General features: G+C 40.4%; 4 protein-coding genes across 5 annotated transcripts in view; 3 read left to right on the top strand and 1 right to left on the bottom strand.

The window, feature by feature from the left end:
• Positions 1-48,431: 48,431 nt before the first annotated feature.
• On the top strand, positions 48,432-55,792 carry LOC104240248 (extra-large guanine nucleotide-binding protein 1). Of its 2 annotated transcripts, none has more exons than XM_009795036.2 (8): positions 48,432-49,852; positions 49,964-50,101; positions 50,187-50,291; positions 50,523-50,708; positions 52,053-52,233; positions 52,518-52,759; positions 54,219-54,382; positions 54,792-55,792. In XM_009795036.2, exons 1-8 carry the CDS (start codon positions 48,548-48,550, stop codon positions 55,381-55,383), a joined length of 2,913 nt encoding a protein of 970 aa, XP_009793338.1. In that variant the 5' UTR covers positions 48,432-48,547; the 3' UTR covers positions 55,384-55,792. The 2 variants fall into 2 exon arrangements, with proteins under 2 accessions (XP_009793338.1, XP_070024263.1); XM_070168162.1 differs by having other exon boundaries at positions 54,219-54,391.
• A 693-nt stretch (positions 55,793-56,485) lies between these two features.
• LOC104240249 (B3 domain-containing protein REM16-like) lies at positions 56,486-58,602 on the top strand. Its single transcript, XM_009795037.2, has 4 exons — positions 56,486-56,861; positions 56,979-57,495; positions 57,604-57,731; positions 58,147-58,602. The coding sequence occupies exons 1-4, from the start codon at positions 56,751-56,753 to the stop codon at positions 58,405-58,407; spliced, it is 1,017 nt and encodes a 338-aa protein (XP_009793339.1). The 5' UTR covers positions 56,486-56,750; the 3' UTR covers positions 58,408-58,602.
• A 1,571-nt stretch (positions 58,603-60,173) lies between these two features.
• On the top strand, positions 60,174-66,570 carry LOC104240250 (uncharacterized). The gene is made up of 11 exons (XM_009795039.2): positions 60,174-60,642; positions 61,036-61,214; positions 61,383-61,605; positions 61,684-61,825; positions 61,910-62,110; positions 62,276-62,407; positions 63,184-63,312; positions 64,194-64,603; positions 64,783-64,999; positions 65,281-65,471; positions 66,205-66,570. The coding sequence occupies exons 1-11, from the start codon at positions 60,263-60,265 to the stop codon at positions 66,380-66,382; spliced, it is 2,382 nt and encodes a 793-aa protein (XP_009793341.1). The 5' UTR covers positions 60,174-60,262; the 3' UTR covers positions 66,383-66,570.
• Positions 66,571-69,614: 3,044 nt separating this feature from the next.
• Positions 69,615-71,846, bottom strand: part of LOC104240252 (uncharacterized) — a 4,256-nt gene continuing 2,024 nt past the window's right edge. The window contains exon 2 of the mRNA XM_070168161.1: positions 69,615-71,846. This exon is cut by the window's right edge and continues 1,706 nt beyond it. Within this exon, the coding sequence (XP_070024262.1) occupies positions 70,033-71,846 (1,814 nt within the window). The 3' untranslated portion in view covers positions 69,615-70,032.

The following is a 71,846-nucleotide window of genomic DNA, read 5'->3' as shown; positions in this document are numbered from 1 at the left end:
TACTGAGTACCACATCAACTGCATGATAGGAGATGAAAAAAGAGTAGTTTCCTAACAACCTATAGTCTCTTGAAGATAAGTATGTACGACTCCGCACCAATCCGCAAGACTCTATTAGGCATGCTTATAACTTGTGAGACCTACGTGAACCAAGTGCTCTAATACCATGTTGTCACAACATAATTTCTCCAATAGACCGTGATGGGTGCCCAACATCACCGCTGGGCAAGCCAATAATGAACTAACCGTGTGGTTATTTCTTTTAACAGTTTAGAAATATTTCATTTTTAGTTATTGAATAAATAAGAAGTGAAAAATTAAATAACATGAGAAATATACAGTTTTAAAAGCAAATGAGGTGAAGTAAATAATCAAAAATCACTAAGTGTCTACTAGCATAATTTCCAAGATCTAGTGTCACAAGTGTATGAGCTACTCGTAGAATATACAAAAATACTACACTACTGTCTGAAATGAAATAGACAGGAAGTAAATCTGTAGAATAGGCCCTAAAGGCAGCTCACCGCAAAATTTCGTAGCATCAGGAGAGCGCGCCGGGATGATAACTAGATACACCTGCCTTATATCCTGCACGGTTAGTGCAGAAGTGTAGCGTAAGTACATAAACAACATGTACCAAGTAAGTATCTAGTCTAACCTCGAAGAAGTAGTGACGAGGGGTTGACTTCGACATTTACTACGGGCTACCAATAAAATACCTAAGTTGTAATTAAGCACGGGCTATATAAAAGAATCTGAAAACTCAATAACAAGAAATAAATAAACAATTCTTTCACTAATAGTAAATCCCAGTCAATTTCCATCATTTAACAATTTAACCTCTCAAGCCAATAAAACGATATCAAGTACAATTAGGCTCCAAGTATTATTACGCACGAATTATGCCGAGGTCGTATGACCCGATCCAAAATACAAATATATATATATTGTGCATTGCCGAGGGTCGAACTGCACAAACCATAGATGCATCTATTCTACTGCCGAGGTGTTCGGCCCGATCCACTAGAAGAGAAGATACTTTATAGACATCCGATTTAAAGGTTATTAAAAGGCTAATATATAAAGAAGCACAAATTCCTATTAACGGTCAAGTAACCCGCCACAACTCAAGTAGATGAAATTCAATCCTTTACAATTCTGTTATCAAGTTTCAATATAATTTAAGCACTTAAATTAATAAGTAGGGTGCAAACATCACAAGTATATCATGATTTAGGTCCTAAACTACCCGGACATAAGTATAATTAGCACGAACTCTCATTACCTCGTGCGTACGTAGCCCCCATAATTAGAAGCACATATTAATTCAAATCACCTATGGAGTAAATTCCCTCTTACAAGGTTAGAAAAGAGACTTACCTCGTCTCAAGTTCACTTCCGATCCACAAATATGCTTTAAATCCTTAACTCGGTGCGAAACGATTCGAAACTAGTCAAATGTTATATAAATTAATCAATATATGTTCGAAAGTTCATGATTTAACTATTAGAATAATTACCCAACCCAAAATTGGAAGATTCCTATAATTCACCCCCGGACCCACATGTCCGGATTCCAAAAAATTTCGAAGAAAGTTGTTACACATAACCTCACAAACTCAAATATATAATTTTCACTAAATTCCATAACCATTTTCGTGGTTAAATCCCATTTTTATCAAAATCTAGGTTTTTCATTTAAACCCATGATTTTCACCATTTTATATATTAAAATCTACCCATAATCTATGTTTTAAACTCACATTGTATAGGAATTACTTACCTCAAAGTGCTAGGTGAAAACTCCCTCCCAAGAGATCCGAAATCGCCCAAGAGATGAATGAATATGAGCCAAATAACCTAAGTCCCGCACTAAATAAATAATTTTGCCTTCAGTGATTTTCGTTTTTGCGGTTCACTTGCTGCATCTACGGCTCCACATCTGCAGAAATCTCATCGCATATGCAGTTTTCCTTTGGCTAGCCTAAATCCGCATTTGCGGAATAATGGCTCACTTATGCAATGCCGCTCCTGCGGCAGACGAGTCGCACCTGCGCAGTTTTCCGCTTCTGCGGTCCCTTGACCGCTTCTGTGGTCGCGCATTTGCCCCCACCGTTTCTGCATCTGCAATTTCTGGGTTGACTACGCTGGGCCGCTTCTGCGGTTGCTGGCTCGCTTCTACGAGCTCACAACTGTGGCCATAGCCCCGCAGGATTGCACCAGAAACCTGGTGCGATAGCACCAGAAACCTGGTGCTTCAGCTGTTGCTCCTAAGTCCAAACTTGGTCCGTGCCCAGTCTAATTAACGCCCGAGGCCCCCGAGGCCCCCGAGGCCCCAACCATACATACCAACAAATTTGAAATCATAGAACGAACTCTCCTGAACTCTCGGAACGCGTAAAACAACATCAAACTAAGAATCACACCCCAAACCAAATTGAATCAACTTATGAACTTCAAGTTCTTCCAACTTACTCAAAACGCGCCCAAACATACTTAAACTACTCAGAATGACGCCAAATTTTGCGGGCAAGTCTTAAATCACCATACGGAACTATTCCATGCTCGTAATCCCAAACGGACCTCGGTAACACCAAATCCTACTTCAAACCAAATTTAAAGAACTCTAAAATCTTCAATATGCCAACTTTTACTATTAAGCGTCGAAATGCTCATGAGCCATCCAAAACCCGATCAGAACATGAGTCCAAGTCCAAAATTATCATACAAACCTATGGGACCGTCAAATCCCGATTCCGAAGTTGTTTACTCAAAATATTGATCAAAGTCAAACTTAGCCTCTTAAAGCCAAACTAAGGAATCAAGTGTTCCGATTTCAACCCAAACCCTTCCAAATATCGAACTAACCATCTCCGCAAGTTATAAAACAGTAAAAGTATATATGGAGAATCTCATTTAGGGGAATGGGGTTTTAGAAGCAAAATGACTGATCGGATCGTTACAATCTTCGTTTCTCTTCTCACATGTAATTGGCCCTTCGATGTGAAATTTCAAATTAAATTACTGATGAGATCTTTTCAATTTAGATGGATGTTTCGCCATGGCATTGAGCCTTTTGTCCTTATGAAAGTGTAGATAAATTGCAAAACGTATTCAAACAAAGAGTTTAAGAGTACAGTAAAATTAAAATAACTAGTACAATGTAATTGCACGTACCAAGCCTGATCTAGTGGAATTAACAAATAACAATGTAAGGTAGACAACCTTATTTAATAGGTTGGATTATACAGCTAATATTAAAAATACTTTGAACGGTAAGTATAGGTAACTTAATCCTATAAGTTAAATCCACAAATAAATAATTCTAGATCTCTCTAGTTGATTTCAGCTTATATGGATAGAATTAGTGCCACCAAGAATTGACTTGTGACCAAGCTGCATGCTGAAATTGCGGCGCAGGACCATTCTAAACATTTTCTTGTTAGCAGGTTCACAAACTACAGACACTAATTGGAATTTTTCTGATGGAAAGGGAAAGAAATATAGAGTCCTAGTGTTTGCAAACTAAACGTGGCAAGGATTTATAAAGCTGATAAATGTAAAACATAAACAAAAGCTTGACTTTCTTTTTGCGAATGGTCTTCTTTAATTCAATGAAAGGAAATGAAATTCTACATGTCTATTTGACTTGCCTAATATGCAAGCTTTTACTTATAATATATATTTTTTTTTAATTTGACTAATTCGGCTTAAGGCTTTTTGCGAAAGGTTCGGCTTAAAAATTACTCAGTGGATAGCTCAACCTGTTTAAGGTTCGAGTGAGATAGTGTTTTTTTCTTTTAATTTTAATTTTATTTCATAATTGAAAATGGTAATTTTGTTCCCAATGGAAGTTGGGACAGAAAATTATCCATAAATTCACACATTTGTGTAGTTTAGATAACGCTTTATTCTGTTAATAGCATGAAACATACTTGTCACATATAATTTCTCTGATGTACATATCTATCAAATAAGATGCCCCTTTGTTTTATGATTTTTTTTAAATAAAACTTCTTTAGGACCACATGTTTCAATCTAATCTTTATTGCCTTAGGAGTTGACGCAAAAAATTGAATCTCATATGGTGTATGTAATCGTTGGCTAAAAGTTGTCCACCTATCTTATGTGAACTATTGTTTTTTGTGTTTGCAAGTTTTATTAACTTTTCCTTTATGAAAGTATGACTTTTTACCCCCAAACAGTTTTGTAGAAACTTCAATTACCCCACTTTTGCATAGATGTTGCCCCTCCCGTCCTAATTTAGAAAAGATCCATCACAGGTACATATACCATATTTTGCAAAATAAGTATTGAATATTATTCAATGAGTACAACTTATGTCAGTATTACTAATTAGTTGTCATCTAGTATTTCTGTTTGACTCAAAAGATATCAGAACTTTTTTGAATAAATCAATCAAAAAAAATGAAGAGGTAAATCTTAACTAAGTATAATAATCTCTAGAACAAAAAATAGATAAGGAGAATATGGGTGATGAGAATTCTTTGTCAAGACCAAAAAATCTTTTCAAGATAATCCTCTCTATCGCTTTTGTAAGCAAGTTTACAACAAGTGCTCTGTGTTAGGAAAAGTGTCCAGGGCCCCTTTAAGGTTGCTTTACAATATATATATATATATATATAAGGAGCAAAACCATTATAAGCTCTAAAAGACAAGTTACAGGGAATATTCGAAAGAATATTCCTAATGTCCCCTAATGGGCCTGCACTACTGCAAGAGTCGTACAATCTCTTGCTCGCCTTAAGGTCGTCCTCTGCAAGATCTCGAGCTACGAGGATCTTGTCATTCGTCGTATTCATCAAAGGTCGGGGTTGTTCAAATTTGGACCCATACAGTTAGTCCCTCCGCTTGTCGAGGTTGCAACTTTGTGCGTCCTCGATGAGCGGACACCATGCGTTCTTACGGAGAAATTTGACCCTACGAGGCGTTACGGCCTAGCCAATGGTGGGTGGTCAGCGTGCTTAGCAAATCAACAGGCAATGCACTTTACCGGGAAATGACGGCATCTTCATGTGCGTCATCATTATGCGTGTTTCCGAGACAGGGATTGATGGCTTGTCGCTTCGATTTTGGTGCCATTTTGCGACCTTCCACTTCGATTCTGGCGCCACCCAATCTTATAAATAGGTGGAAGGTTTGTTTTTTCAAAAGTCTTGGCCATTTCATTTCTGATTACCCCTCCTCATTCCTCTGAGTTTGTCCTAACAGCCTTCTACTTCTTCTGCTCTTATTCTTCTTTCACAACTTCTTCTTTTTTACTGCGTCAACATCTCTTTCTTCAAAAACATGCCAAGATCACATCGATCTCGTGAAGGGGTTTCTGAAGCCACCCCATTGTCCATGGCGTCCCCCTCGGGCGGTGAGGATATGGCGGTAGAATAAGGGGATAGTCTTCCTACGGTGGAGGAGTTACTGCCGAGACACCCATGTCTCGAAGCGACTTCCTCAAAGATCCTCCTTTTACTCCTACCCCCGTACTCTCTGAAACGGAACAAGTTCATATTGACTCTCTTTGTACAAAGTATGGCATTCCCGCTCATGTTGACATGGTTCTAGCGGGAAGGGATTTCATAGAGGTCCATAGACATGGGTACTGCATTTTTTACGAGTACCTTTTCGTGATTAGCTATTATTTTCTCCTCCTCCCATTAGCAGAAGAGTTATATAGGTTCTACCAAGTTTGCCCGGCAAAACTTTCGCCATATACGCTCAAGATACTTCTGTTGTTGACCAAGTACGCGGAGTTGGAATGCGATGTTTCTATCCATCACCTCTTGCACCTGTTCTCGCCCAGCTTCCACAGGGGTACTATGGTGCATTTGAGTCACCGTAGCGCAAAAGGGCTGGTGGTTGGGACCGACGACCAAGCAAGTCGCAAGTTTTGGCATAAGTATTTTTTCGTCAAAATTGAACACATTGTTTCTGACTCATATAGGTTCCTAGAGCGATAGAACGAGACTCGTAAGTGTAGCCACTCATTTTTCTTCATCTATATTCATTATAGGGTTTGTTTATTTCTTGTTTGCAGCTATGAGATGTCCGCCCCGCCAAATTGCCGGCATAAGGGATTGGGTAGCCCGTCTGTTACCCCATGCGGCGGAAATACGAGATTGGCCCGCCTTCATAAAACGTTATGGCCCGAGAGTTCCATCCGGTAAATGTTTCCCCCCTTATTGCTTTGTTGGTTATATGTTGTCGTCAATTGATACGACTCTTCATGATGACAGGTCGAGGAGCTTCCAGGCGGAGGGCACTAGTCCCTGCATTCCGACAAGCTATCGTTGTCGCAGGAATGCAATTTACTTTGAATGTTTGAGGGGGTCATCCTCAATCGATTCAAGTAGAAGGTTCCTCTCGAGATATGGTCGTGAGGGAGGATGCTTCATCAGTACCGACCCCGCATCCCTTGGACGAATCCTCTAATGAGGATGAGTCGTTGTCGAGAAAAAAGAGGAGAATGGAGCCTGGGAAGGATGTGGTCGTGGACGCCGGTAGAATCAGGGCATTGCAGACGACACCCATTCCATCATTTATGGCCGACGCCATTTTAGCTGGGAGATCTCCCCAAACGGAAGGAATTTACCCAGGGGCTTGCTCCATGCGCTCCATTGAGGGTGGCACATCATCCAATGTTGGAGAAGGCCGTCATGTTGAGGGCGAATGATCAGGTTCCGATGTCGACCCGGAGGACATTCGCGAGTTCGTAGGTTTCCATACTCACGTGGAGGTCAGAGTGGAAGGATCTGATCGTCACATAGTTATCCCGGGGGACTACAGCTTGTTGACGAGCTGCGATCAAGTGGCATCTATTTTAGCCGCTCTATGTGATGCCCCTGAGAGCGAGGTGCTTAGGGCGATGAGCGACATGGAGTTGTCTTAGAACGTCGCCGGCATGGCCTTGCGGGTAGGTGCCTTTCTTTTCCTTTTCGTCGTTGGGCTTACATTCGTGATTGCCGACCTGTGTTTTTGTCTTTAACTTCTCTTTTTTGTGTGCTAGACCCTTATCATGGAGATCGAGCGCGAGCGTCGGGAGAGGAGGATGATGGCCATTTACGGGAAGATGTCTTCCAAATATCAGTAGTATCGCGCTAAGCATCGTGCAATGGCCAATATTTATAATCAGGACCCTGATCTTCAGTTGTTCCACGAAGGATTCAAACGGAGTGAGGACCAACTGGCGTGCAAGGTCAAGGAGCTGAGGGAGGAAGATGAGGAACTTATGAAGGCTATCGCCCGCAATAGTGAAATTGAGGCCTCCCTTAAGGTGAAGGATGATTAGCTTGAATTAAGCAGGGGGTGATGGCTGAGAATGCCGACTTACGAGCAAGGTGTCCAGTTTGACTACTGAATTGGGTGCGAAGGTGGTGTAGATTGAGGGGCTTACGGGCGAACTGAGCGTCGGTGCTGATAAGCTAGCGATAGCTATTTCTAGAACGTTGGCCTTGGAGAATACCCTCCGTGTTTGTAGGTTGGAGCTGACCGAGGAGAAGGAGGCCTCTAAGCTTAAGGTCGCAGGGCTTGAGGGGCGTGTTAAGGAGTTGGAGGCGGAGTTATCTGTGTTGAATAGATAAGTTGCCTCGCTGAGAGCAGAGGATGCAAACCGACTCTCACAACCTTCTACGTCTCATGCCTCGGCCGATCCGGTCATGCCTCATTGCTTATATGAGTTGTGGGTCCATGTTGAGGCCCGACTAGATGTGTACAAGGCTTTTCATGCCAAGGGGAGGGCAACTGAAGCAGAACTTCAAGTCGTGCATACCGAAGCTCGTGCAGCTCGGGAAGTATGCGAGTACGACCCTCTTATACTTGACGGGGATGAAATCAACTCTGATGATGCGAATCGTCTTGCTTCTGACTCTTGGTACGAAGATGCATACCCAACCAGGGGTGACGTGTAGCCTTTTATTTTTTCTTACTTTTTGTTTTGGGATTTTTCTAAGGGGCATGCTTGAGCCCATTGTAAAGATAGGTGTAAGTAACATTTTGATGTAATGTATAATTTGTTTTGTCGATTTGGTGATGATCTTTGAAATATATCTATGGTATCCGGGGTACTTGCCGAACTACCAAGCCGATTTAGCTTTTGGGTGAGGTTGATTCCTTTAGGATGCTACTTTTGAATGATCGTCAAAGTGGGATCCCGTCATGGTTCGAGTGAAGTCAAACTCGTATTCTCGTCGATGGCCTTGTCCAGTGGGATGTTGCTTTGAACTATCATCGAAGTAGTATCCCGTCGTAGTTCGAATGAGGTCGAACTCATATTTTCGTCGATGGCCTTAGCCATTGGGATATTGCTTTGAACTATCGTCGAAGTAGTATCCCGTCGTAGTTCGAGCGAGATCGAACTCATATTTTCGTCGACGGCCTTGGCCAGTGGGATGTTGCTTCGAACTATCATCAAAGTAGTATCCCGTCGTAGTTCGAACAAGGTTGAATTCATATTTTCGTCGATGGACTTGTCCATTGGGATGTTGCTTCGAACTATCATCGAAGTAGTATCCCGTCGTAGTTCGAACGAGGTCGAACTCATATTTTCATCGTTGTCCTTGGCTAGTGGGATGTTGCTTCGAACTATTGTCGAAGTAGTATCCCATCGTAGTTCGAACGAGGTCGAACTCGTATTTTCATCGATGGCCTTGGCCAGTGGTATGTTGTTTCGAACTATCGTCGAAGTAGTATCCCGTTGTATTCGAACGAGGTCGAACTCATATTTTTGTGGATGACCTTGGCCAGTGGGATGTAGCTTCGAACTATCGTCGAAGTAGTATCCCGTCGTAATTTGAATGAGGTCGAACTCAAATTTTCGTCGATGTCCTTGGCCAGTGGGATGTTGCTTCAAACTATCATCGAAGTAGTATCCCGTCGTAGTTCGAATAAGGTTGAACTCATATTTTCGTCGATGGCCTTGGCCAGTGGGATGTTGCTTCGAACTATCGTCGAAGTAGTATCCCATCGTAGTTCAAACGAGGTCGAACTCATATTTTCATCGATGGCCTTGGCCAGTGGGATATTGCTTCGAACTATCGTCGAAGTAGTATCTTGTCGTAGTTCGAATGAGGTCGAACTCATATTTTCATCGATGGCCTTGGCCAGTGGGATGTTGCTTCGAACTATCGTCAAAGTAGTATCTCGTCGTAGTTCGAATGAGGTCGAACTCATATTTTCATCGATGGACTTGGCCATTGAGATATTACATTCGAGGTTTGATCATGATCCCGTAAGAAATACATGTCGACTTCATACGTACAATGGAGATTTGATTATATTATTCTAGGAAACATATGTCGACTTTGTACATACAATGGAGATTTAATTATATTCTATGAAACACATATCGACTTTGTACATACAATAGAGATTTGATTATATATATCCAGTCCCTTCATTACTCGGCCCGGAGAACACGTCGACGGGCGGGGTAATAAACAATACTTTGAACCTCGAGACGTCCCTCTTTGTTGCCTCATTAAAAACCTCACCGAGAAAACCCGATTGGGACAAAACCCGGGTGAGGGAAAAAGAGTATGACTTAGGTGGCGCCTCTTTTCAGAAGTGGAAGTATTTGAGATGGGTGACATTCCAATTGTTTTGGAGTAGTTTTCCTTCCATTGTCTCTAATTGGAATGCTCATTTGTTCGCTGCCGCCGTGATTTTATATGGTCCGTCCCAGTTTTCCCTCATTAGGGTCTTTCGCCGCTTGTGTTTTAGCTTTGAGGACGTAATCTCCGACCTTGAGCGGTCGTATTTTGGCCTTCTTGTTGTAGTACATTTCCACTTGTTGCTTTTGGGCTACCATTCTTATGTTGTGCTAGTTTTTGGCGTAGTGCGTTATGCCCATAGTACTTCTGGTAGTAGTTCAAGCCATAGCCCTTTGGCGTCCTTAAGCTTCTTTTTCAATATATTCAGTATTATTTTATTGGAGGATTCGGCTTGGCCATTGCCGGCGGGATGGTATGGTATGGAGAGTATTCGCTTGATGTGCCATTTTTCAAAAAACTCAGTTGTTTTCTTTCCAACGAACTAAGGTCCATTGTCACAGCTGATTTCTTTGGGGATGTTGAAGCGGCATATTATATTTTCTATATGAACACGATGACCTCTTGCTCACGTATTTGAGTGTACGTACTTGCTTCCACCCATTTAGAAAAATAGTCAATTAAAACCAGAAGGAAGCGTACCTTACCTCGTCCTACCGGGAGGGGTCCGATAATATCCATCCCCTACTTTATGAATGGACATGGAGAAATGATGGAATGCAAGAGTTCTCCTACTTGGTGTATCATAGGGGCATATTTTTGACACTGCTCACACTTTCTGATGTAGTTCGTGGCTTATTTTTTCATGGTGGGCCAGTAGTATCCGGCGCGGATGAGGCATCGGATGAGGCATCGGACGAGGGCGCGATTTTCCGTGTGGGCGCCGCAATGCCCCTCATGTACTTCTTCTAGTACTCGCCTTGTTTGATTTGGACCCAGACACTTGGCCAGGGGGCTGCCGAACGTTCTCTTGTAAAGATTACAGTTTACGAGGCTATATCTGGCTGCCTGTATTCGGAGTTTTTGGCTTCTTTATTATCTTGTGGGAGCGTTCCATCCTACAAATACGTTACGAGATGGTTGCGCCAGTCCCAAGTTAGGTTTACGGAACGTACATCGACTTGGTCTACTGTGGAATTGAGAAGAGTGACCACGTTTTCCTTGTTGATATTTTTGATGGCTGCCGCTAGCTTGGCGAGGTCGTCTGCTTCGATATACTGTGCCCTGGGTATTTGGTCGAGGCGACATTCATCGAATTCTGGCAGTAGTTTGTGAATTTCTGACTGGTACTTTTATAGTCTCTGTTCTTTAATTTGGAAAGTCCCGATGAATTGGTTCATCACGAGTTGAGAATCGCAATGGAGGACGAGTTGTCGAGCGCCATATTTGAGGGCTAATTTCAATCCTGCAATCATAGCTTCATACTCGGCCTCGTGGTTAGTCATCTTGTGGCATCGTATGGACTAGCAAATTACTTTGCTCGTAGGAACTTTGAGGACGAGTCCCAGTCCTGATCCCGATGCATTAGATGCACCGTCTATTTAGAGGACCCAGAGGTCAGAATGTGCGGAAGAGCGGAGTGCCTCCCACTCTACTTTAGGTAATATTTCCGCGCTGAAATCAGCGACGAAATCAGCGAGCACCTGCAACTTAATAGCAGTTCGCGGTTGGTATGTTATGTCATGCTCGCTTAATTTTATGACCCATTTGGCCAATCTGCCCAATAGTTCAGGTTTGTGTAGGATGGCCCTGAGGGGGAAGGTTGTCACCACTTTTATGGGGTGACATTGAAAATATGGTCTAAGCTTTCGTGAAGCTACGACTAATGCCAAAGCTAGTTTCTCAAGATGAGGGTAACTTGTTTCGGCATCAATTAAGGTTTTAGTGATATAGTAAATCGGAGATTGCGTACCTTTGTTTTCGCGGATCAGGACTGCATTTACCGCGACTTCGGAGACTGCTAGGTACACTAGTAGGCATTCGCCCGGGGCTGCCTTGACGAGTAGGGGAGGAGAAGATAGATACGCTTTCAGCTTTCTTAAGGCGTCGACGCATTCCGAATTCTACTGTAGTTCGTGGTCTTTCCTTAGCACATTAAAGAATTTATGGCACCTATCCGACAATCGTGAAATAAACCTTGACAGGGCGGCTATTCATCATGTTAATTTCTGCACCTGCTTCTTGCTGGTTAATGTTTCTGGTTTTCATTTGATTGCCCTGATCTGATCCGGGTTGACTTCGATACCCCTTTGTGACACCAGAAAACCAAGGAGCTTTCCTGAAGTTACGCCGAAGGCGCATTTTTCGGGATTCAATTTCATTCCGTATTGCCTCAATATCTTGAAGGCTTCCTTCAGATGGTCAATGTGATCCTTTTTCTTTTTTGACTTTACTAGCATGTCGTCGATGTAAACCTCCATGGTCTTATCGAGTTGTTCTTTGAACATCTTGGTGACTAACCTTTGATACGTCGCCCCTGCGTTCTTGAGTCCGAATGGCATTATCTTGTAGCAGTATGTACCCCGGTGAGTGATGAAAGTGACCTTTTCTTGGTCTTCTTCAGCCATTAGAATTTGGTTGTAACCAGAATAGGCGTCTAAGAAGCTCACAGTTCGTGTCCCACCGCTGCATCGATGAGCTGGTCGATATGTGGTAATAGAAAGGAATCTTTCGGGCATGCTTTGTTCAGGTCGGTAAAGTCGACGCACATCCGCCATTTCCCGTTCTTCTTTTTGACCATGACCACATTGGTGACCCATTGGGGATATTTCGATTCTTGGATGGAACCATTAGCGAGTAATTTATCAACTTCTTCGTTGACCGCCTCATTGATGGTGGCATTGAACTTTCTCCCCATTTTCCGTACTGGCGGGTAAAGAGGATCGACATTTAGCCTGTGTGTGGCGATGTCCTTTGGGATTCCTGGCATATCTGAATGGGAAAAGGCAAACAAATCGGCGTTATTAGTCAAAAACTTATGATATTTACCTAGTTCTAAGAGGTTATGTCTGATATAAGCTTTTTTGTGCTATCAGTGTTGTCTAGTTGGACGGGGTTGAGATCTTCTATGGTTGCCTTGCAAGCTTCTACGACATCCGGGTCTTTGATAGCCTCTATTTGTACGTCGGGTTTGGTTCCCGATATGGATGATTGCTATGCTTCCGCACTTGCCCCTTTTAGTTGTTTGGTGTACGTGCAATCTTGGGCGATCTGGTAGCATTCTTGGGCGGTGCGTTGCTCGCCTCGGATGTTGAATATCCCCCATAGGGAAGGAAATTTGATTACTTGATAGAAACTTGACGGGACGACTCGCATGGCGTGTATCCATGCACGCCCTATGATGGCGTTGTAGGATGTTTCCTGGTTCATGACATGGAACGTCGTCTCCAGGGTGACGCCTCCTGCCAGAACGGGCAGCACTACCTCTCCAGAGGTTCGTTCCACTGCATTATTAAAACCTGTTAGTGTTATGCAACGCGGTACTATTTTATCCTCGAGCCTCATCTACATGAGAACTCGTGGGTGAATAATACACGCGCCGCTTCCGTCATCCACCATTATTCTCTTTACGTTGGTATCCGCGATGCGTAAAGTTATAACCAAAGCATCATAGTTAGGGAAAGACAAACTGCTGGTATCCGACTTATCGAAGATGATACTATCTTCGAGGTCGTCATACTGTTCGTGGACGACTGTCCGTTTGAGTTTGTGTGTGGTGGTGAATTTCACATAGTTGATTATCGCATCGTCGCCGCCGCCAATGATCGTTTGTATGGTACGAGCTGGTGATGGTGGTTTTGGAGGTCCCTGAGGTTGATCGCACCAACGAGCGAAGTTGACTCGTCCTCGGTCGCTCAGCAGTTCTTTCAGGTGTCCCTGGTTTAACATTTTTACCACTTCATGTAGTAGACTTATGCAGTCCTCGGTCTTGTGTCCCCTTTCCTGGTGGAATTCATACATAACGTTCGATCTCCTAGTGCTCGAATCCGATTTCATCTTTTGCGGTCACTGCACCTTTGTGCCGAGCTTTTCCAGTGCGTACACTATTTTTAAAGGAGAAACACAAAAGTTATGAGCAGGTAACAGTGGAGGCATACCTCTTTCATTTTGGGATGGTGCGGTGTGTTGAGGCGCGACATCTGTATGTCATGGAGGAGGTGGATTGGATGTTCGGATATAAAGCTGGTGCCTTTCTCGATTGAAGCGGGGTAGTTGATCCCTTCAGCCATTGTTGAGGCGATCTCTCCTTGTTTCGGTTTGGATCGATGTTAGTAGCTGGATCGGGCCGTTCAGATCATCCTCGCCTGCCCTCACTTTGGCGCAATAGGCATTATGGATCTCTTCCCACGTGGTAGTGGTGGTGGTGGTGGTGGTGGTGGGTACTTTATGAGTCTACTTAGCAGCTTTTTGGTTGCTTTTGACCCGTTTCTGTTTAACCCATTTTAGAAGGCTGCTACCGCCATCCCTTCTGACACGTTTGGCAGGCTCATCCTTACCCTGTTGAATCGGGCTAGGAAATCCCGAAGTCCCTCACCTGTCTGCCTGACGGCGAAGATATCATTTACCCTGGCCTTTGCCTTTTTCACTCCCGCGTGAGCGTTGACGAACTTATCTGCCATTTCTTCGAACGTTGATATCGATCATGCTGGTAGTTGGGAATACCATGTCAACTCTCCCCTCGTTAGAGTTTCGCCGAACTTTTTCAGCAGTAGTGACGACACCTGTTCTTTCGATAGATCGTTACCTTTTACTGCAGTAACATAGTGGATTAAGTGATCCTCCGGGTCCATGGTGCCATCATATATTTTCAAATATGGCGGCATTTTAAAGGTTTTCGGAATAGAGTGGGGAGTTGCCCCTTCATTGTATGGTTGTTCGACGAATCGGCCCACATCACATTTTGGTAGTAACTTCGGAGCACCCGGTATTTTATCAACCCTTTCCTGATGCTCTCTCATCTGATCGCGGAGTGTTTTGTTCTCATTTTCCATCTCTTCTATTTTCTTTAAGATGGTCGCAAATGCATCGTTGCCTGCATCAATGACAGTATGGGTGTTACCTGTTCGTGGAGTTTCTGGCTCATCGGCGACAACTACGGTTCTTGCGATTATTGTGCCTTCGATATCCCTCTGAACGGGTTTCTCGAGTATATTGCTCAAGGTGTTTGTCAACCATTCTTCTAATAGCCTTTTCACGACCGGTGGTGCTTCTTCTATTGCGGATGTTGAGGTTTCCCTCCCGCGCGGGAAAGTTAAGCCCTCGTGCGGGAGGGGGGTGAGATCTCTCCCTCAGGTGTAGCACTTGGTGTTGCGTTTTCGTTGTCTTCCCTACCGGCTTCGTTGAGGGAAGTCAGAAGGTTGTTCGTGATACCTACTATTGCCTTTAGCCTTGCTTCTCCCTTTCCTGCCATTATTAGTTTTTGTGAGGCTAAGAAGAGGTGATTATTTCTTTCAAGAATCTAGACGAAACTAAGATCTCAGCTATAGAAATCCCCACGGACAGCGCCAAATTGTTTGACTCAAAAGATATCGGAACCTTTTTGAATAAATCAATCAAAGAAAATGAAGGAGTAAATCTTAGCTAAGTATAATAATCTCTAGAGCAAAAGATAGATAAAGAGAATATAAGTGATGAGAATTCTTTGTCAAGACCAAAAAACCTTTTCAACGATAATCCACTCGGTCGCTTTTGTAAGCAAGTTTACAACAAGTGTTCTGTGTTAGGAAAAGTGCCCAGGGCCCCTTTAAGGTTGCTTTACGCTATATATATATAAGGAGCAAAACTCTTCTAAGCTCTAAAAGACAAGTTACAGGGAATATTCGAAAGAATATTCCTAATGTCCCCTAACGGGCATGCACTACTGCAAGAGTCGTACAATCTTTTGCTCGCCTTAAGGTCGTCCTCTGCAAGATGTCGAACTACGGGGATCTTATCGTTCGTCGTATTCATCAAATGTCGGTGTTGTTCAAATTTGGGCCCATAGAATTTCAGTTACCTACAAATAAAAATACGCGTTTGCGTGCGTGAGTGTGATTAAATCATGGCTGAAAATAGTAAGAAAGCATAACTCATCTACTTTGGCTAAAAATAGTAAGAACATAACTCATCTACTTTGTCTAACTCACTCACTAATAGCCATACCCAAAAAAAAGGAGCCTACGTCTTTAATCCCTACATGTTTTTCTAATTAAGCTATCTTAATATAATATTATTGCCATGCGCGCCAATAGTTATGTCTCCTATGGCGTTCGGTTGTTTTGTATCTCATCCTTCCGCTAAAAACAAAAGTTTGTCAAGCTGGTTAATTCTAATGTCCAAAAAGTTATAATACACCACAGGATCAATTGATCCGCTCAAACTAAACAACTGGCAGGAAAAAAACTACTCTATGACAACGTCAAAAAGAGAAGGAATATTATAAGGATTAGTTACCTCCTATAGTAAAGGTAGATGCTTTATTTATTTTAAATAAATATTTTTGTAAAAAAATTATATTCCATAGCTATTTTTTGATTTTTTATAGCCAAATATCCATTTATAGCCACCTCCTACCCTTAAGCCATAAAATAAGTTTTGTATTATTTTTCTCTCTCCACTCAAATTTTTCATATCCCCTCAAATTTCTCGTATTCCCTACCCCATATCAATTCTCCCTCTCTCTCTCTCTCTCTCTCATCTTCCACCTTCATTTTACTACCAAAACTCTCCGGCAAAGCATCAAATCCATCCAATTGAAGGAAGGGATACGTTTAATGTATTCTCCCTCTATTCTCCATCAGTTGAAGGAAGGGATACGTTCAAATCCACCCCCATATCTATTCCCTCTCTCTCTCTCCACCTTCATCTTACTACCAGAACTCTCCGGTAAAGCATCAAAATTAGAGTTTTCCGGTGAAGACTTTTGGGCGGCCGAGCAATCATCCGATATAAAAAAAAAAATCGGCGTAACAACGGCAACCGGAGGCAACAGTGACAGTGAGCGAGGACTGGATACTGATGTTGCTTCAACCTCACCACTGCCGTTGGGGACTGCTTGTGCCCATGGTGCTTGTAAACTCCGTCAAGACTGTGGACTGCTGACGGTGGCTCCGGCGACTTCAATTGTAAAGAACAGGTTTTTTGAAGCGCACGTGAGAGTATTATGGTAACAGGAACAGTGGCGTTTCGAGTCAGAATCGCGGCCCTCTCGACGAAACGACATTAGGCTTGTTCTTGAACAAAGACAACGGAGTTTGGGGCTGAACAACTTGAATTTTCTGTTAATATATTTCAATGTATCTCACTGTATTTCCTTGTATTTCGTTGTATTCATTGTCTTTTTTTCATTGTATTTAATTGTATTTCATTGTATTCACTGTTTCGTTGTATTCTATGAATGTATTCATATATATATATATATATATATATATATATATATATATATATATATATATATATATATTAATTGAATATAATTTATGTATTCGGATGTATATATGTATTCAAATTGCTCTGTTTTTGTTGTATTTATCTGCTGGGAAAAATATTCAGCATATTGTCTCTGAAGTTGCTATGTTTTTGGGGTGTTTTTCGGTTGAGAGTTTTTTTATAAGTGGAAATACAAATTTTGTGTGTTATAATTGAATTTGTTGAGTTATATTATGAGCCTATTATGATAATTGATTCACTTTCCATTTAAAAACAGCTGAATAGACCATGAATTGCGCTATTTACATTACTGTATTCACAAATACATATCGTGAATATAGTCGAATACAATAATTTGTCTAGCTGTAATCCCCTGCTTCACGCCTAGAAATGCTACTGTATTCATGAATACATTAGCTTAAATACATCAAATACACTATAAAAAACCTGAAAACATAGCTATAAGAAGTATTATAGTAAATGATAGCTACAACTAGCTAATAACCACTAAAACATAGTGATTTCTGAAAGTTTCTCATATTATAACAATATGCTTTTACTAGAAAATGTCCGACGAGGTTAAAACCTTATTTATTTATTTATTTTTATTGGACATCAAAAGAAAATTCGATTTAACTAGGTTAAATTAAGACTTTTTTCTTTTCCTAAGAAATTGTCCTGTTTGAACCAACTAGCATGTTACCTAAAGTTGGCCAATGTCATAAATTAAGACGAAAGAGATCAATGCAATTGTTTCGTATAAGTGATCTGACAATTCCACAGAACTAAGTTTTATGATTATAATTAAGAGTGTTGGTAAAATATGTGACACTGTTGAACAAGAATAATGGAATAGAATAGAATTTAGCAGATAGCAAGTCACCCCCTAAAAGCGATTCCGGTCCAACAGGGATGCAAATCATTTAGATCGGTCGCTCTTTGGGATTCCACAGTACTCCCAAACCCAAACACATGTACTCGTGGTTGAAAGATGGAAGTTTAACAAAACTAGATTTAGATTAGGCCTCAAGTATATCTTGCGAAGGGGAAAAAGTCGACAAAACTAGATTTAGATTTAGCATAATATATTGGAGTTCGAATTTGTTACATATGAATTTCATAATGTGTATGAGTTCCAACATAATATGTTGGAAGTTTATATGTATGAGCTCCATAATCCAGCATATTATGATTTCGTATGCTGAGTTCCAATATAATATGCTGGAAGTTTATACGAAGGAGCTTCATAATCCAGCATATTATGCTGGAACTTTTTGTGTTTCAGCAAAACATTAGCTATTGTTCAATGACTTAGCAAATGCTGAATAATTTTTAATTGCCAGTCCGAAAATTGACTAGCTCATGTTATTTTCACCATTCTTCATGTGAGTTGGTCACGAGTTTGAGCCGTGGAAATAGCCTCTTGCAGAAATATAGGGTAAGGTTGCGTACAATAGATCCTTGTGGTCTGGCCCTTCCCCAGACCCCGCGCATAACGAGAACTTGGTGCATCAGGCTGCCTTTCATATGATTTGGCCCTCTTACACCAATTCAAATTGAGTCGTTTCACCAATTAAACCAAATTTCCTCGTCATTTAGAGCCTAAACAATCGTGGTGCACATCAAATAACAGTACAATTGTTATGTGCCAATTAGTTAGAAGGGGTATATCAGTCAATTTACTTGGGAGTTAGTTATACGGTTAGCTGTCAGAAGTTAGTTAGTGAGCTTAGCTAATTGTTTGTTAGAGTGGTCATAAATACTTGATACATTCTAAGGAATGGATATGTAAAATATCAATAAACGTTTCCTCTCTTCTTAGTCTCAATTACTCTTGAAGTGTCTTGTTCAGAGATTATTCTTTTCCCTAATCTCTTAGATTCATTTCCAATACTGGACCTCCATTGCTACGCGACACTATTATTAGAGCAGTCGAACTATGGTCACGAATCATGTCAGAAACAACCAAAAATGGCGAATTATGACGGGAGGTAGATGAAATTAGAGAGCAAGTCCGGATCTTTGGTGAGCGACATAACGATTTAATGGCGAAGATATTCTCGTATAGAATTTTAGAAATTTAATGGCGAAGATTTTAAAGGGTAGGTGTATAGGTATGAACAATTTTTTGATTATGATTACATGTCTAAAGAGTAAAAGGTTAGAATTGTTTCTATTAATTTGGAAGGGAGAGCCTTACAGTGGCATCAATCAATGATGAAATCTCGAGCGGGGGGAGGATACCTAATTGGGGGGATTATGTGAGGTCTTTGTATTTGAGATTTGGACATACCCTGTATGAAGGTCACATGTTTGAATTGCTTGGCTTAAAGCAGACCGGAGGTGTTCAAGAATTTTTGGATAATTTTGATGGACTCCTTTAATCAAGTGAAGTTGTCCGAACAGTATTCTATCAGTTGTTTCTTGAAAGGATTGAAACCAGAAATAGAAGTTCAGGTTAGAATGCTAGCCCCAAAGACATTGATGAAGGCTTACAATTTAGTTAAGCTAGATGAACAACAATAACAACAACAATCTAGTAAAATCCCACAAGTAGGGTATGGGGAGGGTAGTGTGTACGCAGACCTTACCCCTATCCCGAAGGGGTGGAGAGATTATTTTCGAAAGACCCTCGGATCAAGATAATAAAAAGAAGACAAAAGGAGAGGATATTAGATTTATCGTGAAGATCATAGGAAAAATAGGAACATAAAATGCAGAAGAAAAATGCAAAGCAAAAATGGTGGCTAGTAAATGGATCCAATGCCGAAAAAGAAAATAGTAAGACACGACATTGCCGCTAGCTCTCTTAGACAAAACCCTACCGGACTAGGCTCACAAAGGTACAAAGTAACACAAGACTCAACTACCTCCTAGCCTACAACCGTAATACTCGACCTCCACAACGTCCTATCAAGTGTCATGTCCTCAGAAATCTGAAGTCTCGCCATATCCTGCCTGATCATCTCTCCCCAATACTTCTTAGGCCGCCCTCTATCTCTTCTCGTGCCTTCCACAACCAGCCGATCATACCTCCTTACTGGAGCATCTGGGCTTCTCCTTTGTACATGCCCGAATCATTTGAGCCTTGCTTCCCGCATCTTGTCCTCAATGGGAGTCATGTGCACCTTCTCCCGAATATCATCATTCCTAATCTTATCCATCCTAGTGTGCCCGCACATCCACCTCAACATCCTTATTTCTGCTACTTTCATCTTTTGGACATATGAGTTCTTAACAAGCCAACACTCAGCCCCATACATCATAGCCGGTCTAACCACCGCTTTGTAGAACTTACCTCTGAGTATCGTTGGCACTCGCTTATCACACAAGACTCCAGATGCTAACCTCCACTTTATCCATCCTACCCCAATACGGTGTGCGACATCCTCGTCGATCTCCAATCCCTCATGGATAATCGAACCAAGGTACTTGAAGCTACCTCTACTTGGGATAACCTGTGACTCAAGCCTCACATCGATGTTCACTTCCCCCGGCTCAGCGCTGAACTTACACTTGAGGTATTCTGTCTTCGTTCTGCTTAGCTTGAAACCCTTAGACTCAAAAGTCTGTCTCCAAACTTCCAATCTCTTTTTAACACCAACTCGTGACTCATCAATCAAAACTATGTCGTCGGCGAATAGAATGCACCATGGCACCTCCCCTTGAATATGGTTTGTTATCGCATCCATCACCAGGGCAAAAAAGAATGGACTGAGCGCAGAGACTTGGTGCAACCCCATTTCAACCGGAAAATGCTCAGAGTCACCTCCTACTGTCCTAACCTGAGTCTTAGCCCTATCATACATGTCCTTAATTGTCATAATATAAAGAATCGACATACCTTTTGCCATAATATAAAGAACCGACACACCTTATGCTAGATGAACACCCACTAAAATTACAGAAGGTGTAGAATCAGATGACCATGAGACCTTCTATATCTATACTCCCAAATCCTAACTCTTCTTGGAGCTCATTTCAAGAAGCTCTTCCCAAGGCCAGAATTCTAGTAATTAAAAGGGAACATAATTAAGCAAATTACCTAATCATTATGGGCGGCCTGCAGTGAAGTCATCAAAGAGCCTTACAAGTGCTGAGATGGATAAAAAAGGGTAGATGAGCTGTGTTTTTGGTGTGACGAGAAATACACACCTGGTCATGTATGCAAGAAAAAAATAGCAATTGTTCATTCTAAAAGTAGAGGAAAGTGGTGAGGAAGGAGAAGTGGATGAATATGTGGGAGAGGAAGAGACCTGTGAGGAGTCTACTTTGAGCCCGCATAAGAGGGAAGGTAATTCATGTGTTAATAGATTCTGGTTCAACGCACAATTTTCTGGATTTGGACATTCCAAGAAAATTAAAATGTAAACTGGAAACTATCCCCACTTTCTTTGTATCAGTGGCTAATAGGAGCAAGGTACACAATTCTTTCATGAGTAGGGGGTAGCATGGAGGATGCACGGGGTGCTGTTCAAGGCTAATATGTTAGTCATTCCATTAGAGGTGTTGATGTAGTATTGCGCATTCAGTGGCTCATTACATTAGGAGACACAAAATGGAACTTGAAGCAACTGAAAATGGAGTTCCAAATAGGGGCAAGAAAATATCATTAAGGGGTAGCCAAACGGGAACATCCAAGGTGATTGAAGACTAACAAATAGAGAAGCTACTAAATAAATCTGGTAGCCTGAGCACGATGTTAGTGGTTGATGTACAACCAATTAACAAGGGAGTAGCATGTCTTAACTCTAAACAATTGGAGGTACCTGAAACGTTACAGAGATTGTTGGACCAATACTAAAGATTTTTTGAAACTCGTACCAGCCTACCATATCATATAGACCATGATCACAAGATCATCTTGAAGGAAGGAACATCACTAGTGAATGTGAGGCCCTACATAGTATTGGGAAAGCCCTTAACTAGACTACTAAGGAAGTATAAGTTTGAATGGAGTGACACGGCAAGTGAAACATTGTAGAAGCTTAAGACATCAATGACCACAACTCTTGTTCTTGTACTTCCTGATTTTTCCTTGGAATTTGTTATTGAGACTGATGCTTGTGGAGTAGGCATTAGAGCTATTTTAATGTAAGAAGGGCACCCACTCTCATACATGAGCAAAGCTTTAAGTAACAGACATCAACAACTATCAACTTATGAGAGAGAAATGATGGCTATTATTGCAACTGTGTAGAAATGGAGACCGTACCTTATTGGCAAACACTTTACTATTAAAAAGATCACCAGAGTTTGAAGTACTTAATGGATCAAAGAATTTCTAATCCCAGTAAGCAAAAATGGCTAGCCAAATTAATGGAATATGATTATACCATTACCTACAAGAAGGGCCACGACAATCTGGTAGTTGATGCTTTATCTAGAGTGCCCAAGGTTAATGACCAGGTTAATGCTCAACTACTGACCCTATCTTATGTATCCTCAGACTTCCTAGATCAGATTAAGTCTTTCTATACATCTGATCATTACTTACTGAAGCTCATTCAACAACTATACAAGATCCTTTAGCTATTCCTCTATATATGCTAAAAGATAGTGTATTATACAAGAAGGGAATGATAGTTATGGGACCTTGAAAGGAATTAAAAAAACAAATCCTACAATTCTTACATGATGGAGCCATAGGGGGTCACTCAGGGATGATTGCTACCTTACAAAGGGTGAGCCAACTCTATTACCGGAACAAGATATTTTTGAACACATTAAGAGTTGTGAAGTACATCAGAAATGCAAAAGGGATAGTGTGAAAAGTCCAGGCCTATTACAACCCTTGCTTATTCCAGAAAAAAATATGGCAAGATATTAGGATTAGATTTCATTGAATGACTACTGTCACACCTCCTTTTTACATACCCGAGAGGGTACAAGGGAGTTTTTTCCAATTAAAGGACAATCGAAATGGGATTTGTTTATTTATTTCAGAGTCGCCACTTGGGAGATTTAGGGTGTCCCAAGTCACCAATTTAATCCCGAATCGAGGAAAAGAGTGGCTCCATATTACAGTTTGCGTACCAGAAATCCGGATAAGGAATTCTGTTAACCCGGGAGAAGGTGTTAGGCATTCCCGAGTTCCGTGATTCTAGCACGGTCGCTCAACTATCATATTCGGCTTGTTTATCTGATTTTTAATACAATTATGAACCAATGTGCCAATTTTAACTTTTTACCGCTTTATTATTATTGTTTTAAAAGAATGTGAACATCGCTTAAAACATGTCTTTGGACTGCGTCACATGAAATGCGCCCACAATCCGGAACACATTTTATTTGATGTTTTGGGATTTTGATTTGGGTCGCATGAAATGCACACCCAAGTTTAGGAAAGTAGATTATTAAACACGCGCCTAAAGAGACTATCGTGTTATTATTCTGGGAAGGCCGTGAGGTTTGCTAAACGGCCCGCCCTGGAAACTAAGTACTTTGATATATATATTTAATGAGGGCCCTGCAGCTTGTGCATTATTTGTTTGTCGAGGCTCGTCTCATCTTTATTTTAAAAGGATACCCTATAGTGGCTACGTTTCTTGTTACGTTTGTCTCTACTTAATAAAAGCAAAAATGATCCTACTTAATTACATGTTTGCAGGTTATTTATAGAGGGATTTCGAATGATTTCGCGAAATCAGAAGCATGGCCACGTACACGGGCAGCTTATCGAATATTATGGGCCCAAACCCAGCCCACACAGTATCGGCTGGGCCTGGGCCACTGCTTTTCCGATGAAAGCCTGCTTGGTTCGTTCGACTTGGGCTCAACCTTCGTGAGGTTGAGAAATGCAGACTTGTGCTATTTGTTCTAAAGGCATGGTTTTCCAATTATAATGAGACAGTTTATCAAAAGGAAATGAAATTAACTAACAATGGATAGTTTTCATACTTAACATGCATTAAAGGATATGCTAATCACAAACATGGCTTAAGTCTAAGATATAACCTACTGCATTGTGAATCCTTTTATCTACCAGCCTATATACACAATCTGACATCCAGTTACCATACATTGACATTCACTATGTATGAGGTCTACCTCCAGTATCCAAGCAAAAATGTAAACTATTATACATTACATGATATTCAATATAACAGGCTATGTATGAAAATAACATCTTCAACTCTTCTCTTTTGTATTCATGCTCAATTTTCAAATTACATTGACAGTGTATTAGTCGTGTACCTGGTATAGAAAAGCAAAAGAAGAAGGAGGAGAATGATCAGCTGAGTAGTATGCAACAAACACAGCAACAGCAGCAAACAGAAGCACACTCAGTGGAACAGCCCCAAACCAGTAAAAGAGACAGTCCAAGAAAAGCAGACCAAGGCTCAACAGCAATTTAAGAGACACACCCAATAGCGAGTCCAGAAAACCAAACAGCAACAGCCCACAGAAATCAATAAAAATAACCAGTTGCGACAGTTGCTTAAAACCAAAACAGTATTCCCAGAGTAAACTGATGGAACAATATTCAACCAACAAAAACTGGACACTACCAAACTGAGAATCCAGCAGTGCTTAAACAGTACACAGACTAGTACGAGAGGTAGTGATTTCTGATTTTTTGTTACACACTCAAGAGCAAAGACAAGTTCAAGCCCTTTGATGTAAAGCTTAACCTAAAAATGCAAGACTTAAAACTCTTTTTTTTAAAAAAACCTTCAGCTCTTTTTCTCCAACCCCCTCCTTTTTCCTAAACAAACCTATTTATAGGCAGAAATGGCAAGCACTAGGCTGCCTTGATCCCCTCCCTTCTTTCCTGCCCATAACTTCTTTTAAAACTAATCAAAAGTATTCCCCATGCCCATCTATTTGACAGCCTCCTAGCATGTGTGTTTCTGCCCAAAGGCATGGGCAGTCCTTTTATTTAATCAGCCCCATGCTACCAAGTTTGGTTCCCCACTATTACATTAGTTTAATCCTAATGTAGATCTGGGTTTGGTCTCGAATCTTCAAATCAATATTCGAGAGGGCGGGGGCTGATTCGAGGCAAGGGGGTAACAGATTTGGGTTTGGGGTGGTGAGGTGCATCAGGGGTATTAAGGGGGTGGTCACCGGCGTCCTTGCCGCCGGCTTTACGGTGAAGGTGAAGGGTGGCGGCTAGGGTTTGGGATATTAGGGTTGGTCTCTGGAGACGATGAAGCCGGGGGGTGTTTGGATAGGGGCGGGGTAGCAAGGTGGGGCTTTATATATGTTTTAGAGTTTTAGATCCTGGTCGTTGGATCAAGTGAGATCTATGGCCAGGATCTATTCATTTAGGAAGGACGACGTCGTTTATGTGTGAAGGTGGGTGAGACCGGGTAGGGAAATGGATCGGATCAGATTAACGGGTCTTAGGGGAGGGCCTGGATCCATTGGATCAATGGGATTGGACGGCTCAGATCAAACACCCTGAAACGGCGTCGTTGTAGTTAAATGAGTGGCTTGATCGGGACCGTTCATCTGAATCATATCAACGGATTAAAACAAAGGCGCCGATACGGCGTCGTTTGGGGCCGTGCTTGGGCAGCCTGGGTTGGGCTGGGTCTGTTTTGGTTTTGGGCCTAATTTTTGGGGTCCAAACCGATTTTAACCCAACTTTTTTTCTCTTCTTTAATTAACAAAATTAACTAAACTCCTAACTAAATTGTAAAAGTAAAAATAAAATTACACGCATACTGGTTAACACCCACACGATTTTAACATTAAATAAAAATCACTCAATGAAAAAAACATATATTTTTTGATTTTCTTTTTCTTTTGGAGTAACTTCCGTGAAGCAAAAATCACGTGCTTACAGCTGCCCCTCTTTTCCCGAAGACACGAAGAGTTTTCATGCAAAGATAAAGTGAGAGATTTTTGCTTGTCCGTGTACTCCGTGTGAAGCATTTTTTTGAAAAAGATTTGACCGAACCTTTGCTTCAGAGGTTTCCTACATATCCTGGGCTGAACAGGAATCAGGTCAATGTAGTTCGGGAAGTTTTGGTAGCTGGGAATACCGTGTGACTGTAACGTTCGCTGTTGTTGTGTGCTGTTACATGCTGCTGTATGTTTTTATTGCTTACCGATCACCTTGTTACATTGTGCTGAAAAGAAAACAAGAAGTTAGGCTAGACTACGGATCGCAAGATCTCATCTATCTTCAACTTGTTCTTGTCGCCTTGCTTTCTTGTCAGCTTGTGCTTCCTTCGGTGCTTTTCTTCCGTGAATTTGGGGATGACACCGGTCCTTTGCCTTTCTGAATGCAAGTTTTCGTCATTTTGCTTGGTTCGCTGGGGACATGGTTTTTTCATTAAGCTTTTCAGTGGTTCCTCTGGTGATGCGGCTCTCTTCATCAGATTTATGCTGGGCATGATTTTAATGCTCACAAGCTGCTTCTTTCAAAATGCGTCTTTTCTTCCTTGTGACACATGCACTTGCATTTGCGACCTTCTGTTTCCCGGTGTTGGGGATTTTTTATTGTTTCCTGCTGGGTATTCCTATTGTAACCTTCTGCTTTCCGGTGGGGTTACTGCTCTCAAAATCTGAAATATTTAAACTAAAACATGAAAAATATTCCTCTCATTATACAGGTGGGCACCTATTTAAACTAAGACTAAAAATTATTGCTCTCGTTATACAGGTGGGCGCCTATTTAAACTAAGACTGAAAATATTCCTCTCATTATACAGGTGGCCGCCTATTTAAACTAAGACATGAAAATTATTCCTCTCGTTATATAGGTGGGCGCCTATTTAAACTAAGACTGAAAAGTATTCCTCTCGTTATACAGGTGGGCGCCTATTTAAACTAAGACATGAAAATTATTCCTCTCGTTATACAGGTGTGCGCCTATTTAAACTAAGACTGAAAAATATTCCTCTCGTTATACAGGTGGGCGCCTATTTAAACTAAGACTGAAAATATTCCTCTCGTTATACAGGTGGGCGCCTATTTAAACTAAGACATGAAAATTATTCCTCTCGTTATACAGGTGGGCGCCTATTTAAACTAAGACTGAAAAATATTCCTCTCGTTATACAGGTGGGCGCCTATTTAAACTAAGACTGAAAATATTCCTCTCATTATACAGGTGGGCGCCTATTTAAACTAAGACATGAAAATTATTCCTCTCGTTATACAGGTGGGCGCCTATTTAAACTAAGACTGAAAATTATTCCTCTCATTATACAGGTGGGCGCCTATTTAAACTAAGACTGAAAATTATTCCACTCATTATACAGGTGGGCGCCTATTTAAACTAAGACATGAAAATTATTCCTCTCGTTATACAGGTGGGCGCCTATTTAAATTAAGACTGAAAAATATTCCTCTCATTATACAGGTGGGCGCCTATTTAAACTAAGACATGAAAATTATTCCTCTAGTTATACAGGTGGGCGCCTATTTAAACTAAGACTGAAAAATATTCCTCTCGTTATACAGGTGGGCGCCTATTTAAACTAAGACTGAAAATATTCCTCTCATTATACAGGTGGACGCCTATTTAAACTAAGACATGAAAATTATTTCTCTCGTTATACAGGTGGGCGCCTATTTAGACTAAGACCTGAAAATTATTCCTCTCGTTATACAGGTGGGCGCCTATTTAAACTAAGACATGAAAATTATTCCTCTCGTTATACAAGTGGGCGCCTATTTAAACTAAGACTGGAAAGTATTCCTCTCGTTATACAGGTGGGCGCCTATTTGAACTAAGACATGAAAATTATTCCTCTCGTTATACAGATGGGCGCCTATTTAAACTAAGACTGAAAATATTCCTCTCGTTATACAGGTGGGCGCCTATTTAAACTAAGACTGAAAAGTATTCCTCTCGTTATACAGGTGGGCGCCTATTTAAACTAAGACATGAAAATTATTCCTCTCGTTATACAGGTGAGCGCCTATTTAAACTAGAAAAATATTTGAATTCGTTTCCTCGTTCCTCCGAGAAAATTTTTGACAACGGCAGAAAATTTTCTGCCCCGGTTTTGGTGATCTTTCTGGCATCGCGTCCTGCTGCCATCATCAACCTTTATTTTCCTACAGCAGACAAAAGGACTTAGTTAGTTTTAATCATGGTGGGCGGCGGTGTCCTTCCCGCTGGGGGATAATTTTTCCCTTTTCTTTTCCTTGCTCTGTGCTCCAACAAATGGTGGGTGGATAAAGTTGCTTGCTGGGGGTGCCCTGCCTGCTGGAGATGGTTTTCCATTTATCCCCTTTCCTGCTTTCTCTTTACAGAACACGTCGTGGGAGTCCGCTTTAATCCCGAAACCACTTCCTTTAGGAGTTTACTTCCTCCCGGAACTGCAAGGCACAGCATTGCATCACCTGGGGATAACCGTTAGGACTGTTAGGGTTATCTTGCATCGGATTAATTTCCCTTTCTTGTGGCGTCTGACCATTTCGGACTTGGGTCCGTGATTTATCGACATTCTACGGGGAAACCTTCTCGGATCTTAGTCCACAAGTCCTTCACCCGTCATTTTCCGCTCTCTTTACGTCACCCTTAACTTTCTACATAATTCGTCCTTCGGTTTTTCAACCGACGCCTTTTGTCTCATTGCCTCGGCTTTTGGCCTATACCCTTCGTATTTTGCTTTTGTACTCCTTCGGCCTCTGGTAGTAAGCTTTGAAAAATCCTTTTCAAAACGAATTTTTAGAAAGAAAAAATGAAAAAGATATAAAAGGAGAAAAATCTTTCTGAACCAATACTTGGTGGGAAAAGGAAAAGAGAAGAACTTATCTGGATGACATGACTGGTCCTTACGATCATGACGTGCACCCTAGATTCCCTACCCAGTCTATTTATATCAATCATCCTGCCTGATGGTCTTACTTGCTTGGGATAAATGGTGTCCATTTCTTTGAGAACGTGGACCCTCTTGTCAATCTGTCTTGTCGCCTCATAGTGCCCTTCGAGGGGTTTTCACTAATGAGACTCTCTCTTTTCTCTCAGCTCCCGGCGCCTTATGGTGCCCGTGAAGGTTTTCACCGATAAGACTCTCTCGTTTTATATCTCTTATCTTGCGTCGCCTTATGGTGCCTGCCAAGGTTTTCACCGATAAGACTCTCTCATTTTATTTCTTCAGTGGGGAATTGGAGTGATGTCGATATGACCTTCTTTTCTGGAGATTCCTTTGACTATCAATTCATTTCCAGTTTTATGATCCTCTTCTTTCCTGGGGATCAGTGTATTATTCTCGGCTTTATTTGCCTGTCTTGACACCTCTTGGAGGTTGATCGGGAGGTCCTTTTTTTTTTGACATCGATGTTGGTTTTGGTGTGGGGTAAAAAGAAAGGCTATCAAGAATTCGAAATAACTTTGACGGGTGAGCCACTACAACTCTTGGAATCAAACCTTTGTTGAAACTTTAAGACATATCCTCTGCCCCAATTTTCTTGCTTGGGGGATTTTTATTTTTACACTACAGGGTTATGTGCGTTACGCACACTGTGCACACTATGCACGCTATGCATACCATACACATTATGCATACTATGCACACTATGCACACTATGACCGAGCCGTGAGGCGCCTACGTATCCTCTTCGAGAAATCAGGTCAAACGTAGTTCCTAATGGTTTTGTTTTTCTTGTGATTTTATCTTCTTCTTTTTTTTCTCTTTTTCATTTTTCTTCTTTTCTTCTTCTCTTCTTTCTCTTTTCATATCTTTTCCGTTAGTGATTCCAAAAGAGGGGTATGAAAGAATAACTTAAGGCTCAAAAGGGGGAAACAAGGGTTAAAGTGTTTGGATAGAAGAAAGAATTGCCTCCGTCATTTCATTATCCAATAAGTACCAAATACAAACAAACGAACCAATAACTACCATAATCAAAGAAATTACACGTAATATCTTTTGACTGCATCCGAATTGATAGCCATGTCGACACATCTTCCCTCGATATCCGTCAGACACAAGGCGCCGTTGGACAACACTCTAGTCACGATATAAGGCCCTTGCCAATTTGGGGCGAACTTGCCTTTTGCTTCGACTTGATGCGGGAGGATCCGCTTCAATACCTGCTGCCCTACTTCAAACTTCCTGGGGCGTACCTTCTTATTATATGCCTTTTCCATTCTCTTCTGATACAGCTGACCATGGCACACTGCTGCCAATCTTTTCTCGTCTATCAAGCTCAACTGTTCTAGTCGAGCTTTGACCCATTCATCATCATCAATTTCGGCTTCAGTGACAGTCCGGAGGGACGGAATTTCGACCTCCGCTGGTATTACGGCCTCAATTTCGTACACCAACAAATAAGGAGTTGCACCTATGGAGGTCCGGACGGTAGTGCGATAACCCAACAAAGCAAAGGGTAATCTCTCGTGCCATTGTCTAGATCCTTCTACCATCTTTCGCAGTATCTTCTTGATGTTTTTATTGGCTGCTTCGACCGCTCCATTCGCCTTGGAGCGATATGGGGTGGAATTGCGGTGTGTAATCTTGAATTGCTGGCATACCTCTCTCATCAGGCTGCTGTTAAGATTTGCACCATTGTCCGTAATGATTACTTTTGGGATCCCAAATCTGCAGATGATATGGGAGTGAACAAAATCCACCACTGACTTTTTAGTTACCGATTTGAAGGATTTAGCCTCGACCCATTTGGTGAAGTAGTCAATGGTCACCAGAATGAACCTATGGCCGTTGGATGCTGCCGGCTCGATAGGCCCAATGACATCCATGCCCCATGCAACAAACGGCCAGGGTGCTGACATCGTATGTAACTTTGTTGGCGGAGAATGAATCAGATCTCCATCTATCTGACACTGATGGCATTTTCTTACGAACGTGATACAATCATGCTCCATGGTGATCCAATAATACCTTGCTCGAAGGATCTTCCTTGCCAACACATATCCGCTCTTAACAATAACAAGTCAGGAGTTCTTCTGTACAACACTCCACCACTGAGGAAGAAACCATTCGACAAATGCCGAAGGGCTCTTTTATGGTCTCCAGTGGCCTGTTCTGGATATATCCCCATTTTGAGGTACTCCTTTATATCATGAAACCAAGGCTTGCCATCTACTTCCTCTTCTACCGTGTTGTAATATGCGTTCTGATCACGAACTTGGATGTGCAAAGGGTCCACATACATTTTGTCAGGGTGGTGCAACATTGATGCTAAGGTAGCCAACGCATCTGCAACCTCGTTATGAACTCTCGGGATATGTTTGAATTTCACCGATCGAAATCGCTTGCTCAGATCGTGCAAGCATTGTCGATATGGTATGAGTTTCAAATCCCGTGTTTCCCATTCACCCTGAATCTGATGTACCAAGAGGTCCGAGTCTCCCAAGACCAAAACGTCCTGGACATCCATGTCCGCCGCTAATCGCAGACCCAAAATGCAAGCTTCATACTCGGCCATATTATTGGTGCAATAGAAGCGTAGTTGAGCTGTAACAGGATAATGGCGTCCTGTTTCAAAAATGAGTACTGCTCCTATTCCAACCCCTTTCGCGTTCGCGGCTCCATCGAAGAAAAGCTTCCAACCCGGTTCCTCGGGTAACTCCAGCTCGCTTGTATGCATCACTTCTTCGTCGGGAAAATACGTTCTTAAAGGCTCGTATTTTTCATCAACGGGATTCTCTGCCAAATGGTCGGCCAGCGCTTGGGCTTTCATGGTTGTCCTCGTCACATAGACGATATCAAACTCTGTGAGCAGAATTTGCCATTTTGCCAACCTCCCTGTGGGCATAGGTTTCTGAAAGATATACTTCAATGGGTCCAAACGGGATATGAGATAAGTAGTATACGAGGACAAGTAGTGCTTCAACTTCTGAGCTACCCAAGTTAGGGCGCAACATGTTTTCTCGAGTTGAGTGTACTTGACCTCATATACTGTGAATTTCTTGCTAAGATAATAAATGGCCTGCTCCTTCCTTCCTGTGTCATCATGTTGCCCCAGTACACAACCAAATGAATTTTCCAGGACCGTCAGATAAAGAATTAAGGGCTTCCCTGGCTTAGGCAGAACCAACACGGGTGGATTAGACAGATACCCTTTGATTTGGTCGAAAGCCTCTTGACATTCTGTCGTCCAGCTTACCGCAGCATCTTTTTTCAGCAACCGAAATATGGGTTCACAAGTTGCCGTGAGTTGAACGATGAACCTGCTGATGTAATTGAGTCTCCCTAGCAGGCTCATTACCTCTGTTTTGTTCTTTGGCGGTGGCAAATCTCGGATGGATTTGATCTTGGATGGGTCCAACTCAATACCCCGTCGACTGACGATGAATCCTAACAGCTTTCTTGATGGAACCCCGAACGCGCATTTGGCCGGATTGAGCTTGATATCATACCTTCGGAGTCTTTGGAAAATTCTCCTTAGGTCTACTACATGGTCTTCCTGACGCCAAGACTTTATGATCACATCATCTACGTACACCTTAATTTCTTTGTGTATCATGTCGTGAAACACAGTATTCATTGCTCGCATGTACGTTGCCCCGACATTCTTCAATCCGAACGGCATTACCCGATAGCAGTAAGTTCCCCATGGCGTGATAAATGCTGTCTTTTCCGCATCTTGCTCGTCCATTAGGATCTGATGATACCCCACATAGCAATCCACAAAGGATCCGATCTCGCGCCCAGCGCAATTATCGATCATGATATGGATGTTGGGCAATGGAAAATTGTCCTTGGGACTTGCTTTGTTGAGATTGCGGTAGTCGACGCACACCCTGATTTTCCCATCCTTCTTTGGAACTGGTACCACATTGGCCAACCACTCGGGATATCGAGTGACCCGAATGACCTTCGCCTGCAGCTGCTTAATCACCTCTTCTTTGATCTTTACACTCATTTCTGTTTTAAATTTCCTTAGCTTTTGCTTGACCGGAGGGTATGCCGGGTCAGTGGGCAATTTGTGAACCACTAAATTGGTGCTTAATCCCGGCATATCATCATATGACCATGCAAAAACATCTTTGAATTCCACGAGGGTTTTGATCAATTCTTCCCTGACATTCGGCTCAATGTGGATGCTGATTTTGGTTTCTCGGATATTATCAGCGTCTCCTAGATTCACAACCTCAGTGTCATTTAGGTTAGGCTTGGGTTTCTCTTCAAATTGGCACAGTTCTCGGTTTATCTCTTCGAAGGCTTTATCTTCGTCATATTCAGATTCATCGTCACAAATGACCTCTTGTATCATTAAGTCGGACTCAGAGTGATTTATTAGACTAGGTCGAAGATCCGCTGTGCATGCCATATCATTAGAACTAGTAAAAAGAGAACTGTTCAGAAAGAAAAGAACAAAACAAAATTAAAATGAGACAAAAGAAGAGAACTTTATTAAACTTGCGGGATAAAAAGGGTTCACACTTTTACAAAACAAAAGTAAAATTTGGATTACACCCTGGAATAATCCGAACAAGAAAAGCATAAATCAAAGCCTACTACCAAGGCTCCCCCCGGACAGGAAGAGGAGTAACCGTCCAATTGTTGGTTTTGGCCTCAGGCTCCACAAACTGTATCTCCGCTCTGCTGGAACCTTCTCCAGCTTCTACCATACTAACATCAACGAACAGCCTCTCGAAACTCTGATTTAGATCCCCGTCCATCCCGATCAATGGTCCGAGAATCTTTGGGACGGGTGGCCCCTTGGCACTTGCTCTGACAAAAGACCTTGAGAGACGTGGCACCGGTTTGGGAAGATACCAGACTTTCTTCCTCATTTTCCGCGCTTGCTTTGCATCTGCTGTGGTTGGTTTGAACCCCAACCCGAAGGTTTCCAAATTCTTGGGCAGGGAGACAGGTTGGACAATCCCCTAAAGCTCGGATCCCAGGCCTTTTCCCGGCACAAATCCATTACCCAGCATTTCTGAGACCATCATGATCGTTGAGGAAGCTACCCTAGGGTGCTGGAGGATCTCACCCTCAGAAATCTTGTTTGCCGACATTGTATCGAAGATCTGGTAGACCCAAGGTCCTTTGTCATCATCGGTCTCTATGAAGGGAACAATGGTGCCACCCAGGGTGCATGCCGTGTCCTCGCCGTGTAGTACGACCTCTTGTCTATCCCACTCGAACTTGACCATCTGATGTAGGGTGGAAGGCACTGCTTTGGCTGCGTGGATCCATGGTCGTCCTAATAGCAGATTATAAGATAATGTGGCTTCTAACACCTGGAATTCCATGGTAAACTGGACCGGACCGATGGTCAATTCAAGTACAACATCCCCCACAGTGGCTGTTCCATTTCCGTCAAATCCTCGGACACAGATGCTATTCTTGTGGATTCTTCCATGGTCGATCTTTAACTGGTTCAGGGTGGATAATGGACAAATATTGGCACTTGAACCGTTATCCACCAATACCCGAGTAACTATCGAGTTTTCACATTTGACAATTAGGTAGAGAGCTTTATTATGCTCCGTACCTTCCACCGGCAGATCATCATCTGAGAATGTTACCCTGTTCACCTCGAAAATCTTGTTGGCAATGGTTTCCAGGTGGTTTACAGAAATCTCGTTGGGCACATGAGCTTCGTTCAATATCTTCATCAGGGCCCGACGATGTTCCTCAGAATGGATCAGTAATGATAGCAGCGAGATCTGGGCCGGTGTTTTCCTCAGCTGTTCGACCACGGAGTAGTCCTGCACTTTCATCTTCCTCAAGAACTCCTCGGCCTCTTCTTCGGACACAGGTTTCTTGGTTGTAGCTGGGTTGGTCCTTCTCAGCTCCACCGGAGCAAAACACCGTCCTGATCGAGTCAGCCCTTGCGATTCACAACTAACTTCCTCCACTTGTTTTCCTTTGTACATCACCACCGCCTTCTCGTATTTCCAAGGCACAACCTTGTTATCAATCATCAGCAGCTGGATTACAGGCTTTATGGTGACCAGTTCCCTGTATACCCCTTTCAACACAACTGCGAGTGTGGGTGGAGTCCCTGATATTACCAACTTGTTTGGCTCGGGTTTGCTTGTTATGGCGGATGGTCTCTTTCCTAATATCACTACTGGCTTGACGCCTTCTCCCTGCGATTGTACCCCCGTTCCTCCACTGGTCGATCCTTCTTTCGGGGCGGCCTGGATCATCATCACTGTCTGTGAGGGTTTTCTCAACTCTCCTCCCTCATACACCAACTCGATCATGTGAGTCTCGTGGTGCGCTGGCAGTGGGTTCTGGTTGATGTTAGGAGCCTCCGGCGTTTGGACCTCGATTTTGTTATCATCAATGAGATCTTGTATCGCCTGCTTCAGCCTCCAACATTTTTCAGTATCGTGTCCCAGCATTCCGGAGCAGTACTCACAGCTTATTGACCTGTTCACATTTTGGGGTGGGGGGTTTTGCTCTCTAGGTTCGATAGGACTCACCAAACCCAACCGTCTCAATTTGTGGAATACGGCGTTATAAGTCTCTCCCAACTCAGTAAAGGCTCTATGTTTTTGCAGCCTATCATTTTTAGCAGCTTGACTTCCTCGAAAACCCGTCCCTGGAGGGTTCCTGTATGCTCTGGGTGGAGGGTAGGTATTTTATGGTGGTGGGTAGGTATTATGTGGAGCTGGGTATGTATTGTGGGGAGCTAGCGCACGTCATTGTGGGCGAACCGGAGGTTGGGTGTATGTCTGGGCTTGATGAACGGTGAAATGTGGTTCCTGGGGTGGATAGTAATGATGTGGTGGGCTGTATGGGTAGCTTGGCCTGTGGGGTCTGGGTTGGTTGTAGTGTGGTTTGCCAGACCTGGCCCAACTGCTTGCCTCAATCGTGGCAATTTCTTCTTTCTTCCTCCTTCCCAGCGCACCTCCCGTGCCGCTCTGAATAGCCTGGGTCGTGGCCTTGAGTGCCGAGTAATTCATGATTTTGTCAGACCTTAGACCCTCTTCTATCATGACCCCTATTTTCACTACCTCGTTGAAAGATTTTCCAACCGTCGTCACCAAGTGACCAAAGTAGGTTGGATCCAATGTTTGCAAGAAATAGTCCACCATCTCTCCCTCTCTCATGGGAGGATCGACTCTGGCCGCTTGCTCTCTCCAGCGGAACCCGAACTCGCGAAAACTTTCCCCGGGCTTCTTACCGGTCCTCAACAATGTGAGACGGTCAGGGATTATCTCGAGATTGTATTGAAAATGACCTGCGAAAGCCTGCGCCAGATCATCCCAGGTGTACCATCTGCTGGAATCCTGCCTGGTATACCATTCTAGTGCCGATCCGCTCAGACTTTGGCCGAAATAAGCTATCAGCAGCTCATCTTTGCTGTCTGCCCCCTCATTTTGCTACAGAATCCCCGCAAATGCGCCATGGGATCACCGTGCCCTTCATATAAATCAAACTTAGGCATCTTGAAGCCAGCCAGGAGCTGGACATCAGGGAAAGGGCATAAATCCTTGTAGGCCACGCTGACCTGGTTGCCCAATCCGTGCAACTTCCTAAAGGACTGCTCCAGGCTTTTGAACTTCCTCAATACCTCATCTTGTTCTGGGACTTTAACCGACTTTTCAATCTCTGCCGGTACCTCCAAGTGCGGATTGTAGGCATGTGGTTCGGGGGCATGGAATGTGGGCTCAAGGGGATAGTATTGCGTATCGTGAGCCTGAAATAATGGTTCGCTGGTCGTTCTTTGCAGGGTGGCTGATGTGGGTCCCACAAAAGTGGGAACATTTGGTGCTGGGAGAGGTTGATGGGGTGGTGGAGCTTGGGAATCATGGGGGTTTCTCTCCTGATGATAACGGGGATTAGGGAGGCTTGTTGAAGGGCCGGAGTGAGGGTATTCCGGCATGTGCCCCAGTGGCTCAGGGCTCTTTTGTGCTTTGGCTAGAGCTAGCTGCATTGCATTCATCTCTAGTCTCATCCTTTCAATCTTTTCCATCGCTTCTTTTAACAACTGGCTCATCGGCCTTTCTTCCTCGGTACTATTCTCTGAAGTAGTCATGCTTGTTGCTACTGGTCCTTTGGATCTGGTTTGGTAAGGGTGTGTTGCCAGAATTCTTTAACAACTAACTGTCTAGATTCAGACAACAACAAACTTTGTTAGCGTTAGAGTTTAACAGATTGATAACAATACATAGAGGATGCAATACTCCTAGGCAGTTACCCGTTTCTACATGCTTTACTTCAAACAACATGCATCATCCCGGCTTGCTCATTTGTCCTTTTAAAGCACTTGGGGAAACCCTGTATTTTATTTTATTTTATTTTTTGTATTTTATTTTCTCTCTCTTCCTTTTTTTTCTTTTTTCTTTCTTTATTAAAGGCGATCGAATCTTATGTGGATTGCCTACGTATCACATCCCCGCGTGAATCAGACCGGCGTAGTTCTGCCCCAAAGTAAAGACACACAAAAATTCTTTCGGAGTCAATCAATTCATCATCAAAATTTGCTATTCCAGACTTAAACCAAGAACAGCAATAGTACAGACTCCAAAGTTCTTAACCCTTATTTGATTAAAAGAAAAGAAAACAACATATGGGAAAACAACAAAGCCAAATAAACAGGACTCGACCAAAGACTAATTTTCCAACTTAGGAGCCCATGAGGCATCATTCGGCCTTTCTGCGGCCCTAGGTGTAAGGTCTCTCTACAAGCTTTTCAATTCATTCATGATCCGGTGACGCAGCCCATGATGGAAACAAGGAGGGTTTTTCGAGGCATTTGCTCGCATGCTAGGCATCTCATGTAGATGTAGTGCCCAATATCGTCGATCCTTCCTCGAATGTTGTCCCTTTTAGCGAACAATTGCTTTATTTGCCGATTCTTTAATCCCAGTGCTTGAGCATTGTCGGCAAGTCGATCCTGGAACATCTCCATTTGTCTTTCCATGCAGGCCATTGCATCGTAACAATGTCTTCTGTCGGCCTGGGCATCTCGTGCTTATTTGATGATCCGATCATGAAGAGTGGAGTTCGTTTTCCTTAATATCCCGATGCTCATTTCATCTCGTGCTGCCTCCGGGCCATTGTACCTTTTGCCCATCTGACCTTCATCCTTGCTATGCAAGCTTCTGATTGTTCTAATTCTTCTTGGCTTTGGATGACCTGATTTCTCAAACTTGCTATCAATCTTTCGTCAGAGCGACGTTTCTGTCGGTCAATGTTACTCTTACTTGCTTGGCGTAGGCGGGCCTTTAGTGTCTGGTTCTCTTGGGCTTGCTTGTTCTTTTTGCCCTGCTCCGAGGCGACTTGCACGTTGTTCTCAAATATAAGCCTTTCAACTTGTTGCTTTAGCTTCCCGATTTCAACCCGGTAACCTTCATCCCTTTTTAACCATCCCCATTGCTCCTGTGAATCATCCGTGAATTGTTGGACGTGGGCTCTTTTAGCAGGTCTCTGCCGAATCTGGAACCTTCTTTCGAACCAAGCATCGTACTTTGGGTCTACCTCACCTTTAGTTAGTTCTCGCACCATGGTCTTGGGTTCCAAGAATCTACATTCGTGCCACAGCTTTCTAATCTTTCCCTCGGGAAATAGGACTCCCGAGCTCAGCTCAATGGCGTGTTTGCTCAGATCTTCATCAGTAGGGATTACTTGAAACCTGCCCAGCTGGCGCAATACCCGATGAGGAGCATATGGATGGATGCTACGAAGTCCCATTAAGAGAACATGACATTCTTCAGCTGCCATGTATATCACCTCAGTATCAACCAACCAGCCGAATGCCCATTCAATTTGGTCAGCTGTCGTTGACCTTAATCGTGTAAACCATGCTTCGATACCTTCAGGAAATCTGACGTCTGTCATGCGCTTCTCGAAGCCGCTGATACAATTCCTCCCGGTCAACCCGTGGTTCATGTATCCTACTCGGTGATGGAGGTGCTCTTGCATCCATAGCTGAAGTAACAGATTGCAACCCTGGAAGAACTTGCCTCCTTATCGGCATATCGTTAAAGCTCGGTAGATTTCGAACAAAATCAAAGGAACAACAGTACTGTCGGTTCTTTTGATTGCAACATCGGCCATACCTACAAGGCCTATCTCTATCTTTTTATCCTTCCGTGGACAGACCATGACTCCCAAGAACGCTGTCATGAAAGCCAAAACATGTCTTGCTTCCCATTTGTTTCTGTTCCCGCCATGAGTTAGTCCAAGGTTTGGTTCCTCGAAACCTTGCGGAGTTCCGTACCGTTGATACAAGAATTGGAGAGCACAATATCCTCTCGATAAATCGTCATGTTGTACCTTCCGACTGATGCTTAGCAAATTCAGGAACGCGTGCGGAGATACTGGCCTTGGCGAAAGTAGGTATTGCCCTCTTAACCTCCCATTCAATCCCGCATATCTGGCGACTTCCTCTAGTGTCGGTGAAAGTTCAAAGTCAACAAAACGGAATACATTGCGGGTTGGGTCCCAAAATGGTATTAGAGCTTCAAGAATATCTATCTTTGGCTTAATACTCAGCAAATTGACAAAACCTCCCAATACTCTTCCCACTATCTCTTTGTTATCGGCTTCCAAATCATTCCACCACATGTGGAGTTGTAGAGGGACCTCGCTGAGGGCCGAGAACGGTTCATTTTGCTTTGTGCTCATCCTGTACATTTATTAAGTTAATTAAAGAAAACTCTTACTAGCCTCAAAACAGAACTGTCTATACTTGATTTTTGAAGACGGAGGACTTGGTTGTTCATATACGGCCTTTCAGCACTTCAGGGACGAAGATTTTTAAGGCTGTGTGGGTCAACTAGACCAAATCTTAAAAAAAAAAAAAAAGGACCCAAAGGTGGCTGTTTATGCAAAGTCAGCCTTCCGGCGTCCCTTTCGGGAACGTTTGGCTATGTCTTGATAAAACAACGACACCCGACTTCTTTATGACAGAATCAAAACTTCGACATGTTTTTTATTTATTTGTTTTTGGCTATTTTAGCAAAACGGGGGGTTGAACCCGATGAGGGTTGCCTACGTATTTCACATCCGGTGAGAATCAAACCCGCGTAGTTCGGGCGATAAACTAACTAACCTTTCGAAAACAGACATTTTTTTTTTGTTTTTTTTTTTGAAAATAAAGCAAATTAAAATAAAAACTCATTCCCAACTCTCCGCTTGCTATTTTTCTCTTTTTCTCTTTTCCTTTGTTTTTTTAGTAAAACAAACTATTAAAATAAAATATACAAATTTTCTCTTTTTTTTCGACACTATTTGAACATTGTCATTTTCTTTTCTTTTTTGTAAAAATTTTCCCAACATTCAAAACCAGTCATCATGCAAGTCCGAAATAAATAAATGCACAAGTAGTGAGCAGGATGCATCAGGATGGCCTTTTCTGTTTCAGGTTGCTATTCCTAGACGGACCCAACCCCTGTGTTGAGTCCCCTAAGTCAAAAAAGTGCACATGATGCACATAAGCGTTCCTACTAGGGATCCGGCATGAAGTTGAGTTATTCTAGGTTCAAAACCTGGGTGCTTGGTCTAGACCTGGCTTACTCGAGCGGATAGCTCGAGCCGAGGGGGCAGCGTACCGGGAATACAGAAGCTTCACCGGCTTAGCAACTTGTCCGAACCTAGTTCTAAATTGGGATTTGACACTATACAGAAAAGAAGTCGTACGAAGTACACTCTTCTTCATGATTTAGAAGACTCAGAAAGGATAGGGGTTTCGGCACAGTTTATATACAGTTCAAATAATATCAAAGCGGTAAAAGGCAACCAATTAGCACATTAAGCACAGATCATGTAACAAAATCAGACAAAGCTGAACATAACAGTTTATTCTAAGCTCGATTTCTAACCCTGAACCAGTGGTTCTGGGCGGAATCCCCAGCAGAGTCGCTAGAGCTGTCACACCTCCTTTTTACATACCCGAGAGGGTACAAGGGAGTTTTTTCCAATTAAAGAACAATCGAAACGGGATTTGTTTGTTTATTTCAGAGTCGCCACTTGGGAGATTTAGGGTGTCCCAAGTCACCAATTTAATCCCGAATCGAGGAAAAGAGTGGCTCCATATTACAGTCTGCGTACCAGAAATCCGGATAAGGAATTCTGTTAACCCAGGAGAAGGTGTTAGGCATTCTCGAGTTCCGTGGTTCTAGCACGGTCGCTCAACTATCATATTCGGCTTGTTTATCTGATTTTTAATACAATTATGAACCAATGTGCCAATTTTAACTTTTTACCGCTTTATTATTATTGTTTTAAAAGAATGTGAACATCGCTTAAAACATGTCTTTGGACTGCGTCACATGAAATGCGCCCACAATCCGGAACACATTTTATTTGATGTTTTGGGATTTTGATTTGGGTCGCATGAAATGCACACCCAAGTTTAGGAAAGTAGATTATTAAACACGCGCCTAAAGAGACTATCGTGTTATTATTCTGGGAAGGCCGTGAGGTTTGCTAAACGGCCCGCCCTGGAAACTAAGTACTTTGATATATACATTTAACGAGGGCCCCACAGCTTGTGCATTATTTGTTTGTCGAGACTCGTCTCATCTTTATTTTAAAAGGATACCCTATAGTGGCTACATTTCTTGTTACGTTTGTCTCTACTTAATAAAATCAAAAATGATCCTACTTAATTACATGCTTGCAGGTTATTTATAGAGGGATTCCGAATGATTTCGCGAAATCAGAAGCATGGCCACGTACACGGGCAGCTTATCGAATATTATGGGCCCAAACCCAGCCCACACAGTATCGGCTGGGCCTGGGCCACTGCTTTTCCGATGAAAGCCTGCTTGGTTCGTTCGACTTGGGCTCAACCTTCGTGAGGTTGAGAAATGCAGACTTGTGCTATTTGTTCTAAAGGCATGGTTTGCCAATTATAATGAGGCAGTTTATCAAAAGGAAATGAAATTAACTAACAATGGATAGTTTTCATACTTAACATGCATTAAAGGATATGCTAATCACAAACATGGCTAAAGTCTAAGATATAACCTACTGCATTGTGAATCCTTTTATCTACCAGCCTATATACACAATCTGACATCCAGTTACCATACATTGACATTCACTATGTATGAGGGCTACCTCCAGTATCCAAGCAAAAATGTAAACTATTATACATTACATGATATTCAATATAACAGACTATGTATGAAAATAACATCTTCAACTCTTCTCTTTTGTATTCATGCTCAATTTTCAAATTATATTGACAGTGTATTAGTCGTGTACCTGGTATAGAAAAGCAAAAGAAGAAGGAGAATGATCAGCTGAGTAGTATGCAACAAACACAGCAATAGCAGCAAACAGAAGCACACTCAGTCGAACAGCCCCAAACCAGTAAAAGAGACAGTCCAAGAAAAGCAGACCAAGGCTCAACAACAATTTAAGAGACACACCCAACAGCGAGTCCAGAAAACCAAACAGCAACAACCCACAGAAATCAATAAAAATAACCAGTTGCGACAGTTGCTTAAAACCAAAACAGTATTCCCGGAGTAAACTGATGGAACAATATTCAACCAACAAAAACTGGACACTACCAAACTGAGAATCCAGCAGTGCTTAAACAGTACACAGACTAGTACGAGAGGTAGTGATTTCTGATTTTTTGTTACACACTCAAGAGCAAAGACAATTTCAAGCCCTTTGATGTAAAGCTTAACCTAAAAATGCAAGACTTAACACTCTTTTTTTTTAAAAAAAACCTTCAGCTCTTTTTCTCCAACCCCCTCTTTTTTCCTAAACAAACCTATTTATAGGCAGAAATGGCAAGCACCAGGCTGCCTTGATCCCCTCCCTTCTTTCCTGCCCATAACTTCTTTTAAAACTAATCAAAAGTATTACCCATGCCCATCTATTTGACAGCCTCCTAGCATGTGTGTTTCTGCCCAAAGGCATGGGCAGTCCTTTTATTTAATCATTCCCATGCTACCAAGTTTGGTTCCCCACTATTACATTAGTTTAATCCTAATTCAGTACCCTATTTGTCAGCTCACTTAAACTAAGCTTTTCTGTTCTTTTCAAACCCCAAACTACCCATGTTAAAACCTGATTATTACTGTACTAACCTATTGCAGCATCAGGGCATTTCGAACTTCTGAAAGTTCAAATTCAAAGCTGCCCTAGACTGGATTCTAATCATTTGCATTGCAGTTACAAACTAATTTCAGACAATGTCAAGCATCCAATTAACAACAAAGTTCGATCAGTCATGTGAAGTTATCAGAATATTTGAACATTTAGTCATAGAAAACTAATCGACGATGTTTATCAAATCGACTATACTAATTATAACAAGGAATAATCAGTCGATTAAATAAACAATACGTACAGGGTCCCAAATGGCTTCAGACAACTTTGCACAACACTGGGAGGCCGTATGAATTATCTATGCGACGACTAATCTAATCGAACATGTATATCACAGAACGTATTCAAACATGCACAGAAAACAATCGACCAAATAAAAGGCCTTACAAAGACGGAAGAAATTGGAAGAAAATATCAGAAATACCAAACAATCACAACAAAACATGCTAACAAACTCAATCAATATTCGAACAAAACTAAAAAGAAAAAGAAAAACTTACTGTGAATGTTTAACAAAGGCCGACCCAGGTCTGAACTAGATTTGACCATTTGAGGCCGAACAAACTTTAATCGGGGTGTTCTCAACCGAGAACACCTTGATTAAAGTCTATTAGACCCCAAACCCCCTATAAAACCGGCAGGATTCCAAGGTTCTTTGTGTTCTAGGGTTCGAATCTTCAGATTTGGTTTTTTAGGATTTGTGGGTTTCGGACCAAACCAAGCTTGGTTTGGTCACAAAGGAGGTCAGGGGGTTGTCCAGTGTGAATCTGGGGTAATTTGGTGTAGATCTGGGTTTGGTCTCGAATCTTCAAATCAATATTCGAGAGGGCGGGGGCTGATTCGAGGCAAGGGGGTAACAGATTTGGGTTTAGGGTGGTGAGGTGCATCAGGGGTGTTAAGGGGGTGGTCATCGGCATCCTTGCCGCCGGCTTTACGGTGAAGGTGAAGGGTGGCGGCTAGGGTTTGGGATATTAGGGTTGGTCTCTGGAGACGATGAAGCCGGGGGGTGTTTGGATAGGGGCGGGGTAGCAAGGTGGGGCTTTATATATGTTTTAGAGTTTTAGATCCTGGTCGTTGGATCAAGTGAGATCTATGGCCAGGATCTATTCATTCAGGAAGGACGACGTCGTTTAGGTGTGAAGGTGGGTGAGACCGGGTAGGGAAATGGATCGGATCAGATTAACGGGTCTTAGGGGAGGGCCTGGATCCGTTGGATCAATGGGATTGGACGGCTCAGATCAAACACCCTGAAACGACGTCATTGTGGTTAAATGAGCGGCTTGATCGGGACCGTTCAGCTGAATCATATCAACGGATTAAAACAAAGGCGCCGATACGGCGTCATTTGGGGCCGTGCTTGGGCAGCCTGGGTTGGGCTGGGTCTGTTTTGGTTTTGGGCCTAATTTTTGAGGTCCAAACCGATTTTAACCCAACTTTTTTTCTCTTCTTTAATTAACAAAATTAACTAAACTCCTAACTAAATTGTAAAAATAAAAATAAAATTGCACGCATACTGGTTAACACCCACACGATTTTAACATTAAATAAAAATCACTCAATGAAAAAAAACATATATTTTTTGATTTTCTTTTTCTTTTGGAGAACTTCCGTGAAGCAAAAATCACGTGCTTACAACTACCCCAATCACACAATAAATATGTGATCATGGTAGTGGTGGGTAGACTAAGCAAATACGCCCATTTCATAAGCTTGAAACACCCATATATTGTAACCTCAGTGGCTCAAGCTTCCTTGGATAATATATACAACTTCATGGTCTTCCTTAGACCATAGTAAGTGACAGAGATGTTATTTTCTTGAGCAAATTTTGGCAATCCCTCTTTGATGTTCAAGGGGTCCATTTACATCACTTTACAACATATCACCCACAATCCGATGGCCAAAACGAGGTAGTCAACAAGTGCATGGAGTGCTATCTTAGATGTATATGTACAGATAGGGGTGACAAATGGGCGGGTTGGGCTGAATTTGGGCGGGTCAAGATGTGTTAGGTCAATAAATGGGTCATTGCCCAACCCAGCCCAAAGTGTACTTGGCCTAAGATGGGCTAGGTCAAGATGGGCTAAACAATGAGTCAAACCCAACCCGCCCAACTTGACCCATGTTTTAGAACCATGCTCAACTTGCATAAAAAAAGCCTTTTATCTTAAAATGTATAAGTCAAAATTTTTTTTGGGGGTGGGGGGTGGGTGATGCAGAAAAACGAAAAAAAAGAAAATAGGAAATTAAAATAAAAAAACATAATTTTTTTTAAAATACAAAAAAAAAAAAATTGAGGGAGAGGGGGGTTTTTGCAGGGGGAGGTGGTGCAGGAAAAAAATAGAAAATTAAAAATACAAAAAATAAAGTAAAAATTGTTTGCGGGAGTGGGGGGTGCAGAAAATTGAAAATACAAAAAAAAAGTAAAATTTTTTTTGAGGGGAGGGTTTTGCGGGGGTGGTGGGTGGGGTATGGATGGTGCAGAAAAACAAAAAAACATAAAATTGAAAATACAAAAAAAAAGTAAAATTGGGACAACTAAATAAATTTCTATATAAGTTGGGTTGATATACCTTTTGTTTTGGGTGAGTTTTATGGGGAGGGGGTTTTGCGGGAGGGGGCAGGGTGGGGGGATGGTGCAGAAAAACAAAAGAACATAAAATTAAAAATACAAAAAAAGAAGTAGAATTAGGGCAACTAAATAAATTTCTATATAAGTTGGGTTGAAATATCTTTTGTTTTGGGTGAGTTTCATGGGTTGTATTTGGGCTGCTTAATGGGTCAGAATTGGCTATAAAATATAATTGGTTAACTTGGGCTCAGCCCAAATTGACCCATGAGCTAAAATGTTTGTAACCCAACTCATTAATCTCTGGACGGGTTGGGCGGGTTAGATGGGTTTGAGCTCAAATTGCCACCCCTATGTATAGATAGACCCAAATATTGGGCTCACTGGTTGCCTTTAGCTGAGCGGTGGTATAATACTACCTAACACTCTACCACCAAGTTGACCCATTTTAAAGTGTTTACTGGTCAGGAACCACCCCTGCACATGCCTTATATTCCTTGCAGCTCCATGGTAGATGAGGTTGACAGGAGTCTTCAAGCTAAAGAATGAACCATAAAGCTTTTGAAGCATCATCTAGTACTGGCTCAATTCAGGATGAAGGCTTTAGCGGATAAAAAACGATCCTTCAGAGTATTCGTAGTAGGAGATATGGTCTTTGTAAGGCCACAACCTTACAAACAAATGTCACTCAAAGGCAACTCATATCACACGTTCAGTCCAAAGTGTATTGGTCCCTTTCGGGTCATTAAGAGAATTGGATCTGTTACATATTAACTACAGTTACATCCCACGCAAAAATACACTTTACATTCCATGTTTCCCAACTTAAGAATATATTGGATCTACCCAGTGGTCTCTGAATTGCCAGTCTCTCTCTCTCTTCATGGTCATATTGTACTGGATCCTGAGAGAATTATTGAAAGGGTGATCTCTAAGCTCAACAGGCAGCTCATTCATTACTTGGTGAAATAGTTTAATTGTCCCACTAAAGATAGCAGTTGGATAGATTCTCCTACTTTCAAACTTCAGTTTCCTCAATTTGCCCTTGAGGGCAAGGACTCTTAACGCGGGGGTGGGGGTGGGGGCAGTTGTTATGTGCCAATTAATTAGAAGGGGTATATTAGTCAACTCACTTAATAGTTAGTTATACAGTTAGCTGTTAAAAGTTAGTTAGTGAGCTTAGCTAATTGGTTGCTAGAGTGGTCATAAATACTTAATACATTGTAAGGAATGGATATGAAAATAACAATAAACTTTTCCTTTCCTTAGTCTTAATTACTCTTGAAGTGTCTTGTTCAGAGATTATTCTTTTCCCTAATCTCTTAGACTTACTTCCAATTTTGGAGCTCCATTGTTAGCTATGCAAAAATAGTAGTAGAAATAGAGTTAGTATTTGGTAAACTTATAGCCTAATTGTCCAAGCTTCTCCAAAGCCAAAAGTATTTTTTCTCTTCAAAAGAGATTTTTTTTAAAAAAAGTTGAAGGGTTTGACCAAACTTTCAGAAGAAAAAAAATTGCTTTTAAGTTGGAGCAGAAACATTCTTGGAGAAGCAAAAAAATTGAATTTTTCCAAAAAGTATTTTTTTGTAAAAGACTTTTGAGAAAATACACTTAGGGGTTGTTTGGTACAATGGTGGAATATCTCATGGGGTGAAATATCCCAAGGGATTAGTTATCCCACCTTCTATATGGAATAACTAATCCCACCATTTTAGCGTAAAAATTATCCCCGAATTAGCTAATACGTCAAACCAAACATAGGATAAAGTTAAACCCAAACGTTATCCCGGGATTATTATCGTTATCCCATGTACCAAACGACCCTTTAGAAGCACTTTTAAAGCTAGACCAAATATTAATTGCTGCTTAGAAGTGTTTCAAATTAATTAGCCAAACACAAATTATTTCTCACTAGAGTACTTTTAAAAAAAATATTTTTGAAAAAAAATATTCTCAAAATAAATAAATTTGAGAAACTTGGCCAAACATGCTATATTTAAAAAGGGGAGAAAGTAAATTCATTTCAAAGCAGATGCAAAGTTTTGGCCGGAAAACAAAAATTTGAATGTTAAAAAGAAGCATGAACTTTGAAGTGTAAACAAGTGAAAAATGGAGAATGTGTGAATAAAAAAATCTGGAAGGATGAGTTCATTTATCGTTAAAAGCAAAACATTGTTGATATGCCAATCACGAGGTAGAAGACAAGTGGCCCAATTCCATCCAAAACTCCAAAACAAGCGTAAGTACTCTACTCTTCTCTCTCACACGCACTAGATCGATAAACGCAGACACATTAGCCAAAGACGCAACCTTTCTTCCAAGTTTCAACAAAGGCAACAACATCAAACAAAGAGAGAGGAAAAAAAAAAGGCGTAAAGTAAAAGAAAGAAAGAAAAAAAAAAAGATGCCACTACAGAACAGTGTCCACCACTATTGGATACCTCTCCTTTTGTTGTCTTTTTCCTCCACTTACCCCCCTCCCCCACTTTCTCTACTTTCCCAACACATTTTTCCTCCATCCCAAGCTTTGTATTTTCCCTAATACCATTCCTGTTGTCTTCTCCTTCTGATTCTTTTTTTCCCTTGCTTCAAATTCCTTTTCTCATTTCCACTTTTCTTTGTCAGCTTCAGTTTCTACTCAGTATCTCCAGTCTGGGTTTGGTTCATCTCTGAAATCTTAGAAAGGGGCATGTAGCAGATACAACAAGATTGTATTTTTGGTCTTTATCAACTTACCCATCTGAGTTTCTCTCTTTCCACTTTATATTTGGGTCTGTAAATAAGTAACAATTAGTTATAGTTGTTGAGAGATTTCACTTTCAGCTTCAGTTTCTGTATAGTATTTCTGGGTTAGGTTTACTTTTGAAATCTTAAAAGGGGGCATTTGGCCGATTCAACAAGATTGCATAGTTACTTCTTTATTTGCTTACCCATCTCAGCCTCTCTCTGTTCCACTGTTGTATTTGTTCTGTAAATAATAGTCTGTGATAGTTGTTGAGGGACTTCACTCTCAAGATTGAACATTTTTCTCTGTTTTATACTGTTATTGCGTTTTTAAGTAATAATTTTTGAGGGGTGCTCTGATTTTTCCTCTCAATATGTCGCCAACTGTGGTTGATGATGGAGTAGAATACTGCTTTGCTATGGAGTATGATGGTCCACCAATAACCCATGATCTTCCACGGGCAGTTCCTATAAATGTTGATAGGATACCAGTGGCCACTGTTGTTTCACAGGTGCCATTATCCCACAAGTTAACTTTACCAGTTGTTCAACCTATTTCAGCCACAGATATAACCAAAAGATTTTCTAAGCATAGTTTAGAATCAACTGTGTCCCCTACATCTGTGATAGCTTTTCAGGGGGTAGATGAAGATGATTCTGCTAGCAAAGAATTAGCTTTAGGCTCAGAGATTACATTGTCCCCTAGCTCTGTTACTGCACTTGAGGAGAGAGTCTGTAGTAATGGGACGGCTTCTGGTCTTTCAGGCCAGTCCAGTAGTTCTAGTCCATTTGAAAGGCGTAATGGCGATGAGAGTGTAGGTGAATTTTCTGGTTTAATTAATGAATCTACTGACTTGGCATTGTCTTCCATTAGTCGTGATCATTCGCATGAATTGTTGGGAAGGGTGGGAAGTTCTGGTACTTTTAGATTTTCGAGTAGTTTTGAGAAATCCAGAGACTTGTCAAGGAGTAGTCATAATTTGAGGGCTTCGACTGGTCGTAAAGATAGAAGCTTGGAGTTAAATGATTTAAGCCAACCAGATTGGGCCTCGAATGAGTCAATTTTGAGTCTTGATTATCCGTCTTCTCGTGTTTCTTCTTCACGTAAATATGGGGATAGTTTTAATGAAACTAGCTGTGATGTTAAAAGAGCTCCTGTTGTGACTTTCTGTGATATTGAATCGGAGGATGAAGGTATTAATGAAGATGTTAGTGGTACAGAGCCTGAGGTGGTCCGACCAAAGAAAGAACCCGCAGTTAAGGTGAAGAAAGGGGTATGCTATCGTTGTTTTAAAGGGAATAGGTTTACTGAAAAAGATGTATGTATTGTTTGTAATGCGAAATATTGCAGTAATTGTGTGCTTAGAGCCATGGGGTCTATGCCAGAGGGAAGAAAGTGTGTCAGCTGCATCGGTTATCCGATTGATGAATCAAAGCGAGGCAACTTGGGCAAATGCTCTAGGATGCTCAAGCGACTGCTAAATGATTTGGAGATTAGGCAGATTATGAAGGCGGAGAAACTGTGTGAATTGAATCAGTTGCCATCTGAATATGTATGTGTGAATGCAAGGCCTCTTTCTCCTGAAGAGCTTGTTATATTGCAGAGCTGCATAAATCCACCAAAGAAGCTGAAACCTGGGAATTATTGGTATGACAAAGTATCTGGTCTCTGGGGAAAGGTGAGTAGAATTTGATTGTGGACATCATTTATTCTTTTTTCCTCAATCCTCATGATATGTTTTGTATATTGAGCACTAATCTAGAAGTAACCCAATAATTTATTATAACAGGAAGGACAAAAACCTTCACAAATTATCACTCCCCATTTAAATGTTGGAGGTCCCATCAAGCCAAATGCTAGCAATGGAAACACTCAGGTCTATATAAATGGCCGTGAGATCACCAAACCTGAGCTACGCATGTTACAGGTTAATTTTTGATACCTGAAAAACAAGGTCTGGTAATAATTCATTTTTTCTGTTTTAGACTGACTTCTGTTGATTACTTGTACAGTTAGCAGGAGTACAATGTGCTGGCAACCCACATTTTTGGGTGAATGAGGATGGTTCATATCAGGAAGAGGGACAGAAAAATACCAAAGGATATATATGGGGCAAGGTTGGATTTATGCTCGATTTGAGTTTGTTATCCTTCTTTCATTGTTGGGGGTCATTGGTAGGAATAAGAATTGATTTGCACCTGGTTTGCTCCTGTTTGAGTTTAATTACCTTATGGAAATGATAATTGTCTTATTTATGTTCCATGATTGAGTCCTTCTCGACTTATCCACTTTGCATACTCAAACATACAGCCATATCTGGTGCTCAGTGAAAGTATTTAACTTTTCAGGCTGGAATGAAGCTGGTTTGTGCCGTACTCTCTCTTCCAGTTCCTTCAAAATCATCTAATACTTGTGGAGAGCAAGTTAATAGTGTGGTTAGTCAAGCCGTACCTGAATATCTTGAACAGAGGGCACTTAACAAGCTACTTTTGATTGGATATAGTGGATCTGGTACTAGCACTATATTTAAGCAGGTGATTTTCTACTGTTAGAATTGACTCCTTCAGCCCTTGCTCTTTGCTGTTTTAGCTAATATAATTTATCTGTTATCTCTCCACGCATATAATGCTCTGATGACCAGCTCCATTGCTTTCAATTATCTTGTTTCACAACATCCTATTTCACCTGATTTACGCAGATTTGGGACTTTATTCTCTCTTGAAGAAGCATTAGTTACTATCTCAAAAAAAGTTTGGTACAACAACAACATACCCAGTATAATCCCACACATATAATGCTCTGATGACCAGCTCCATTGCTTTCAATTATCTTGTTTCACAACATCCTATTTCACCTGATTTATGTCAGATTCAGGACTTTATTCTCTCTTAAAGAAGCATTTGTTGTTGTTCTTGCTCTTGTTCCAATGCATTAATCTTCCCATCCTATCTTGCTAGATGAGAAAAAGTGAAACAAAAAAGCGAAGGGAAAGGAATTATGGGCATCTATGCCAACTACTTTGAGAAGAACCTTTTTTTAGCTTATTGTTGTTTACAAATTGTCGCTTTTGTTTGTATTCTGTCTGAGAGCAATTAGAGGCTATTCGTCTTCTTCTTCTTCTTCTTCTTTTTTTCTTCGTCTTTTTAACAATTTAGATATTTTGTGGCATACTGTAATATTGTCTTACATAGAGTTTTCTCTTTGCAAGACTTGTGCTGATGCTTCTTTTATGTTGTTGACCTGTCTGACAAGAAGAATCACTTCAGCTGCTGCGACCTGACTTGCCTTTATTATGATCTTAAAGATGTTTTTATTGGAAATTGAAGGAATGAGGTAGTAGGATGTTGAAAGATATTAAAATATAAATGATACAGAGAGATAGAGCCATAGAGGTGAAGAACTGGTTAAATTTTGGTTGTATGGGCCAGTGAGTTCTTGTTATGGTACCTCGATTTGCCAAAGTGATGCTCATTTGCCTTTTGGGTTTGCTCCATCTTGTTATATTTCTCCTCAGATTTTTATGCTTTCTAATACCAGTATAATTAGAAACGTGAACATTTAAACAATCTGTTACCTTCTGAGAAAAAAAACTAAAAAATATACTTGATGGAGGCTCTGTATATAAAACACATGTCGCTGATTTTTGTCTTAATGATGATATTATTACTTGATTTTGTTCCTTAGAAGGTAGGTTCAGTTCAGGAAATATTTCTATTTGGGCACCTCAACTAACTTCTTGATTCCCTTTCTATTTTTGGTTTTTTTTAAGCGATTTAAGTGGGCAGTTCCCATTTAGCCATGTTAATTAACTTATTATGCACCTTGATTTTTCCCTATATTGTCTTTATTTAATTTGGCTTTTATGGTTGGTAAATTAGGCAAAAATTCTTTACAAGGATGTTCCTTTCTCGGAGGATGAGAGAGAACATATCAAATTGTTGATCCAAAGCAATGTATATGGATACCTTGGTGTGCTGCTTGAGGGCCGCGAGCGCTTTGAGGAAGAGAGTTTAAATGAATTGCGCGAGGCTTCTTTGTCTTGTGACACTAGGCTGACAGGTATTACAATTTTCGGGCTCCTCCTTTTAATTGGTTCCATAAACATGATACTTCGTGTGCATCTCGTCATGTTTGTCTGGGAGCCCAGGAGACTTGAGTGTATAAATTAGTGCGATGAAATAAGTTTCCCGTCTGCGGTGAAGATTGGACGACTGTTTTAATTTTCACATAAATTGTTTTGTCTAGTTATGTGTGCTTAGAGGCTTTTATTTCCTCAGCTACTTGGTGAACCTGGATTTCTTGCAATATACCCCTTAAGTAACAATTATTGCTTATGACATCAGGGAATAGCACTGGGATTGAAAAGAAAACATTATATTCCATACCTCCGAGATTGAAAGCATTCTCAGATTGGCTTCTCAAAATAATGGCCACGGGTAATCTTGAAGCCGTTTTCCCAGCTGCAACACGGGAATATGCTCCATTAATTGAGGAGTTGTGGAATGATTCAGCCATCCAGGCTACTTATAAGCGGAGAAGTGAACTGGAAATGCTTCATGACATGCCTTGTTATTTCTTAGAGCGGGTAAGAAAATTCTATGTTGACATTTTACTCAGTTAGATGATATCACACTTATGCATAATTGCTTGCAATTGATAAAGGTTGAAGAACTTGTACCTTAGATTCTTCGTTTTATGGTCAAAGTCTACAGCTATTTCATCTCCTTCATTTCACATTTGTCCTCCACCAATGCTGTCCAAACTAAATAGACAAATATTGTTTGGCCCCAAGGAACTCTATCCCCCATAATTTTTATTTTTTATGAAGTAAATAGATTCATGGAAGGCATCAAGAAGATGCAGGATTACTCCCTTGTTAACTTTATGACACTTCATGCCTTTAAAAGAAAGAAAAAGGCTATTTAAAATAGGTTCCATCTTGCCGAGCTCAGGAGCGTGGGCTTGTGACCCAAGTGGGGGCAATATAATGATTGGAGGACTTCTTTATCAAAAATAGGTTCCATCTTAGGGCGGGTTATTGTTATTGCGACATGTGCCTTGTGACTTCGCCTATGTTCTTACGTTTGAGTACTAGTTGTAAGCCAATCTGATGCACGAGATCCTTTCTAATATCAGAGGTTATCACCTGATGGTAAATGTTACTGCTAGTGGTAGTTTTTTTTTCTTTTTGATAATACTGTCAGTTTTATCATTTTAAATTGTCACCATTATTAAAGGGACTCAAAGTTGTATTCTTGAAATAAAATTGTTGTTGTAAATTTTATGACATTATTTGTCTAATATAGAATTCTTTGAAAGAATCACTATATCAGGGGAAGATATATGTCTAATTTGCCTGACTTTACACTACTGCATTTCTTCTCTATACTGTTGATTTTGCATGCTTGCTTGGAGCTAAGGGTCTATTCGAAACAGCTCCCTACCTGCACAAGTTAGGGGTAAGGCTGCGTACTCACTACCCTCTACAGACTCCACTTGTGGGATTACAGTGGGTTTTTTGTTGTTGTTGATAAGAGTGTTGAGTACCCATGTTCTAATGTAAATTCTCTACTTTTTGGTATACTTCCTGTATACAGGAGTTCTCTCCCTTTTGATTAATACAATTTACCTTATAAAAAAAAGTGTTTGAGTACCGTAAAAAAGTGAAGTGTCTCTGTTTTGGATTAATCAAAAAGGTATGCCCAAGTAGTCTAGACCCTAAGACATCTGATAACAACTGAAATTGGTATGCGTCTTAACTTCTCTGGCAATATAGCTTGTTACTACCTTTTATGATATTTTTGATGGTTGATTTGATTACACCCGCACACTCTTGATCGGAACAAAAATTGACATCTTTTATGGTACTTTAGTGGACTAAACTTGGTTGACATTGAAAAATTAGTTTGTTTATTCCAAGTTTTTAGTATACCATGACAGAGTAGCATTTGGCTTGGATTATTTTACTGTGAGTTCCTTAATTGATTCCTACAATCTTTCACGTGTTGCTAAATTTCTCTGCATCTATTGTTTTCCTATTTCAGGCAGTCGATATTTTACAAACAGACTATGAACCTTCAGATGTGGATATCTTATATGCTGAGGGTGTTACTTCTTCCAATGGACTTTCATGTGTGGATTTCTCATTCCCAGATTCTGAAGATTATGATAATCTTGACAGCAGTGATCACCCTAATTCTGTGCTCAGGTTTGAAAAGTAAAAATTCACATTTGGTTTACTCGCCTTTGCACTGTTATGCCTTTGATGGGGAAGCACTTTTGCCTCGTTGACTTACTACTTTCTCACTTATGTGGATTAACCTAGAATGTAGTGGGTGTCATAGTAAAAACTTTCATTTATTATAGTGGTAAGAGACCCATCTCATGGCTGGTGCGTAAATCTCGGGTCCATGATAAGTAATTGATATGAGAACTGAAACCGAACGATTGGGCTGGGATTCTCAACGTATAACTTTTTTATGCAGATAATCCTTTCTTATAATTGATTTTAGGATCTGCTTAAATGAATATAGGGTGAGAAGTGAAGTAATTGATAGCCCGTCATTTACGGACTTGATAGATGTGTTGTTAACTATCTTACATTTTCTGTTACTCAGATTTCAGCTGATTAGAGTACAGGCAAGAGGGTTCATTGAAAATTGTAAGTGGCTTGAGATGTTTGAAGACGTTCGGGTGGTCATTTTCTGTGTTTCATTAAGCGACTATGACCAATATGTTGTTGAGGAAACTGGGGAGACAGTTAACAAGATGTTATTGAGCAAGAAACTTTTCGAGAGCATCGTGACTCATCCAACCTTTGATCAGATGGACTTCCTTCTCTTACTAAACAAGTTTGATTCTTTTGAGGAGAAGCTAGAACATGTTCCTTTGACCGAATGCGATTGGTTTGACGATTTTCATCCAATCGTTAGCCGGAATCGCTCCAACAGCAACTCCACCAGCATCAACCATAGCCCTTCGTTGGGCCAGTTGGCATATCATTATGTTGCAGTAAAATTCAAGAGGCTGTTTTCTGCTCTCACTAACAGGAAGCTGTATGTTTCACTAGTAAGAGGTTTAGAGCCAAAAACAGTAGATGAATCGCTCAAGTATGCAAGAGAGATAATTAAGTGGGACGAAGAGCGGCTAAACTTCAGCTTGAGTGAGTACTCATTTTATAGCACTGATGCAAGTTCCTTCTCACATTGAACTCAAAGCTTCAAACAATTATTTTTCCCCAAAAGAAAAGTTATGTCCATAAGAGGTTGTACTGTATATACTGAGATGGATTACATTACACTGAGATGGTAAAAGAAGAAAGCAAAAGCAGAAACAGTGGGCAGATGATCTAAGTGCTTTGGTTTGGCCTTTTGGGTTATAGACTTCAGTTTGTTCAAATCTAACGCAAGTGAACAGAAAAGTGGATCCTTTTAGGACCGAGATACGTTTGCCAATGAATGTGCACAAACACTTCTTTTTACAGAATAGGCTTGTAAATGGCTAATTTGGTATAGATTTGACAATTTTTGTAATATTGTACGTCTCTCTCCGGTAATGTAATCAAATTGTAGAATATAGGATTTAACCAAATTAGAGTGGAAGATGCTCGCTAACTATATGCTCTATGTGTGTATCTCTGTTTTTTTGTTCGTTTGTACACGTAAGTAATCCTCTAAAATGCCTGGCAAATGGGAAAAGGAGGAAAATTATTAAAATAGTTGAATCAGAATCCATCACCATAGAGAAAATGACAAGTTACAAAATTGATATCTGGAAACTCAAATACTATCACAACTTATTTCATTTTATGCCAGGTAACCAAAAATTTCTTTTTTACAAAAACTCATGGTTCACTTTGTCAAATTTCAATTTGATTTTATCCAATTGTAGTATCTCTCACTAGAACAGACTAAAATCATGGTTAATGCGTCAGTGTCTTCTTTATAAAATCCTACAGCGCCAAGTGAACCTGTCCAGCAGATGGAGATCAATATTGGCATTAAATGTAAGGTCTAATGTTTAGAATTACAGTACAAAGAGTCCAAGATAGCTCGAATTGGAAACTGGCAATTCATATGAAATGGACTTATTTTGTTCCTATTTCTAATGGGATCTCGTGTCAGAATGCATTGAATTCATTTTGGCAACATCATTCAATAAAAGGTTATACGATTAATTGGTTTAACCGACATCATTTCAGATTATGGCAAATGATACAAATATGGAAATTCAGAGTTTTCATCTCTGATTTTATCTTTAGCCTCCTCAGGGGAAATATTAAACGGCTGTGAGGGGTCAAGTTTTCATATTTCCTCAAATGAGCTCTGCAGAAAAGGTGTAAAGAGACTTGGAACTCTAACTAGAAATAGCAGCTCATTTGGAAGATGATGAAAATGTGTTCAACACGTCAAACGTCCAAGTTGTGGTCCATACTATTACACTCTGCTCATTGAAAATAAAGTTTATTCCATCTTTCTTTCTTCTTCAAAGAAGCACAATTTTATAAAGCCTCCTCGCTTTACTTGTTTTTCCTTTGCTCTTTTTTTCTTCCATAAACCAAACTTTGTTATCAGGAAATGGCTACAACCTGTGAGAGGTGCAAAGTGATTGAGAAGCAAAAGTATTGGGAAGAGTTCGATAAACATCGGTTCTTCAAAGTAATGATGAATGATTTCAGGCCTAGATTGGTGAGTAAGCCTCTACTATTCTTTCTTTCTTACATCTTTTTTTTTTTCTTAAAAAATGCAGAGTTCTCTCCTCAAATTTATGTATTTGTAGCTGACACATTTTTGGGTTCTCTTCAGCGCATTCCACACAAGTTTGTGATAAATTTAAAGGACAGTTACAAACTGTTGGGCCGAAAAATTCTTAGGGGTCCCAGTGGCAATACATGGACAGTTGAGGTTAAGAAAAGAGAAGATAATGATTATGTGTTTTGCAATGGTTGGGAACAGTTTGTCAAAGACCATTGTTTGGAAGAAGCAGATCTGTTAGTATTCAAGATGAAAAGCTTTTCATGTTTTGATGTCACTATTTTTGACCTTAGTGCGTGCGAGAAAGAGGAGACTTTCTTTGTCAAGAAAAATAGGAACCCATGTAAACATCCAGATGAAGTAACAGATGAACATACAAGTGATCAAGAAGAGAGTAGTGAAAATGGACATTCAACTGAGGAAGAAAGTTATGGAAAAAAGTATGTGTTTCATTCATCTCAGCTTAGAAAAGGGAAGAAGATGAAGAAAATCTTGATAGCCAAGCAGCAGATCAATAGGAAAAGGGAATGTACACCTTCCTCAACGTGCAAGAGAAACATTGAACCTGGTTAAGTTTAACTCTTCTTTCAATTGCACTTGTATTCTTTTGAATCTGTCTCTTTTTTTTCTTCCTACATTTTTTATGGATTCTGATTTGGAGAAATTGTTTGTTCAGAGGAAAAAATGCCCATATTCTCAAACCGACACAGAGAGGAAGTTTTTCAACAGGCTTCAAGACACAAATCTTCTGTGCCTTCTTTTCTAATGACAATGCAGCCTACCCATGTCTACTTGGGTCAGCTGGTATATGTTCTATTGTCCTTCTATAAACTAACAACAATAGGTTAAAATACACGAGAAAGTAAAAATTCTTTATACCATAAGTGTATATAAGTTAAATCCTTCCTGTTTAAACATTAGCCAAAGTGATAGTAGTATGTAATCAGAGGCGGACCTACGTTGTAAAGAGAGGGGTCACGGACATCCAGAAAGTTTAGCAAAAATTACACCCTATATACAAAGCAGATTCTGGTTGAATGTAAAAGTACACCCCTCACTTTCAAATCCTAGGTCTGCTTGCTTCTGTTAATATAATGTATGTCGCAACTGTTGATTTCTCTCTCTATATTCACTAGCAACCCACCATCAGTCTAGTTTTTCGTGTGTCCTTTCAGCTGTTTTTGTGTTAATCTAGTTTGTTGAATATATGTGCAAGCAGAAACTGCCAAAGAAATTGGCAAACAGATACATGAGGAAGAAATATGAGACAATTAACCTGAGAATCCCTTCAAGTGGAAGGAGGTGGGCAGTTGCAGTTAGTTACAGACAGGAAGGACTTGTGATGCAGAGTGGTTGGGAAGATTTTGTTATGGATAATGATTTGGAGGAGTTTGATATCTGCGTCTTTGAACTAGCTCAAGGAGGAAAGCACAACTTAATACCAGTTGTTTTAGATGTTTACATATATACATCGTGTTAATATGAGACCATCTTGTTCCAACAGCACATCTATTGACTAGATTGCTACTTGATTTGCATTTGAGATTTAAGTATGTTATGTTCTTCTATCATGGACAGTTAAAAGTACCTAGTTGTCTTGTGATATTGGTTGGCTTGTTTTGTTAATGTATTACTCTGGGATTTCAATAATTTTATTCAGTATTTTTCTGTTGTATTTATTTTTTGTGCCTTTCAAGTCATTAGTACTTTAGGAGTTGCGATGACTATTTTAATGAAATAATTCTGGTAAAAATATTGAACATCATCCACAAATAAAACGAGTCTTGCAAATCAAGCAAGCAAACAAATGTTAAACGCAAGTATTTAAAAAAAAGAAGGCATTTCCTCTTTCACTTCCCTAATTTCCCAGTGTAATAGGGAAAAAGGGTGCTTGCCTAGAAGGCATGACTACTTGTTAAAGTCTAGACCAACGTTGTTCTCTCTTTTTGAGGAACCAAATTTCGTAGTGTTTGGTTAAATTAAGTGGGAAAGGAAATAGTACCGCTGGAATTGTTTGGCCATGAATCATATACTGTTTTGACTGTGAGTATTTGTAAATATTGATCTTCAGTATTTAAAATTGCATAAAATTTTGTAATAGTGGTTTTTGTGTACGGGTAAAACCAGGGTAGTAAGCACCTGATTTTCCGACGAGGCAAACGAAGCAAGGACATAACTGCAGGGAATCAGATTTGAAGCCAGGAGCCTCTCGCATCAAGGCCCGAGCAAAACACCTGCCCTCGGAGTCATCGAGACCATGCTCCCCGGTCCGGTTCGAGTTCCGGGACCTCGGAGAGCATTACCGAACGGATGGGTCGTGATATCCGTGTCCGACCGGATGTCACGGCGTGAATCTCAACCCGTATCAATAGTAGATCAGCGATTAGCGAAGAGAAAGATTTTTATCTTTTTTAGAGTTGTACTTAGGGTAAAACTCCCTTACTATATAAAGGGGAAGCTGATTATTCATTAGACACATTATAGCACATATATCAAGGCAATATACATTTGCTTTCTCTGCTTCTAAAGATTATTCTAAGTTCTTAGATTTATTCATAGCCCTTCGTAAGGGTTTGGTTCCGAATCAAAGGCAGGCTAATTGTCTGGATCACAATCGAGCTCGAACCCTGTCTTACAACTGGTTTGACCATTTATTCTATCTTTAATCTGCTCATCTAACGTTATTAATCACTTGTATTGAATTAGTTCACATATTCTTAAAACCACGTAAGAATTCGGTTGTTATCCATTTTAAGGGTAAACATGTTTGAAAGATATTTCAAGTGAAATACTAATGTATACTCACACAATTTTTATTTTTTACAAACATTTTTCAGTTTCTAAAACTGAAGTTCATGTCTAAACATAATTAAATTTTTATTTTTTTAAAAAGAATTTAAACCTCAGATACATATATTTGACATATTGTTCCAAATGCCTAGGAAGTTTTGAGTAAAATATTAAGTATCCAAATTTAAACTTAAATACTAATATTGCTTTGGATGTGTTGGGGAAAAAAAGACTAATTTGGAAGTATATTTCAACATAAGAAATTATATCTGCTCTCAAATCTTCAACTTTCCCCAATTTTATTTCCAAATAAAATTCATGTTTAAATTCAACTTAAAATTTTAATAAATTTATCAACATTAAATACTCTTTTCTTAAGCTTTTAACTCTTGTATTGTCCTAAATTCCTAATAATACGCCCCCTCCCCCCAGCAACCTTTAATTAAATAAGTCTGTCTAGAAAAAGAAATAACAAAAAAAGAAGAGTAAAAATGGTGATATATGCTTAAACCCTGAGCCCAAATTCTCCGTCACCTGCCACCACCATGCGCCACTTCCTAACCTCTCTCCGCCACAACCAGCTACATCACCGCCGCATAACGCCACGTATCCATTTCATCTTCTGTGCAAACTACAAGCCCCAGAAACCTCAACCACCACCATCCCCACCGTCTATTCCAAAACCTCCAAAAAAGCCGGTGACTTTCACCCATCACGGCGAGTCATGGGAGGACCCTTACAGCTGGATGTCGCAACTCAATGACAAAGTAGCCATGCGACACATGGATGCGTACATGGAACAAGAGGAGAAATACACTGAAGCCGTTATGTCGGATACCGAACGCCTCCAGTCCAAACTTCAGTCCGAAATGGGCTCTCGCTTGTCTAATGACCTCTCTACCCCTCCCCTTCGTTGGGGTCCTTGGTATTCTTCTGCTTCATTTTATTTGTTAAAATTTTCTTGGTGCATTAAATTGAGCGGAATGGATATAGGTGATTTATACAGCCTACGTCAATTAGTTTAAGATTAAGGCATGGATTTAAGTTACACGCACTGACAGTGTAATGAATTTTTTACACCATTACTGTAAATTAACCTGGTAGTAATAACAGGTTGCTTACTATTTATTAAAGATTACCAATCAATGCTATTACATAGAGTTACCCGCAGTTACCTTTTAAATGACCTCATTGTATAAATTATTTTACACCCATAACTTAATTGATTTATTCATTTGGATACATATCCCGTTGCTGTTGGGATTCTGAAATGTGATACTTGTGTTTACTGTATGGAGGTGGATATTGGTCGCCGCAGGTTGTACTATAGGCGAGTGGAAGAAGGGAAGCAGTATCCAGTGCTGTGTAGGAGGTTAGCGCGGGCGAATGAAGATTTCATTTCCAATAAATCTCCTTCAGCAGGTTTTGATTTTACTTCGGGCAAGAGAATTGAGCAGAAGCTTCTTGACTACAATGAAGAAGCTGAAAAATTTGGAGGTTTAGCTCTTTCACCACTTTGTTTTTATATTGATTTCAAAATGGAGTGGAATGTATGTTGAGAAATTTCTATATCCGACCCCAATCTAGTTTGGAGTCGAGATGTTGCTGCTTTTATGGTTTGTTTTACTCATGGCGCTTAACCCTTTTTACTTTGTTTAATTAAAGGTTATGCATATGAAGAATTATCAGAAGTGTCCCCAGATCACCGATATCTGGCATACACTATGTATGATAAGGATCACGATTACTTTAAGTTATCTGTGCGAGACTTAAATTTCGGCTCACTTTGTAGTCAGCCCCAAGCTGACCAGGTTTCAAACATAGCATGGGCAAAAGGTGGACAAGCACTTTTTTATGTTGTCACTGATCAGTGTAAGAGGCCTTATAGGTTGGTAATTCACTTATTTGGCTAAAAGATTGGTCTGACATACGTTCGTTATCTCAGTTTTTTCCAATTCTTTTTCAGGATCTACTGTAGTATGATTGGATCTGAACAAGACGATGTGTTGCTTCTAGAAGAGCCTAGCGAGAATGGCTATGTGAACATAAGACATACTAAGGATTTCCAGTTTGTGACAGTACATGTATTCTCAACTACGTCATCAAAGGTGATACTTTATCAGCATTATCTAACTTTTTCTTTTTATACGGCTTGCTGTTAGATCAATCTTATGTCAATGACTAGTTCTTAGATCTTTCTCATAGATACTGCTGAGCCTTTGTCTGGCATGGTACCTGTGTGGGAATGTGAGGCTCAAGCCCAGTGCATTCTTGAGCATCACCAAGGGTATCTTTACCTCTTTACTGATGCTGCTAAAGATGGACAATCAGTTGATCACCATTATCTTTTACGCAGTCCAGTTAACTGCTCACTGAACAGAAGAAAGTGGGACGTGAGTTTTTATTGTACTGGGACTTTTATCATGTTTAATTCTAAATTGCAACCCCCCCGGGGCCTGCCATCTTTCCTTCTGCTTGCTAAATAACCTTTCATCTGAAAGCATAATACTCACTCATGGTGAGACCTTTGGCTCATAGCTTTCTCATCAAGAATGCAGAATATCTTCAGTGATGACTCAGAGTTCATAATTGAAGATGTCGATTTCAATGACAAGCACTTGGTGCTCATTTTGCGGGAGGGGCAAAATTTTAGACTGTGTTCCATTTCTTTGCCTCTGCCAAGTGTCAAGGTAATAACTAATTGTGTTCCTGATTTGTACTTCTGATAACTCTTCCTGTTTCTTCCAACCTGAAGTCATTTACTTTACTTGTTTAAGATTTCCTCGGCTCTATAAATTTTACTTTAGAAGAATCCTTTTATAGCAATTAGTTGTTGCAGAAACCTTAAACACGCAAAACCTTGATAATCAAACCAGCCTCCCCCTATCCTCAGAAAGTAGCAAAGGGTCCACGGAGACAATTATGTCCTTTTAGTTCTGTACATGGCAGACTTTGTATCTAATGATTTCAATTTACGATGGTTTCGTTCAAGGTTAGACACTTTTATCCTTGTAAGCACAATTGCTTGCTTTCCTATTTTCTTGTTTCCTGGACTCTGGGGACTTGCTCATAGGCTCTCCCCAACTAACTTCGTAGACCAGGTTCCAGAAAGTTCAGCTTTGGGAAAAAATTTGGTATTTATAACTGCAATGTTTGTTTTGAGATATTTCTCTTCCCTCTAGTCGCTGCCAGAACTAATGAACATGCGAAGAAGCATTTGCAAAGATATAGAGTGCACACAATCTACTGAGTTATGAAATAAGTTCGAGACACATTTTACATTGTAGCTTCTTACTCTATGATTTGCGATATGATGTGCATTTATTGATTGAAAAGGATAATCTGCCTGTTTTGTGTCTTTGTTCCCCTTAATAATTGTGTTCGAACAGCAGTATGTGTTTCACCTGAATTGCTTACCGTTGTTATGCTCCTCCTGTCCTTCTCTTCTCCAATTTTCCCTGGACAGGAAGAGATTAAACTCAAAGAGCTCAGTCCACAGTTTTTGCCTCTTCCAAAGAATGTCTCTCAAATTATGCCTGGACCAAATTATGACTACTACTCCTCGACAATGCGATTTACAATATCATCTCCTTTGGTAAGTACTTGTCACCTTTTGTTAATTTATTTCATATATTTTACCGTAGAATATAGTCTTGTGTAAACCAAAGCAAATAACTGTTACAGAATGAGATCTTATAGTTTGAGCTGAAAATTCATGATCTTTTATTGGACCTGTTTCAAAAGTTAGTGCGGTGGTTTTAAATGTATGATTTTGTATATTTTTGTTCTCTCTCCCTCCCTCGCCCAACCTCCAACAGGTGTGCCTATTGCAAGTAATTGAATGCTTGCATAATATCATATGTTGCGTTCACTAAATTCTACTGTTTTGATCTCCATAGAGGAGTAATGCATGATTTCTGAGTACACCTGTTGTTATGCAAGGCTGGCACAGTGATTAAAGTCCGCAATTAGCCGTGCAAAGCTATTCTTAATATTTTTACAGGTTTAGTAAGTGCTTAGTTTGTAACATGATCAGAGAGAGGATAAAGGTGGATTCTTGGGATCAACTTGTAACTTTATGATACTAAGTTGCGCATGAAATAGCCGAGGAAAACTTTGATCGTTTTATTACGTCAATGGAGTATCCTATTTGACCTCTTAGAAGAGTTTGAGGTAATGTTATTCTAGTGATGAAGACTCTAATGCAAATGTGTTATTTGCTTGTCCAAACATTTCTTGGCACTCTGTCTGTGATGATAAATTATATTATAATGTAATAATCATCAAATACTCTTATGTTTGACCAGGCATAGTTTCTGTTGAGTCTGTCTATAGCTTAAGTTCAACTAGATTTCTAGACTTGCATATTCATTAACTTCCATTGATCAGATGTTTATTTACTTAATTGTTAGAAGTATCAGGCTCATTTTGCTCTCCCAAATAGCACTGTTTGACTAAATTTCACGCTGTTTATAGATGCCTGATGCAGTTGTTGATTATGACTTATCAAGTGGAAAGTGGAATATAGTTCAACAGCAAAACTTGCTTCATGAAAGAACGAAAGTGTTGTACGGATCATCATCTTCGGCTAGTTTTATTCAGAGGCCAAGGAATTTAGGCTCTAACAACGAAGTCAATCCTGAAAATCATCCTACATGGAATGATCTTTCTGAGTTTTATGCCTGTGAAGTCTATGATGTCACTTCTTATGATGGGATGATTGTTCCTCTGACTGTTGTCTATTCGCGAAGGAGGAAAAAGCAAGCTGAGAATCCTGGATTACTTCATGGACATGGAGCTTATGGAGAGATATTAGACAAAAGATGGCGCAGTGAGTTAAAAAGCCTTCTCGATCGAGGTTGGGTCATTGCATATGCTGATGTCAGGTGCTTTCTTCTCATGTCCAATTTAGTAATATAGCTCTAAAATTTACTTTTTCTCTATAATAATGCTCGTCTATATCTTACGGGTATCCTATTCCTATGAAGTGAAGACAGGTTATATTGTTATGGAGTTATGTTGTGACTACTGCTTGACATTGCCTTTTTATTGTCTTCATTCTCAGAGGCGGAGGTGGTGGGGGGAAAATGTGGCACCATGATGGCCGGCGAACAAAAAAGATTAATTCAATTTCTGATTACATATCCTGTGCTAAATTCCTGATTGAGAGGGAAATTGTGCAAGACAACAAGCTCGCTGGGTGGGGTTATAGTGCTGGAGGGCTGTTAGTGGCTTCAGCTATAAATTTTTGTCCAAGTCTATTGCGGGCAGCAGTTCTGGAGGTCTGCCCAAAACTATTGTTTGTACTAGTGCATTTATGCACCTAAAATCATTCTTTTCCTCAACTTTCTAACGTCCCTCACCCCCACGCAACAAGAAGAGGAAAAGTGAGGAAATAACTGTTATTGAAAACTGAAAATCTTCAGTTCGGGAGTAAAAAAGGAATGACCCTTTCAGGGAATGTACAGAGAGTCAACTATTTTTCTCTGTCGAGTAAATCTTCTTCTTTAATTTTATCCTCATTTTTGACTTTACTGAAAAGGTTGACTACCTCTTTTTGTAGGTACCATTTTTGGATCCAGCAAACACTCTCCTCAATCCGATCCTACCTCTTACACCTGCTGACTACGAAGAGTTCGGGTACCCTGGGGACATTGATGACTTTCAGGCAATACGTAAATATTCACCTTATGATAACATTCAGAAATATATTTTATATCCAGCTATTCTGGTGACCTCTTCATTCAACACGAGGTAAGGTCCAAAGTTTTTCTCAGGGTTTCTGTAGATTGTTGGCTGATTCACTTCCTCTGGTTTGTTCAATGGTACAAGTTCCTTGTACAAATATGTGGCCATCGTCTAAAGCAATGTCTTTTACACTATAACATTAAGTTTGAGTTACAACTTACAACAAACTTTAGGAAAACACTCCATTTTATAAATGGGACTTTGCTTTTAGTTGACAATTTTTACTTGGAGATTCATAAATCCTGTGTTAGCACTTAGCAGCCTCTTCGCGGTCATCATAATCATCGTTATTTGAGTGTTTATTTGTCCCTTGATATTTACTTTTCAAGCAGTTCATGTGATTCCTCTCCATCTATATGATAATTCTTAGGTGGAACAAGTGTTAAACCATCTCCAGTCTTATCCACCCATCATGGCGTAGTAGGTGTTTTTCTTTCTCTTACGTACCTCATGTGCTACAGTACTATGATTGACAACTAGGACTGACCAGGTGTAAAGAACCTGATCCACTAAGAATTGTTCCAAGCTTGTAAATTAAGTGAACTAACATCCTTTTGCATGGGTTACAAAGAATTGTTCTAAGCTGTAAACTAAGTTAACTATAATCCTTTTGCATAAGTTCTAAAGAATTGTTCCAAGGCCATAACGTAAGTGAACTGTCATCGTTTTGCATACTAATGTGGAAATAATAGCAGCTCATTGTGTTGTGAAGTCCTCATAATCTTCCATGATTTTTCAGGTTTGGAGTATGGGAAGCTGCAAAATATGTTGCTCGGGTGCGTGAATATTCTGTGTATGATCCTAAACATCCAGTATTGCTTAATTTGACGGCTGATATAGTTGAAGAAAATAGATACTTGCACTGCAAGGAGTCAGCGCTGGAGACGGCTTTCCTTATCAAGATGATGGAATCATAGCTACTTGTGTTTTGTTTATTAATTTCATGTAAGATATAAAAGCTTATACCCATAGGACTATAACTTGTTTTTTTCCACCTTCCTATCAATCCAGATTGTAATACGCCTTAAAGCAGTGGATATTCCTACTAATCTTGTCCTTTATAGGCAAAGGTGCTCACCAGATAAGGAATCTCCTTTAATCTTTACTTGCCATATTCTTGTCCAACTAATTAGAGCTGTTGTTATTGAAAAGTGCGGTGCTTCTTCTTTGGATGAATGACGACTTTTCAAAAAAGTGGTTTGGTCTGATTGCATTCAAGATTATGACTTAGTTGTCGATAAAGTGGGTGAAATTCATTGGAGATTAGAATTTTAATCTCTATAGTAAAAAAACTCCTTCGGTAATTTCTTCTCATCTGTCTAAGTCTTAGTCTATAGAGTTACTTAGTAGTAATACTTATGTTGGTGAGAGATAGCAACGTGCAAGTTGGTTTGGATAAAGAAGTGGTTTGGCTTGATTTTGTTGTTGGAGAGATTACGATGAAAATTGTGTCCTGAGATGCATTAAGCTAATTGCTAAAGATATTGGTGATTACTAAGTCCCAAATATACATTGCTGGCGCCTCTTGGATTGTTAGTGTGTCTAAATTTGTCAACGCTTCGTTGTCGCTCAACTACCTCCAAATTTGAAAATGCTTCTTCAACTAGATGACTACCAAATTCTATCAACCAATTTGTCTAACGTGGATCCATCTTCACTATTTTATTGCCTGTTGTTTTGAGATAATAAACACCCGCCAGGATAGAAAAAGCAAATATATATAAGTGAATGAGCACAGCGTTAAGAGGGGGAATTATGTATCATTGAAATGAATATGTTTAAATACCATCACAAAAAGTGGATGAAAAGAAAAAAAAAATTAGGAAAATATCTATAAAAATAAACTAATGTTTCATATAATGATCTATTGTTATGTGTAAATCAATAGATCTTGTGTTTGTTACCCAAAAATCACTTTTCTTTTTTTTGTTACGTAAAAATTAATGCTACTAATATATTTTGAAATTAACGTTAAGAAAAAATTAAATATACGAATATATTATAAAAATAATAAATAAAATAATATTAAGTTTTTAATTTATAAATAAAAAAATATAGTTAAAAATATATTATATAGTATACAATATAAAAGTTATTACATAAATATGAAGGTTTATATAATATCAAGGGCATAATAGACTTTTCAAGTAAAAATGTGACTTGTGATAACTAGAGCAAATTAAAATGATTTTTGTATAACATAAGAAAGAAAAGTGACTTTTGTGTAATGAACACAAAGTTGAATGATTTTTACGTAACAAAAAAAAAAAAAAAAATTTGGGTAACAAACACAAAAGTTCAATGACCATAGATAAAATTAACTCTATATATTTTATAGGTTTGATTCGTTATTTGTTTAATATTAAAACAGACCACATATTGTCATTTTCTTTTTAATTTAACACCAAATCAAATCAAACCAAACCAAAATATATGCAAGTTTTATGTTCGATTTGATCTTGATTTTTTTTTTTGGGTCATAATCTGCGAATCCTTCAACTTGTCATGAAATTTCAGTTTAGCTAGAAACCTATACGTTTGTATAGGGTAGTTGTGAGTTTTATGATATTTAGAGAACTAGTTTAGAGAATTATTAATTTGTCTTAAAATATAAAATATTTAATGTTTGAATAATATGAACCTGAATAGAATGAAACGAATAGATTAGTTTACCTTAAAAGAGTAGTAAATTATCTAATTTATTTGATAAATGAGCCCACATAGAATAAAATAGACATATATAATCCTCAACTAGTTTGAGACGAGATAAAGATTGATTGAGAGATAGTGCAGTAAAATGGGAAACATGATTTTCGCATAACGTTGGGCAGGTTTGGTTTTTATGCCTAACGATGAAGAGAGGAGAGGGTACAATCATTCCCATCAATGAAAGGTGCATCTTTTGCAATTTGGGACCGGAATCTGCTAAAAAAAAAAAAAGATTAGTACAATGATACAAGACCTCACTATTATCTCTGTGGCAAACAAAACTCAATGGGTGTGGCCCCCTACAATAATTAGCATTACTGATAATCAAAGGTCCCTTTACTTCAAATCATTCACTCCTTATTCTGCTTTTCTCTTTTATCTTTTGTGAGGGAGGAGCACAGGGGCATTGAGGTGTAAAGAATGGACAATAGGAGCTGATGCATACTTAAGTTAGATGCCTATCCTATCTGAATATAAAACACTTAATTATACCATTTGAAACCTTATTGCTTTATGACCAATAGCCAGCAACCTTATAGAATATATGGACAGTTAATATTCATATTACCAACCCCATATTGCTTGGGACTGAGGTATAGTTGATGTTGTGCTTTCGAGTGTATTATTGCGATACATTCAAAGAGTTGAGTGATCTCCTTGTAGTAATTTAACCTTGACACGTTTCTAATATACTATGTCAAAGAAACCCCATAGGATTTATTCAGATGAAAATATGACAGCAGAATTAATCAACAACAACAACAACCCAGTGTAATCCCACAAGTGGGGTCTGGGGAGGATAATATGTACGCAGACCTTACCTCTACCCCGAGGGGCAGAGAGGCTGTTTCCGACAGCAGAATTAATCATAGGAGTCAAAATATTTCTAAAAAAATCTCTTATGTTTTTCTCAATTCTGCTATCAAGGTTGATGCTTTTACTGCCAGGCAATTTCACATAACAGCATAACTCTCTAACATTAATTGCCTATAGAAGGCATTCAACTCACTAAACATGGAACTTGGTCAAGTGACCATTAATTTCTAAATCCGAAGGGTGTCAAAAAAAAATCCTTGGAGCAACAGTAAAATTGTCTCCATATGACCTATAGGTCACGGGTTCGAGCCGCAGAAGCAACCACTAATACTTGCATTGGGTAGTAAAGTTGTCTCCATATGACATATAGGTCACGGGTTCGAGCCGCAGAAACAACCATTAATACTTGCATTAGGGTAGGTTGTCTACATCACCCCCCTTGGGTGTGGCCCTTCCCCGGACCCTACGTGAATGTGGGATGCTTTATGCACCAGGCTGCCTTGAAGTGTGTCAAAATCATTCAGATGGACACTCAGTAGTAAGAATACTGTTTACTTTGATAGTAGTATACTGGACATTATGAATATACTTTATGACAAAATTATGCTGATAGCAAGAACTTGATGCAGGAGCAAAGACAAGAGACTGTATAAGAGACTGAGCAAGCATGAATGATCATTATACACAGCTGAGAAGCAATAGGGCAAATGGTGGAAAGGGATCATTTAACCCCTGCTTATATCTGCTTTGGTTCATCATGATTCATGACTACCTGAGAAAATACAGATTTCTAACTCCCAACTCTACAGGAACTCCAAAAAAGGTAAAGAAAGAAACATTCAAGCAATTAAAAACAAGAATGAAAAAAATTCTCCCACATGCATCGAAAAAGAGACAGGGGGGCCAAAAGAATACATCTCAGACCTTTCATTGTTTCTCTTGAACCTGAACTTTCATCAGAGTGAACTTACGGTCGGCGATACATCCCTGCATCTTAGGTTAGGAACAAAAGGAGTAAAAGCTATTAAACCAGCCTCAAGCTTCATGCCTCGGTCTCTTCTTCTGCAACAGGCGGGAGTCCAGCTTCTTTAATAAAGCCAGGGTCAAGAAATTTAGCCACAAAAGCCCACAACTTATAGACATCAGTAAAATTAGTGAGGAAGCCAAGTGAAGCAGTGACAACTTCGACTCTGACAAACCCACTTCTACCGTCATGCTTGCCATTTTCCATTGGTTTGCAAAGGGTAGTGTCATCAAGACTCAGAGATCGTTGCTGCTGTTTTGGGCTGTCTAAGATCCGTATATGACTTAAGATACCAATGCCCAAAGAGATACCATGTGCCTCACCCACTTTCTGAACTATTTCAGGACTCACGAGGCCCCTGTTTCTGTCTCTCACATTGAATGCAACAGCTGCACCCCTCTCATATTTGATTTTCGGACCATAGATGCGAACTAGCCGTGAACTGTCTTCCCCGTTTGAACCAGGAAATCTTAACTGAAGCAACGAGGTAACTAGCCAATTGATGAGATATCTTAGCCGGAGAGTAGTTTTATTGAGACCTAACATGTTTATGTGATCAAGATGCCTGCATGCTATCTCGGGTTCTCTCCTGTCTGAGTCTTGCCCGTCGTCATAATCCCCATCACTAAGGTACTCGTCATCATCCAAACTTGTTGCTAACAATTCCCCAGGCTCAAGTGTATGGCTCTGGCGAGGTTTACGGTTGTCTTCCATGCTGAAGGATACACGTCTTCCCCGGCTTCCAGGCTGATCAGCATCTTCTATACCAAAAAATCTACCTCCTGCATATCTGTTTCCTTCTCTCCTTTCCAATAACCTGAACTCACCTTCAGTTTCTCTTCTTATAGCACTCTCTTTAATCTCCGGGCATATCTCAGAGATTGATCCATTATCAAGGGTTTGATGCCGAGAAATTGAAGTTGAGTTGTCCAGACCAGATCCCCTTACAGAAGAAATCAACATGTGACCCTGTTTGCTGGTCTCTGGTTCTTCCTCGATCTCTGGGCTTCTCTTATCAAATTGGTCTTCTTCAGGAATCTCCTTGAAGTGGTCGAATTCTTGAGACACCGACCGGACAGCTGCATCAAATGATAGCACATGGTTGTCCTCATGCCGCCCTGTGTCATACAATGGGCTGCTTGATATCTTTGAAGGCTTGGGCGAGAGCCTTTTATTATTCTTCCTGCCAGCAAACCAAAATGGGGGTGCTGGAGAGGCAATCTTTTGTTTGTTGGATTGCCCAGCACCGTCAGATCCCAAGGGGCTCTGGCCCAAGTCAATCCACAGGGAGTTATCAGATGATTCATCTTCACTAAAGACTGGACTTCTCATTACCTCCCCAACAGAAATGCTTTCAGTCTCTTCAAATATCGTGCTGGCTCCGTCCCTATCGGAGCTGTTGTCATGTTCCATCTCCGTCTCAAATACATCCCTGACCTGAGCAGAAGTGTAAGCACCAGAAAAGGCTGGCAACTGAGATCCTGGCCGAGTTTCAGCATTTGCTTCACTGTCCTCTCCCGCTTCATCATCCTCGGCCAATCCAGGGAAACCATCAACGGAGTCACTCAAATACAAGGGGAAAACAGGAGTAATTTTTACTATACCAGACCCAGCATGCCCCGACTGATTTTGAAGGCTTCCCATCACAGATTTTTTTATAAGAAGGCATCCAAATCCAGTTGGGTCATAACCAAACACCCTGTAGAATGAAGTAACTATAAAGTCCGGCCGGAATAAAGACAATCCTAGAGAATCCATGTCTTTTGGACCCAGAGCGCCAGCATCAAGCAACACATGCCAATTATTCTGCTGAGCCAGTGCCATCCACTGGT

The sequence above is a fragment of the Nicotiana sylvestris genome, chromosome 2 (assembly GCF_000393655.2).
Source record: "Nicotiana sylvestris chromosome 2, ASM39365v2, whole genome shotgun sequence".
NCBI lineage: Eukaryota > Viridiplantae > Streptophyta > Magnoliopsida > Solanales > Solanaceae > Nicotiana > Nicotiana sylvestris.
Note: the sequence above shows the minus strand (reverse complement) of the source record. Positions and strands in the feature narration are given on the sequence as shown.

Coding starts and splice junctions, on each gene's coding strand:
- LOC104240248 (XM_070168162.1), top strand. CDS start 48,548: ATGTCGCCAACTGTGGTTGATGATGGAGTAGAATACTGCTTTGCTATG. Junction 50,709..52,052: donor CTAGCACTATATTTAAGCAG/GTGATTTTCTAC, acceptor TTGGTAAATTAG/GCAAAAATTCTTTACAAGGA. Junction 52,760..54,218: donor CTTGTTATTTCTTAGAGCGG/GTAAGAAAATTC, acceptor TTCCTATTTCAG/GCAGTCGATATTTTACAAAC.
- LOC104240249 (XM_009795037.2), top strand. CDS start 56,751: ATGGCTACAACCTGTGAGAGGTGCAAAGTGATTGAGAAGCAAAAGTAT. Junction 57,496..57,603: donor CAAGAGAAACATTGAACCTG/GTTAAGTTTAAC, acceptor TTGTTTGTTCAG/AGGAAAAAATGCCCATATTC. Junction 57,732..58,146: donor ATGTCTACTTGGGTCAGCTG/GTATATGTTCTA, acceptor ATGTGCAAGCAG/AAACTGCCAAAGAAATTGGC.
- LOC104240250 (XM_009795039.2), top strand. CDS start 60,263: ATGCGCCACTTCCTAACCTCTCTCCGCCACAACCAGCTACATCACCGC. Junction 62,111..62,275: donor TGAACAGAAGAAAGTGGGAC/GTGAGTTTTTAT, acceptor TCAAGAATGCAG/AATATCTTCAGTGATGACTC. Junction 63,313..64,193: donor TTACAATATCATCTCCTTTG/GTAAGTACTTGT, acceptor CGCTGTTTATAG/ATGCCTGATGCAGTTGTTGA.